The following is a 72,089-nucleotide window of genomic DNA, read 5'->3' on the forward strand; positions in this document are numbered from 1 at the left end:
ATTTGATAAATAAGGTATGGAGAGCTGATTGTGGTGGCATACATTTATAGTTCAAGCAGATGGGAGGGAGAAGGATTGTGAGTTCAAAGCTAGCCTTAAATACAAAGATTTGGGGATTATTATTACAGCATAATTTAGCAATATGCTGAGTGACACTAACATTCTTTAGCCATCTGGCATAAGTTGGAACTTGCAGAGTATTAATAGCATATGATCTGCCTGCCTATGAATAGTACATAATGAGCAATGTCACATGAGGTAGAACTGTTTGGTTTGGGTTCACGACTGGCTAAATTACCATCTCACTCCATTTGTGTTGCTAAAACAAACTGTCATAGACCTGGCAATTTATAATGAACAGAAAGTGTTGTGGCTTATGATTCTTCAGGCTAGAAAGTCCAAGGGTGTGTTGCGTCACTTCAGGTTGAATGCAGAGCCCAGCAGAAAGAGCGGGGTAAGCTTACCTTTATAACAAACCCACTTCTACAATGGTATTAATCCATCCATGACTAATGTTCTAATCATACGTGTTAAAGCTGCCACCTCTCAGTACTGACAACTTGGGGATTCAGTTTCCAAACATGAACCTTGAGAGTGTTTAAATAGACAAAGAACATTGCAGAAGGTTTCTGAGCAGGTGATGGCAACATGACCATTTGCTTCTGCTCTGTGTTCTAGGCCCATAAATTTAGATGTTAAGTTTTGATATGCTCAGACTGTTATCCCATTTTCTTTAGATGGTTTCATGGTTTAAAAAAATATGTAGTTCTTACATTCAAATACAATATTAAATGAAATCAGTATTCTATGTTTTCCTACTATCCATGTCTGGACTAATCAATCTTTCCCTTGCTGTTGGGAAACAATTTATTGGCTCTGCACACATATGTGAGACTGGTTTCTCTGGTGACCCACCAATCCAGGATTTTATTTCCATAGTTAAAACACATTGCCTTTGAAATAACCAAATAAACGTGGCCAGATGTTCTCTTGGAAAGAGAGTGGAAGAGTGGAAGATTTATCTTAATGATGTCAATGTTATTATCAGGTATCTCGTCTCTAAGCAGCACAATGACTCCTACATTGTACTTAACTTCTAAGTCCGTGTTTATAAGGACAGGGCTTCTCCTTGTAGAAGAAACTTTATAGACCTCTTTGTGGTTTTCTGGATTTTCTTTTCTTTCGCAGCTCATCAATCCATAGTCCATGGATGTCTCCCCTCTTCCTGAAGTTATCTGGCTGCCCTGTGCTACCCAAAGAAAACAGGAGTTATCAGTGATCCTCTTCATTTCTTTCATGTCTGCCTCTGAGCTTCAACTTCCTGTGACCCTTGCAGAATGTGTACTGTCCCAGCACTGCCTAAATCTGCCCGTGTACCTCCTTCCACTATTACCTTGGACCTTCTGCGTTGCATCAGGTGGCAGATTCTGGTCTTTTGGTCTTCATTAGCATGTGCCTTCTATGCACTCTTCTCCCCCGAGATGAGTCTGGGGGACCTTGCACGGGATGTCAGGTATCTTACAGTCCATGTCATCAAGAATCTTCAGAGCATTTGCCGCTGTGCCTGTTGCAAACCGACATCCTCCCAGCCCCAAGTCAATCACCAGCCTTCCTGAGCACTTGCAGAACAGTTCCTTTTCCATGACCAGACCACCATTGCCCCCAGTACCCCTGACTCACAGCCTGGTGTGAGACCCTTCCTTCTTTCCACTGTAACACCATTAAAAGATTCTCCCTACTTGCTTTTTATTAGGAGCATCTCCAGCTTTCTGCTGGCCACTAGGTGAGTTCAAATGTCTTGCTGGCATCAGTACAAGGCATCCATCCTAACACTGTGACCCTAACTGATGCTCACGTTAAAAGAGACTGGGTTTTAACCAAGAAGGTCATGACTTCTTAGTAGCTGGGTGGAGTCAATATTATTTAGAATCACTCCCACTAAACCCAAAGACCTAGAAGTGTCATGACTGGGATTTCCTGTGCATATCAAATACTAATGACCCTTCAATGATCCAAGGCTTGTCAAGCACAGAGGCAGAGCAGGACCCACATTGCATCTTGTACAGCAGCAGTGTTGGCGCCTGTGTGTTGGTTAGCACTTGGTCAACTTGACACAAGCTAGAGTTAGGAAGAGGGGACCTGGGCTGACTGTCAGCTGTAAGGCAAACCCTTTCCTCCCTAAGTGGCCTTGATCATGGTAGTTTGTCAGAGCAGCAGAAGGCAGAGTAGACCACTGAGAATGTGAACGGAAGAGCTCTTCCCTCGTATGACCTCTTGAAGATCAGCACAAGGGCTCTCTTTTCTTCTTGGCTCATGGATGCCATCAAAGCATTTCTTCTTTTCTTAATGATCATCCATTTGTGACCCAGTAGAATAATTTGATTTCTTGAGGTCACCCAAATATTTACTGTATCTCTACGATAGTCTATGAAACATCCACAATTAAAGCACTGTATGAGTCCTTTCATCGTACAGAGAAAAGGTCTTCAGGAAGCAGAGGGTCTGGGGTCAAGTAGGACTTGTCCCATTTGGGATCCAGGACCTTGAACAGCTGCTTGGCTTAGCTGAGCTTTGGTACCTTAAGCTTCCACATGGAACCCTGGTGTGTTAATAGCTGCTCATGGCCGGTGGCTACTATTCTAGGCAGAAAAGATACAGAGACATTACTCTCACTGCAAAAAACTGAAGGAGAACACCAAGAGACAAAATACCACAAGAAGGGCTATGCAGCTGCCAATGACATCACTGAACAGTGCTTATGGGAAATGCCAGGAACAGAAGTCACATCTCACAGGCAATAGAGATGCAACTGAAGTAAGTGGAGGAGACAGCCAAGCCCGTCTGGGATGTGCTCCAGCGTGCCTGTGAAATTAGATTAGTGGGATGCAGACGAGTAACTAAAGCATCTCACTGCAGTCAGCTGGGCCCATGGATGATAAGAAGGAAGAGGAGAAATTTTCCATGAAAGTAGCCTATTTTGACGCAGGAGCTTCTACTGTTAAATCAAAGAAGATAGGAAGCAGTTCCAAATGCTATCTTGAAGCTTAAGACTGAAGCGGCAGCTTTCAGTTCTCTATGTTGAAAAGGAAAAATGGGGTAGGGGAGTGTATTTAGCTCAGAGGACAGGAGGAAGCACGTAAGACAGTATAGTGTATCCCAATCAAGATACTTTATCACGTGACTATCCGTCCCTCTGCCAATTGTTCAGTGTTCTCTTCTAGATATATCTATTGAGTTATTAGCAACGAGTCCTTTGGCTGGACTGGACAGGGGCAGCCATACTCCAGGTTCCTTAAGAGCAATAGAGATGGCTTCTGTTATTCAGATCAAGACTGCAGTGGTACGGCTGGAGAGACAGCTGAGCAGTTATGGGCACTGTCTGCTCTGCGAGAGGATGCCAGTTGGCTTCTCAGCACCCATACCAGGCAGCCTGGAAATGTCTGTAACTCTAAATTCAGGAAAGCTGATGCTTTCGGCCTCCAGCCTTCTCAGGCACCTGCGCTCACAAACACAGGTCCACGTTTAGACACACACCCACACACAATGAAATATACTAACAAATCTTTTTAAAAGAAAAAAAAAACTGGTTTTTAAGTAGTTTAGATTTATGTCAAGATCAAACTCCTATGTCGAGGACTAGCTATAATTGAGGGCAGTATACACACACACACAAAAGTGAGTCTCTTTGCTCAAAACCCACTAGACATTTAGATGTGACAATAGAGAATTAAGCCAAGCATACTATTTGTGAATACAGAGCCCTGCTCAACTGTGCAGAGACCATGCTCATTTGAGTCCTGGGTGTAGTTGTAGAAAATGATGCATCTTTTACAACTGTCTCTGACCAAAATTCCCTCAGGGCCCTCTCTTTGCCACCACACTGCATATTGGCTTGGTACCTTTCAGATAATCACTTCAATGGCAACTTTAAGGAAGCATCCCAAGACTTGCTGTCCCTTACACCTTCTCATTATTAACTCAGCTCTTTGCAAGTCCATCTGACTGATTTCTGCCTCCTCTACTGACTGTAAGCTCCTAGCAAGCAAGGTTCATCCTACTATTGTCATTGTCACTGTCATTGTCATTGTCTCTCTCTCCTGGGTCTAATACTACACGCACAGCCAATAAGAAACAGATTTGTTGGGAGAAAAGAAATGGCCGAAATACAATTTTCCATACAACACATCCTCAGAGAGTTAGCTAGTGAGGCCAAGAGGAGGCTGACCCTGAGGGGACCACACCACAGGTACCTGTGCGGCTCAGCTGCACCCATGGCCTCTGACTCAGCCATCCAGGGAGAAGAGACCTCCGAGCCTCAGTGGGATGACCTCCACTGTCCACTGTATGTGACGAGCCTGTGCATTCTTGGGGATCTTTATTGATGATTAGCATCTTTCTCAAAGTCCTACTAGTTTTTAATCTCTGCTTTGAAAGACACAGGGTAGACTCTAACAAAGTCATAAAAATAGGCTTTAAAATCCACCCCCGGTGTGTGTGGGGGGTGGGTGTAACATTTGGGGGGAGTCAGAGGTGCAGATGTAGGTGTGTACTTGCCACGAAGTGCTTGTGACAGTCAAAGGACGACTTACAGGAGCTGGTTTCTCTCTTTCCGCAGTGTAGCAGGCCTGGGGACTGGACTGAGGTCACCAGGCTTGGCAGCAAGCACCTTGATTCTCAGCGCCATCTCATTGGTATTAAAACCCTGTTCGCACGATTGCCTCACTAATCAGCAACCGCAGTAAACTTGAGGAGAGAGATGCTGGAGTGGGATGAGAGCGGGGAAAGCAGAGCCTGCTGCAATGCCTCCTGCTTGCTTGTATGTTGGCTTGTTGTTATTCAGGCAAAACTACTGTCAATTCAACTTTCCTCCCTATCATAAGGCTATTCTAGAAAATGAAAAGCACATAAGAGCAAAAAGAAAAAGAATCCCAGCACACTACCTCTTGAGATAAGCCTTTGAACTTCGTGTGACATTGTCTTCCACGCGAAGATATTTCCTCCATCTTTGTAGACCCTGAGATGTATTCATTAAATATTGAAGTTAATATAAATTTCACTTAATGGTCTTAAATTTCACTTAAGACCATTGCAAACATCATTTATCTTATGTAAAATTATTCTTAAACATAATCTTTAACGTTTGCTTTTATTCTGCTGTATAATTTGACTAGTTTAATTTTAAAGGAAAACATGGTTCTGTGCTATCTTATTACTCTGAGTAATACTAAAATACAAACCATAACTTCCTTAATTCATTATCTTGACCATAAAATTTAAAGTTTAATTAAAAACTAGGGTTTCCAAAACCCAGTGTACTCATATCATATTTTAACATTTAAGATGTACAGAAATATATATTTTAACACATTTAAAATGTAAAAGCAAGCCAGGTATGGTGGCTCTCGCCTTTAATGCTGGCACTCTGGGAGGCAGAGGTAGGTGTTACCTCTGTGAGTTTGAGTCCAGCTTGGAGTACAAAGTGAGTCCAGGACAGTCAGAGCTACCCAGAGAAAAAGTCAAACGTAAACAGCCAGCTGAGGGACATCTGAACTTTGTGGACTTGTGTAGCTAACAACCCCTAGGTTGGCTTGCACTCGTTTTGCTTTTTCACCATCAGTGTGTGTCAGGAACACTAGTCTGCTGTTCAGACCTCCGTCGGAAAGCTATTCACCCCCGTTATCCTCTCAGCATGGATTCATCTGTACAACATAAAGAGATGCTTTCACCTCCCAGTCCTTCAGCATCGCTGGCTTGGGACTTGTACAGAGTCCCTCAAGCACTGCAGCCACTGGCCCTTGCGTTCTTGTGCCACCTCCAAGTTTGTGTTGCAGAGTGTCAAGCTTCCCCCGTCTCTATAAATAGAATTAAACTATACTATGAAGCAATTCCTCCCGGTGTGAATAGATGCATGTGGTGCTACGGGTTAGGCCGTATGTCTTGACTTGCAAGACTCGATTACTTTTAAGGTAAGTTTTGTAAGTGTAGTTCACCTGATGATCCAAATCCCTGTTATCCAGGGCACCACTTTACTGTGTAACGAATTACGGCCACAGCATATCACCTTTCCCAGTGGGTACGTGCTTACCTTTCAGGCCCAGTTTGGCCATGAGCGGTACAATTTGAAGCACGGATATAATAAAGCTAAGCAACAAATCTAAACTGGATCCCTCTACCCCACTGCTATACTTACGAGCTTTGTAAAAATAAGCGTCTGAAGTGATCACAGAGGTAGTCTCTGTCCATAGCTGTCTGAATACTGAGACCAGTAACATCTTATTTAACCACTGCATACACTTATTAGACATTTCTGTGTTCAGCTTCCATAATCAAGCCCAAACCCCTCACCATGGTCAGTTGGATAAATCCAGTCTCTTGGTAGGTGTCACCTTTCACAATTCCAGGAGCGTGGGGGTGTCTTGACCACCTCAGTCGCTTCTCAAACTTTCTGAAAAGTTGCTGTACCATATAGAGAGGGTCTCGGAGGCTTCGAGCATTTCCTGGTGTGAGTTGGGTTTCATTAATTAGGTTGCTCTTGGGAGAAGCTTGGCTTTGGGACTGAGTTAGTTAGGAAGAGGGTAATAGTGGGAGGTTCAGCATGGCCTCTGCGCATAACAAAGTTGCAGCTGATTCTTTAGCATTCCACAGCATCAGGAGAGGTACTGAAAGATGACAACCATCCAAATGATCTTACCCAAGCCAAGAACTCACCGGGGGCTGCTGGCCACAGATGGGAGTGTCCTTATGTGAGCTTTCCATGTGGCCGCTTGGGCTTCCTTGTAGGTGGGGCTCGTGGCGATTTTTATTTGGGTTCTTATATCTGCCACCCTTCCAATGCCAATCCCTTTTCCTGCCCCAACACTAGGTGGGTGAGAAGGAAGGTTAGAGGGGAAAAGGGGGACATAGACCTTTGTAAACTACTTCCTGCTGGTCTGGGCTGTTGGGTTCCTTGGAGCAAGTCCAATCTTTGTTGTCAGGATATCTCCTACTTCTAATTGTCTCTTTGTGAGCGACCACTTGACAAACCACAACAAACTGCAGCAGCAGGGGGAGCAGCAGCCGCCTCTTCAGAGCACCCCCGGCCCCTCTCTCTTCACTCTGGATTCGTCCCCTCTAAAAAGTTCCCAGAATTCCAAAGGCCAGCTCTCCTCAGCTGGCAAAATCACGCCCTATACTTCCACTCACCACAGCAGTCTCAGACTTCTCAGACTTAGTAAGTTCCCCAAGGCACAACATCAGACGTGTCCAGGCTTTCCCACGGCGCAGGTCCAGACCCAGCAAAGTCTTACTTCCGTTGCAATGTGGGCCAGGTGACCAAAGTCCGTTCATTATTGAGGCACAAGAAGATGGGCACGGCTGTTTTCCCTCAAGAGCTTGACCAACACCTACAGCCCTCACCTTAGGGAATAAGGAAGCTTATTTACCTCACCCAGTAGCGTTACACAACATCGATGCTCTAATAACATTGACACTTCAATAGCTCATGGTACCATGCACGAGGTGAATCTTTCTCTTTTCAGTTTTGAGACTCTCTGTCTTCGCATCACACATGGGATGTGTTAGGATCAGGAAATAAGGACAATTGTCTAGTAATGAGAAAACATTTTTCATATTAGAGAGTATGTAGGTTTTTCTAGATCTCAGGTTGTCAGGCAAGTAAAAAAAAGGTGTCCTATGTCTGAGTGACCGGAACCTGGTACAGGATATATCACTGCAAAACTGGCCTTCACGTTTGATGAAGGGGAAATGTTTGGAAATAGGTTTTCCTACAATCCTCGGCCTATGCACACATGGGGCGGGGGGCATCTCCTGAGACTAGTGGTGAAGTTCTCCTGGTCCCCACCAGGCCACCCATCACCCAGCAGCATCCTCTACTGTTGACACATAGGACCTGAGCTGAGGAAGAATTCTGAGCCGTCTGGAGAAAGCGGGTAACTGTGTAGACGCCCCACCCTCCAGGACCCCTGCGGGTGGCACTCTCATTTGGACCTCTAGGTTCATAAGGGTCTGAGTTCTTACCTGACCTCAGGATCTTTCTCAGTTCAACGTCACACATAACCATGGCCAATGGCCCAGAACCGATGGACCAAGTGAAGTCAATTTGTAGTCTCTGGTGATGAACTTAGGCCTTACCTCCCTTCCCCACGAGTGCATGGATAATTGTCGGGCTAGGTTTCTGAATTCACGTCAGCACTAGGCAAGAGTGGCTGGTCTTGGCAGTGGGAGACAGTGGCACACAAAGCCCCGCGAGGAACCATCAGAAGCTAAGGTTTGGAGAGGGGAAGCTGGAAGACCCGAGTCACAAGATAAACAGCAGTTCCACTGCCCTGGATCAGACTGTACACACAGGGGGAAAGTCCATCCCTGTTCTCAATGCAAAGGAAGAGTAAATAAATAATCTAACTTAAATCCAGCCCCCACCATTCACCTATTTATAGCATGAACTCAGGAGGCAGACGTACCAGGTGAGCAGTGTTTATAATAACACTCTCCAGAGACCTAAGTGGAAATTACTAAAATTATAGGCAGGTTGGCTATTTAGGGGCAATTACACACATTTCTAAATTTGAATGATTCCTGGGTTAAGTGGATGCCTTTGACGGCCCAGGGACCGTCAAGCAGTGTCCATGCTTCCAGACGCCCATCATATTAAAGACAGTTTTAAACAGAAAAGGCCAGGTCATGGGCTGATCTCTACTCCAGCCCTGAGGTTCTTAAACACGAGAGAACACGGTGAGGCTAGTCTGCCTGCACACCTCAGTGGTGAGGAACTTACCGTCATCATGAAGTAGCTACCACGCGTCAGAAAAGAACCCAAATGTTTGTTTTCAGAACTCAGCGTTGCCCGCAGTTTACCAAAATAAGAAAACTAGGCCTTTTCTGTCTGAATTACACTTTTTTTTTCTTCCCGTCACATTCTTGGAATGCCAGGAATATCAACCTAAGTAAAAGGATTGTGAAAGTTTGTATTTTTAAAATTAAAAATATATATATATTCAACTCATGGAAAAGAGAAAAAAAATCTCCCCAAAACACAACAAATAAGAGATATGTAAGTTTAGGGCTGCAAAACTCATAAAATTATGACATTTTATTTCACTCTCACTGTGAGATGGTTTAGTGCCATTGAGATATCTCGTTCCATCAGAAGTAGAGGAGCAACACAAAACCTATAATTTGACTCTAAAATGATATTTTAAGGCCACAAAAATAGCCAATGTACAAGCTTATCCTCTGTCCATCAACCCGTCTGGCATTTGAACATCCTAAACTGACTAGCCAGTGTAGGAGAGAAGGAGGGCATGAACTAAGACAGGGGGACCAGGAGGGGGAGGGCATGAGTTCTGGAGTTAGCGGACAATGGTTAAAGCAGGCAAGCCCGTTGAGATGCAGAGAGGGGCACCAAGAGAGAAAGGGGAAAACAAGATATGAGAAAAGGCCTCTCCTTGCGGCTGCTTCCTGTTTCAGAGTGTGTGGCAGTGCTGAGGAATGGCCAAGAATTCGTGGGCAAGAAGGAAAAGATACGGGAAGAGGTTTGCATCCCACAATCATTTCCAAAGTGTAAGGCTCTCCTCTGTGCTCCCCATGGTCCAAGGCTCTTCACTGAACTCCACATCCTAAATGTCCCACTATGTCCCAACTGCATCATCTTGGGGACAAACACTTTAACACACAGCTCTTTAGGGAACATTGGGCAGTGGTTATAGCATTTATGACTCCTGATCTGGCCACCTCAAGGAAAAAAAATGGTCCTCGTTTTTCGGCTCATTCATATTACATATAGAGCAACGAGAATCTTTGGAACCCTCCTACTTATCTTCTCTAGTATACTGACTGCATTTCCTTATTTCCTTTCCACAGCCCAGGAACCCGGTAAGCAGCACATTAAGGTTTAGACACAAATGAAAGGCCGTTCAAGACAAGGGTGTGGTGTGTTTCTGTCAACACAACCCTTTATAGTGACTACATCAACACTAATTTAGATGCTGAGGTAGCGCTTTCTTCCTACCATCTCTTAGGAATTTGTAAACCACTCTCCCGGGGGTCCCTAACAGAAGCCAACCAGCCGGAGGGTGCTGGGGTAGCTTTTGCGCATGGTCATGCATTTTTCCTGGTCGATGTACAGGGTGTTGGCTTTCACAGCCAACTCGTGCTCCAGGGTGGCTTTGGTATGGACCAAGGCCTGCATGGTGTCCTCCGAATCCCTCAGGCGCTGCTGCAGAGTCTGGATGGTGTCGTCCACCTCGTACACCTCGTTAACAAGGCTGCGAGAGGGAGAGCATGGTTAGGGAAGGCGGGCGTGCGCCTGTGGCCGGTCCCCGGCTGCTTGCAGGGCCTGCGCGCTCGTCAGATTCTACTGGAGATGACGCAGAGGGACCGTGTCGGCATGCTTCCAGTGTCGTGCAGGGGAACCCCAGCGCCTGCACGCTGGGGTCCAAAACCCAAAAGACAAACTAAGCATATCCCTGAAGTACCCGTAAATTTTCACACACACACACACACACACACACACACACACACACCCCTATACACTGACGTAATATTCATATGTACAGACGCAAATGGATGCTTAACTATAATATCTTACAAGAAGGAACATTATAAACACCGATATTTTGTAAAAAAAAAAAAAAAACAAAACAATAACAACAACAACAAAGCACAAATGTGAGGGGAAACCCCTTGACTTCTCCAAGACTCTCTTCTTTTTGCTCTAGTCTTGAAAATTACTTTTTTGAGTTTAGGAAAGAGCCTTGAGCATCTAGAATTTCACCCAACCCGTTACCATATCTCAGCAGGGGGAATCCAACAAATTATAATGTCACATATCAAGACTTTGGGCAAAACCCTCACAGATCTAAAGTCAGAATATCGTAATTTTCCAAACTTTAATACGACGTAAAGATAATGCTATGTGCAGATGGAGGCATTGGACGCTGACTAGCGGCCACGTTTAGTTACTCTCTGATCCCAGCCAGCTGAAAACGTGGCTTTGCGCACAGTCAGCCCTCTGGATCTGGGGGTCTGCACGTGCGTTCAGTAAGCCACGGATTTAAAATATTTGGGGGAAATGTATTCATGCTAAACACATACCTTTTCTTCTTGTTCTCTGGACAACACAAGCAATGAAACCATTTACATTGCATAGCACTATAAGAAATCTATCCACCAACGAAAGGTACATAGAAGATTATAAATGGGTTATATGCAAATGCCAAATCATTTTATGTCAGGGATTTCACAGGGAATCTTGAGACCACCCCCATGGATCCTGACAGAGGTATTTCAGATCCTAATTGGTGATGCAAAGATGAGGCTGTGTTGTCTTCAAAGTTTCATTTACTAGCTCACTAAAGGGGCACTGAGAGAGGGAAAATTAGTTTCCGCCAGGTATAAACTCCCGCATAGGATATCCAACCCCAACTGGTCAGCCCTGGACACATGCACCTATGAGCAAAGCTAAATGGGGCCCCATAGGTTGTGTACACGTATGTGCATCTGTACACGTGTGTATTCATGTAAAACAGAGGAATTAAAGAAGAAACCACAAATCTGGGGGACCTGGAAAGGGCTTGAGGGAGAGGAAAGGGTGGGTGGGAGTTGTGCTGATAGAGTGCTCGTGTATGAAAGTTCTCAACAGCAACAACAAAAAAAGTTGGGGGTTTTGTTTTGTGTTTTTAAAAGCATATGCTCTGGAGAAAGACCCACACGGTACGCTGGTGCTCCAGACAGTCAAGACCTCTCCTGCTGCTTCTGATACAGCCAATAGGATGGCTGGTGGAGGCTGTTTGTTTACTGTTTGCTGTTTGGCCTTCTCTATTATTCTGGATTTCTACCAGGCCAACAATGACACCCCTCCCCCCACCATAAAACAGAGAGACGATCCACACTCAGAATCAGCGGGTCCGCCAACCTCAGGCGCAAAGTACTGTTTAGATTGGTTTTCACTTGCATCTTCTCTGCCTTCTTGTCCTTGATCCCTAGGCAGCACGGTGCAGTTAACTAATTATTTTACTGGTACTTACGTTGGATTATGGTAATGTACAGGCAATTTCACGTATACAGAAGGAAGTGTTCATAGCAAATTTTATGAGCACCGGGAATTTTGACATTTCGGAGGATGTCCTAGAACCAGCATCCTCAAATTATCAAGGAGCTGCAATTAGGAGAGATTTTATTTTCTAACTCTTTTTGACTTTTTAGAGGGGTGACCTGAAGGGGCCTGGGTAAGATGCCACACTGACACAAACATCTCCATCTCAAAGGAAGGTGCTCCCACCCCAGCCAGCATCTGAGTTCCCCCTCCCAGATGGCCATGGGCTGTGAGGCTGGCAGAGGAGGGGTGAGAAAGGCATAACCAAAGCACCCTAGGTCACTGTGCTCAACTTCTGACTGACTTTACCCCTTCCTCATGACCCAACAGCCCTCACCCACAAAAAACTAGCCTTCTTGTCCTCCAAACAACACCCTCATCCTCCTCCCCCAACCCATCCTTTCCATCCTTTCCTCATTCCTCTGCAGACCTGCTCTCCAGGGCACTCCCACAGTGTCTGACATCAGGGCATTCCTTTGCTATCTTTTCAGCCAGGGCAACTTTTATCTGTCTCTTGAGCTCTCTAATGAAGACCAACTTCCAATTCTAGGGCTTCAAAGAGACACTGGCTAGTTTGCTGCCCAGTGCTACCTAATGCATGCCAAGAAGCCAACCATCTTGTGGTCCTTAGGCGATGAGGGATGTCTTCCCTGAAGACATCAGGAAGCAACATCATCCAGCCAAATCAGCCTTGCTTACAACTGCATCCTGCAGTTTCTCCCACAGCTCATAGACGTGTCAAAGTTACGCTTCCGGTGAGGATCAACTTCTACATGATAGGTGGATGAGACAGGCTTGGGAGGCAGAGGGCTGCAAGGAGCTCCAATCCAGGGGATGGACCAAGAGTTAAGATCCAGACCCAAGACAGTAAAAAGGAATCAAGACACAAAGGAAATGGAGGAACCAACTTTCAACTGACCTGCATCCAGTCTGAGACAAGGAGGTTACCAGGAAAGGGCACCTGCCGACAGCAGGCATGTTGATCCATGCCTCTAATGCCAGCCCTAGCAGGCAGAGGCCTGGCCTCAGGTACACAGTGAACCCTGTCTCAAAAAACTAAGCGCTGGGGGTGGGGTGGGGAACCTGGGGACAGAGCACTTGCCTAGCACACACAACTCTCTGGGCTTCATTTCTCCAGCTGCAGAAAAATGGGCCACACCAGCTCAGGCATGAAAACATGTTAACATCTGGAATGCCCTTCACCTAGAGAGCATGCTGTTCTCCCTTCCGGTGGCTCAAAGTCTGAGGACTCATCCGAAACGATCTATTTTGCTGTTTAGAGCAAACCGGGTTGAAAAGAAAGTTTCTGTTTAAGATTCTATAATATATAGCATCACTGGTTCCTCAGGGCTGCTGGAGGTGGGGCTTTTGTTTATCTATCCACACAACCTGCCTCTCCTCTCCCAGTTTGCCCTGGCTTAGAAGAAATCCTGAACCCAAATGTGTCTTCACTCCCTACAGCCAAATGCTCAGTCTCCTAGAAACTCACCCAGGAGAAAGAATGAAATAATACCAGTGTTTCAATGTCAAAACAGGACAGGGAGGATCTGGGGAAAGCAACCACAGAGTCTGCTTTCTCGAAGCTGTGGGCACACAGCAGGCGGGCATCCCTCCCCCAACTTCAGCCACCATAAATCAAGGTCACCATCAAGGACACAAGTCACTTGTACTGTCCGTGATCTTAGCTGATTTTGGAAAATTGTTTTGCTGAAGGCATTCCTTTTCTTTCTTTCTTCTTTCTTCTTTCTTTCTCTCTCTCTCTCTCTCTCTCTCTCTCTCTCTCTCTCTCTCTCTCTTTCTTTCTTTCTTTCTTATTACAGACTTGAAAATCATTTTACATTAAAATTCAATTATGTCTGCTATCATTTATTTGCTTTGTCTTAGAATCGAGATTTAAGTTAAGCAGAGCCTTCTCTGTATTTCTACCAAAGATGCTAAAAAGGCTTAGAACTTTTTCAGGAGCCCGCTTAGAATATTTTAAATGACTATAAGTCTTGAAATGAAAACAGCAATTTTTCTCCATCCCCCCAACCCCCATCCCAAGTTTATGTTTTCTCAATTTAGAGAGTCCAAGGGTTGCTTTTAGAGCAATCAATTGTGAAGAAAAAAAAAGTTCCCAAATAATAATAGCCCCAAATACCTTTGGCCGGGATATGCTAACATGGAACCAAAGCAGGTTCTGTCCCAGAGTCAACACAACATGGAAGCAGAGGAAACGGACATCTAGAGAGCTGACGAGAGCATGAAAAAGGGCAGGACAGTGCATATTAGCTGGGAAAGGGGAGCATTCTGAAGAGTGGGGGAGGGCCCGGGCCACTGTGGGTGGGGACACCTCTGAGCTGGTAGTCCTGGGTCCTATAAGAAAGATGAGCAAGCCAAGAGGAATAAGCCAGTGAGCTCACTCCTCCATGGCCTCTGCATCAGCTCCTGCCTCCCAGTTCCTGCCCTTCCTTCAATGATGATGATGAGCAGTGATGTGAAAGTGTGAGCAAAACAAAATCTCTCCTCTTGAAATTGCTTTTGGTCATGGTGTTTTGACACGGGGATAGTAACCCTGACGAAGACACCCTACAACCTGTTTAGGCCTCCATTCCTTTGTAGTGCCTAAGGTTGGTAGGTTCATCTTTAGAATAAATCCTTCATGATAAAGAGACTACCATGGAATTGAATATAAGCGAAGGCCCATGGCATTCCCCAGCTGTCCATCTGATTGCTATCTATTTGATTCACTCTGTCAAGGAGTGCCTCATGACCTGGACCAGCCAAGAACGTGGGTAAGCTGGGAGCAGTAGCACACGCCTGTAATCCCAGCACTTGGGGAGGAAGAGGCAGGTGGATCTCTGGGAGTTCAAGGCCAGCCTGGACTACAAGGTGAGTCCAGGAAAGCCAAGGCTACACAGAGAAACCCTGTCTGGAAAAAAAATCAAAGGAAGAGTCAACACAGGTATTTGTAGGGATGTAACAAGGAACCCAGAATGTGGCTGTAGGGAAAAGACACTTCCTGGCTAAACCATTCTAAGCCTGTCCTAACATAATCTTTTCAAAGTTAGAATAATGGTAACAGCATGGTATGGCTCAGACCCTTCTTGCTGTGTGCGAGGAAGCTTGGTTTCATGAAGAGCAGCCAGTTCATCATCTTACTGGGAACAGCACAACTCAACTAGCCCAAACCCAGCTCTTGGGACTTCCAGGAAGCCGAGATACCAAGATATCAAGGCCAAAAGATGCCACAATCAGCGACTGAGTTCAGAGGGGCCAGCGGCATCGGTGCTTGGAGTTTCTTTTCTGATGAGTCCCACCACTGCCCATGCTGGGAAATCACAGAATGCCAGAGCCTCTGCCGCTCACAAGAGCAGTGTTCTGGAGAACGAGGATCCTACGGAAGTGCTCAGAAACCCAAATTGCACCTTGAACGTTCCGAACCAAATGCTAATGTTATGCGACGTGTCAGCATCCGTTTCAGTTTTTAACAAATACATGACGTCATATGCACGACCCCAAGCTCACCACTTCAGCCACCAAGGAGTTCAGTTCAGGGACATTATTAAACACTTTCATGCCATCAGGTGGTCATCACCATCACTCCCCTCAAGACTTTCTCCATCTTCCCAAACCGAACCTGTTACCTGTTTAACAGCTCCTGTCAGCAACCCTTTTAAAGGAGACGTCTTAATGATACTCGTCATCAGTAAACACCCTTAGTCACAGCCCAGCTGTATCCAGGAAGGGGCCCCCAGCTCTCCACTTTCGCCCACCTCACACCCTTACCGTAGCTGAGCCATGTCCCTGCACAGCTCTACGTTCGGTCTCCTTGTTCGCTCATCCAGCCGGGTATGAGCCACCTTTAGGAAGGCAGATTTTTCCTTGATGGCCTTTCTGATGGATAGTATGGACATTTCAGTCTGGAAGATCTCCTGCAGGATCTGTGGCAATGGGAAGCAGCCACTGACATCTCCTTGCTGTTCCCTGGGCAACCTGCAATGCTCCCACCCCTGCCGTGTGCTCCCTCCACCACTAGGAGAAGGGAGTAGATTCACCGAGAACCTTGCTCCTTCCACGCTCTCCTCTTCTGGTGCTCCAACACCTTCCTCCTATGACCTTGCTCTCTGCGGCTCCACAGTTCCAAATACTCCCCCACTTGGTTGTGGCCCCTTTCCTATGGCCTGGAGACGGTCCCGATGACACCAACACATATTCCGGATCTGACTTGTTTTTTTGCCACTCTCCAAGCTAATCCCAGTGTGGGGTCTCTCCACCGTCCCGTGTTCCCTGGCAAGTATGCTCACCCATGGCCTGTACCCATTCCCTCTGCCTCCCACCTACCCAATATCCCAGCGCTTCCTATATTCCGTCTCTGGCGCCCACTGATCTCACAAAAACGCCTCTGGAGGCCATCATCCAGGCCACTTGGATGCTTCCCTCTCCTTGAAACCCTTAGTTCTCTTAGGCAGCTGCTAGCCAAGTTTCTCACTTTCACCTTCTAGCTGCCCTTCATCCCTCCATGCCAAAGCTTTATCCTCAGAAACTCTGCTGTTGTATCCTCCATCCCTCACGGAGACCTTGCAAAACCACACGTATTTACTGCCCATGTAGTCCAAGTACTTCTAAATGCGTCACTCAGGCTTTGACCTGTCTCCCAAGCTTTTACCAGCCTGTCTAAAACAGCCATGTCTGCGTCTCACCAGAAGAGACTATGTTTCCTTCTGCTAAACATTTATCTATGTGGTTCCAAGTGGTTCCTTCACAACAGACTACCTCTTTTCTATGGTGTGTTTCTGGGGCCTGTGTGTGTGTGTGTATGCACATCTGTATGTGTATGTGTGTTTTCTTTCACTGGGACAGCAGACAGCAGGATCAGTGTGACATCCCAATATGCCTGAATGGAATTCAGAATGTGCCTATTATAGGTTGAATCCTGTGTCCTTCCCCTAAAAGTTCATATCCTGATGTCTCAACTCTCAGGTCCCAGAATGTGACTATATTTGGAGACCAGGTTTCTGAGGAGGTCAAGTTAAGATGAAGTCAAGAAAATGGGTCCAAACCTTGTAAATAGAGGAATCTCGGACACTGTGGTGACTGTTCTTGGTTTTCGACTTGACTAACATTTGAAATTAATTAAAACTCAAATGGCTGGGCACACTTGGGAGGGATTTTTTTTCTCTAAAGTACATCATTTGAAGTGGGAATACCCACTTCTAATCTAGATCTTTGAGGTGGGAAGATCCCTCTTTAATCTGGGTCACATCTTCTGCTGGCAGCCTATATATAAAAAACATGGAGGAAGGAAGCTAGCTCTCTCTTTGCCTGCTTGCTCTCATTGTCACTAGCAAGTGTATTCCTTCCCTGGCATTAAAGCCCACTTCTTCGAAATTCTGAAGACCAGCTGAGACATCCAACCTTGTGGACTTGAACAACTACTGGATTCTAGAATCTTCTGGGGTAGACAGCCACTGTGGATTAGCTGGACCACAGCCGCCTGTAAACCATTCTAATAAATCCATGCGCACACACACACGTATATATATGAGATGATATAAATGAGATGATATATATGAAAAAAAATATATATATATCACATGAGAGATGTGAGAGATTCATTCTATAAGTTCCATTCCTCTAGAGAACCCTGACTAATACAGACATAAATACACACCAGCCTCTTTATGGATCTGAATTCTGCCTCTTAACTATTGCCTCCTGTGCTCTGTTCACAGGGTTGCTCCATTGGAACACTTGTTCCTCCTTCCAACTCCTGTACACGCTTTCTGCATTTGTCCCGGGCAATCACAGTGCACGATCTCCTACAGTTACCACCATCTTCTGGAGAGTAAAATGTACATTTTATACTTTTCTCCACCCTGAACAATGTACTACACTGCCTGGCTTAACTGTTGTTTACTGCATGAGTTGGACATCATGAGAGGAAAAAGTGAACTGTTGGGGCCTAGGGGAAACATGGCACCACCTATTGCGAAATGCCACCTTAGAACAACAGGGCAAGGCCTTTAAACAGGAAAAGACAACGCAGCAGTTAAGAGCACTGGCTGTTCTCCCAAAGGACCCTGGTTCAATTCCCAGCATCTCCATGGCAGCTCACAACTATCTGTAACTCCAGTCCTAGGGGATCTGACACCCTCTTCTGGCCTCCTTGACCACCGCATGTACGCAGTGCGCACAGACGCAGGCAAACATTCATGTACATAAAAGATATATAGAAATCAGTGTCTTTTAAAGGAAAAAAGAAGTGACAAATGATGAGGAACACTTCAAGGGTGACTTCTGCATCCATCTTTCATTACATTGTCATTTAAAACTTCTATACTCACAGCACGGAAGACTTCACAAACTTAGAGACACTCAACCTTTTAGTTCCTGTCTTTGGTCCTGTCACCCAGAAAAGGGGTTCAAAATGATTGCCCCACACACACATACACCGTATGTTCTGCTAAATTCCCTTCCTAGTTCTATACAGTGATTCATTAAGCTTTATCATAATATTTTTGTTCCCATTAAATGCTAAGAGCCGTTCCCCATAGAGTGTGTTCTTCGCATCCCGAATACCCGTGAATTCCCATTTCATTGACACCTGGCTTCAGACGGAAACGAATACTATGCCTGTAATTACTTTTCCTTAGTCTGGATGGCCAGGAGACCATGTGACTTATGGCACTTTTCAGAGGTGGTGAGAGATTTATGTTCCCAGAGTCTCCTGCCTTGTCTATGGCAGAGATGGAGAACCCCTGATTGACTGACCTTTTATTTTTTCCCAGTCCTGTGGGTTGAGCCAGAGGCCTTGAATGTACCAGGCTAACTCTTTGCCTCTGGCATTCCTCCCTCTCTTGCCCCAGTCCTGGGTATAATGTTTAGGCCAGGCAAGCTCCTCACCTTTGATAAGTGAACATGGATTTTATTCTTGGTATCTATACTCTCAGTGATGCGATTGGTGAAGGCCAAGTTCACTTTGTTGAACTGGTTCCACATCTCATTGGCTATCACAACCAGAAGGTTTTCAGTGTCCTCTCTCAGCTGAGCAGAAGCTGCCCTCTCACTCTGGGAGCGGAGAATATTGTCATCTGTAAACTTGGCCCAAGATTCGGGCACTGATACCCTGGAAATGGGAAGAGAGCCGATGGGAACAATAACACCTAAGCCTAGATGGTCCACAGAGACTGTTCAGCCTGAAAGATAGAAGCCCCCATGCCACCCATGCTAGACAGGATGCACAAAATGAAAACAACAGGACAAAGCTAATTTAAATTTTTTCTCATCTTTGTTCTTATTTTACAGTTAACCAATAGTCTGTTAATAGGCATAAAGGAATTCTTCTGCCAGATTGAGGATGAATTACTGAAAACAAAAGCATGCAGGTTCTCTACAAATGTGTCATGACCAGCCCAATAAACAGAAGCAAAATTCTCAACCTTAAGAGTAGCCAAAGATGTTCCAACGAACAACCGTATGCTGAGAAAGCCTCTCAGCAGAGTAAAAAGAGAAAGGTTAACTTGCAGTTGGTGCCATGTTTAGCAATGTCTGCTGTCGTGCATCTGAGAATGCTGAACTGGAATAATCTTTCTGGACAATGGAAAGACAACACAGACTAAGAGGAGGTTATCATTTAAGTGTCTGTAACTCAGAAATTCCACCATCCTAAGAAAATAGTATTCCCAAAGATTGATAGGAAAAGACATTCATTTCATCACTATTTATATAAAGCTTTGCTAACTCAGAAACAACCTAAATAAATGAAAGTGTGGGTTAGATTAATATGTATGGAAAAGTCTACATAGCATGCAAACTCACAAATATTTACTTAATGAATCTACATTAACCTAGGAACATTAGGCTTACAAACAACATTATTGATACAATGTGTAGTGAAAAGTCAGACAGGCTATAGAAATGGTTTGTGAGCAATGTCATTCTTTAAGATTATACACTATCATCAGTTGCTCTGGGGATACTTGGAAGGACCAGTTGTCAACTTTGGGTGTGTCTGGATGGTAGATTTGGGTGTTATCTGTTCGCTTGTTCTTATAATAAAATATTGAATAGGACTCAATGTTGACTAGACCCAAAACAATGTCATTCACTCCATATATTTTGAAAGAGATGGCAAAGAACCTGTCCTGAAATCGGGGGCCTTTCTAAAAGCTAGGTCCCATCCTCCAGGGAGGCAAAAGATGCTCTCGGCTCACCTTGAGTCAGGTAAGAGGCATCATGTGGGGACTACACACAACACAGGGACTGTTTCTGATTCACAGGTGAAGGTTAAAAGCCAAGTGGTAACTGGTATCGAAGCTCTCAAGAGAGGGAGCCGCCTTGTGGGATGAGGCACCCACAGGACAGGACCAATTTTAGGATCACTTTAGGGGTAACGGATCGACAAAGTTGTGGGGGAAGCCATGGGGATCTTTACAGGGTGATGATAAGTCTCTGGCTGTGGTCACATGGACATCCAAGTGTGTCAGACCCATGGACACGCACGTGCAGTTTGGCCGTTTTGTTCTATGTAAGCTTCACTCAGTCGACTTGGTTAATCTTTAAAGGAAGTGGCTGGCTCAAACTATATACGCCCTGCCCAAAATGGTACCCAGGGGTCTGGCAAAGAGCTACCAGTGAGGCAAATGTAACAAGCAGTGGTAAGAAAGGCATTCCTGGCATCCAGCCTGTGTACACAGGACCCAGGCCATCTAGGAATTGGCAATGTCTGGTTTCCTTTCCGTCTGTGTTTTTCTGGGTTTTCTGCACACGAAGATGCCATTTTCATGTCAGGAAAAGAAAAATCTCTTTAATGAAAGAATGCAGCACAGTTCATTTCCCTGACTCTACTAGAATAAAGCCTTACTGAAACCTAGTCAAGGTCAAGTGTGTCTCTCCTCTTCAGCCACCTAACCGCACTTTGCACCCTCCATTTTAGCTCAGATTGGCAATGATTTCCATCAGTGCATTATTAGGCAGCCAGCCTTTAAGTCAGTGGTTCTACACCTGCTGGTCACATCTTTGGCAAACATCTACCTCCAAAAACATTATGACTCACAACAGCAGCAAAGTGACAGTTAAGAAGTAGCACCAAAAATGATTTTGTGGTTGGGGGTCACCACAACATGAGAAAATGTATTAAAGGGTCACAACCTTAGTAAGGTTGAGAATCACTGCTGTAAGCAATGAGTGTGTCATTGGGGAGCATCAATGCCTTTAAATGTACTCTTCACTTTGAGGTGCTAGGGACAAATCCAGGCAGATGGACCCCCTCCCTAAGTCCCACCCTCTGCCTCCCTCCACACCTCTCTGAAGATAATAAGTTCATTCTCACTGAAGCTGGCTCCCCAGAATGAGTGTTTGTGAAAGTGAGTCTGCTTTCACTTTGGCAAATGTTCGTTTGCCCTTCTGTTCCTTCAGCATCAAGAACTCTCACCAGAAATTGCCACCATGAACTTTCGAGACTCCAAAAATACGAACCCAAGAAACTTCTGTTCTTTATCAATCACCCAGTCTTGGGGATTCCATGGAAGTTGCAGAAAACAGAACAGGACAACCCATGCTGCCTCATAATGAAAGCAGAGAGGGGAAAAAATGCCATTACAGTCACAGCACGGCATGTGCCAACTTACGTTGCATCCACATTTTCTGCTCCCCGGAAGTAGCTGATGCCCTCAGAAGTGTTTCGCAGGTACTTGCATTTACCATCAATCCGGAGGGCACACTGTTTGTCACTCAGATCCTTCTCAAGCTCGTGCTGTACAGCTCTGTTTGAGCTGCAATACATGGGGGAGAGAAGGGAGACATGGTTTCAGTCAGGCAACGACTTCCCAAAGGACCAGGCATTGCCCTCCTAAGTCAAAACAATCAACCCCCACTTTGAAGGAGCATCTGTGGAGATGGCCATGCATGTGAGTCAAGAGGACCCTACCCTTGCCCTGCTCCCACCCCTCCCCAACTTGCCCACGGGATGTGGGGAAGTGGAGGAAGTGGAGGGAGAATAATATCTCCTAATGCTCACCAATAGTTCCAGACAGGTCGCTGGTTTGTGATATACATCCCCACTTCTGTGCCTGCCTTTCCTCCTTCTTGTTCAGCTTCTGTATTCTCACCCCTTCTCCTCTATATACTTACTTCCCCCAAGAACTCAAGAACTCCAAGAACTCATGAGACTCCCTTGACCCATTGGTCACCTAAGTTTCTGGCTTATGTTATGGCTCAGATGTTTCCCGGGAGACAGAAATGAAGAATCTGAGTCAACTTCCAAGAGTGCTTGAAGGGAGGTCAGTGAGCTGGCAGCTCACTCCAGTATGCTCCCCCTCCCCCAGCTCAGGAAGAGAAGAGAGCCTCGCAGTCTCAGAGATACATTCTTCCCTGAATGTCAGGAAGAGAGGAGGCACAAGTCATGACCAAAGACTAGCCCTGGGTGAGAGGTGTGCATGGGTGACAGGTGAAACATAGCTTCACTCGTGTAACGGTTCATTCAACGACTGTTGTGTGACCCTAGAAACAGGCAACACAGTGGGATTTTTTCTGAGGAGTTTGTGCTGCAGAGAGCACACAGACAATACACACTCTACACAGGCAGCTGGTGTGGCCAGAAGAATAAGGTGAAAAGCAAACAGGAGCTGGGAATCCCAGAGTAAGGACTATGATTTTACACAGGATGGTAGGAGGGCCTTAGCAGTTGACCCTGAGCTTCAGCCTAAGGACAGGTCACATAGGTTGGATGTCAAAAAGGCAAAGGCTTCCTTCTAAGTGAAGCTGGAGATTGCTGATCTGTTGTCTTAATTACGGCTTCCATTGCTGTAGAGACACCATGAGCAAGGTGACTCTTGGAAACATTTAATTGGGGCTGGCTTATATCTGAGATTCAGTCCATTATCGCCATGGTGGGAAGCACGGCAGCGAGTAGGCAGACCTCCTGAACAGAAGGTAGCAGGAAAGGAGTGTGTTCCACTCTGCGTGGAGCTGGAGTTTAGGAGAACGCAACACCCACCCCCACAGTGGCACACCTCCTCCAACAATGCCACACCTACTCTATCAAGGCCACACCTCCTAATAGTGCCATTCCCCATGAGCCAAGCATTCAGATACATGCATCTGTGGGAGCCATATCTCCTCAAACTACTATATTCCGCTCTCTGGCCCCAACAGACTCATAGCCATAGCACAATGCAAAATGCAAAAGTCCCCATAGTATATCACAGTCTCAACAATGCTTACAAGTCTAAAGTTCAAAGTCTCTTCTGAGATTTATGCAATCTTCAACTGTAATTCCCCATAAAATCAAATGCAAAAAGCAGATCACATACTTCCAACTTGACAAGATACACATTACCATTCCAAAACATAGTCAAAGCAGCTTAGCGAGGAAATACTGGACCAAACCAAGACCGAAAACCAGCTGGTCAAACTCCAAACTCTGAATCTCTGTATCTGATGTCAAAATGCTCTTCAGAGCTCCAATTCCTTTCAGCTTCGTTGACTGCAACACACATCTTTCTCTTGGCCTGGTTCCACTCCCTGCGAGTAGCTTTCCTCGGCAGGTATCCACAGCTCAGGCATCTCTTGCCTCTTGGAGTATCCAAGGCAATCCAGGCTTCCCCTTCACGGCTTCACATAATGGGCTCTCTGGGCTTCCAAGCAGGTCCCCAGCCACAACAGCTTTCCTTAGTTGGAGAGGGAGATTCTATAACCTTGTTCACACAGTGGCCTAGGATGCCCCTGACACATTCACAGCCTCAGAAGCTTTTCCTAGTCACAGAGGAAAATTCTACCCTTCATTCTAAAGCCAGAACCATGTGCCCAAAGCTGCCAAGTTCTGCTGCTTGCTGGGGCTGGGACACAGCCTCCTCATCCAAGTATATATTCACCACCTTTCTGTTTTCCATGGTTTCCTTCACTGCCTATGCCTGGCTTTCCTGGAACTTGCTCTGTAGCCCAGACTGACCTTGAACTCAGATTTGCATGCCTCTGTCTTCTGAGTGCTGAGATTAAAGGCTCCTTCTGCTAGGAATAAAGGCATGTACAACCATGCCTGAAATTTAAATGTTTCTTTAATTCCTTTTCACAAAATGGAAGCTTAGCTGAGTGGGATCTTCCTCTGAGGTGAGAACTCCCTTAATCCCATTTGATATCTTTAATCTATTTATCTCCATGAACACAGGATTTAGTTCCAATCCACTTCCTGGTGCCCCTTCAATTCGTGAACCATGAATTTTATGTATTTTCTTGCTCGGTCCAGCTAAAATAATTGTTCCCAGTCTCTTCAGCGGGATAAGCTAATCAGATGCTTCTGAAAAAATGCCCCACTGCCCAGCCTTTGACTAGCATTTTCAGCTTTTCTGGGACCTGAGAGCAGATGTCCCAGTTGCAGCTGGAAGCAGTTACAGAAAAGAATACATTGCCCCTGCCCCCTTGACAAGCTGAAATGCTAAATCAAAAGTAAATTCCCCTTGGGGGAAATTTCATTTTTCTGCCTCTGGGTTGGCCCAAGACACCTTAACAAAAGTAAAACAAAACCTATTAGATAGGCAGAAAAAAAGAATAACTGATTGCAAAATATTTTTGATAGGCCCCCTTGGCTACCCATTGGCTTAGCAGGACCCCTGCCCCCCTCTTTTTTTCTCCTGCTCTTCATAGGGCCTTGCATTCTCAATGTTTTAGTTAATTTTGTTCAGTCAAGAATTAACTCAGTTAAACTCATAGTTTGAAGAGCCCATTACAACCTTCTATTTTCCCAAGAACCCCTAGACATCCGTCTCATTAGTCACAAGACAAGGAATGTTGAGAGCAGGTAAAAGGAACTTGTCTCAAGTACTACCATTCTGACTTTAGACTCCAAGCTGGCCAACCCCCCTCTCTAAGCAGCAATAGCTTCCCAAAGCATAATGCTCACTCTTAACAGAAAGAAAAAAATGAATTTGATTGGTTGGGCAAAGACACTTAAACTTAATGTCACTCGACAATGATGGGACACTTGGGAAAGTTTCTAATTCCCGAGTTTTGATTGGTTAAAACTCTTAGCTCAGGTTCTACTTGGTTTTATGTTTATAAACTTGGCTTCAGCTCCTACTCAGGGCTGCCAGAAGAAACAAGACTCCTGAGTCCTTTTCTGGTGGCCCCCATCAGCCAGCAACTCCACTTAAGTGTTGGGAATAATGAACAATTTTGTTGTTTCACGAGCCCACTGGTGTTCTTCTCTCCCCTTCCTCGTGGCATGCAATAGCTCAAAACCACACTGTCCATAGCCAAACCATGCCAGGCAGCCTCCATAATCATTTGCCCATCTCACCAATTCCTGAGTTATAGAGCCTTCTAATGCCCCTTCCAGAGGACTGCAGCGTGCATACCTCACCAACCTTCTCAGTTTTGGCTCAAGGCCCAGGCTGGGCAAACCAAGCGGATAGTAATTTGATGCCTCTGTGACACTTGTTACCTGAGGAGTACTCATGTCATCTTTGGTAACAGTAGTACATATGAAGCCATCATTTCTTTGAGGGGCATTTTCAACAACAGTGCTTCTTCCTGTGACTATAGCCAACACAGACCTTTCAAGAACCATTAGACAATAGGCTCAGCCAGCACTTTTTCTATTCTGAGAGCTATTACCACAGCTTAAGAACTTCCCTGGTTGCTGCTCTTCCTTCCCATTGTCCTCCACCCTTGTAAAAAGTAGAGAGCCTTTACCCTTGAGGGCTTTGCATTCTGGTGGAGGCCAGGGACAGCGCATAATGACAGTGCTGTGGGCATAGTGAACGATGATGTCATCAGAACAGGCAGGTCTTTAAGGAAATATGGAAATAAAAGGGAGACACAACCTGACACCTTTCCAGCTGCCAGAGCTGAACAAAGGCCTCAAAGCAAAAAAATTCTCGAGTTAAAGAAAACGTTAGCCACCCTTCCTACAGCATCCCCAAATTAATTTTTAGATAAAAAGAGAAGACAATGTTCCAAGCACTCATCCTAACCTCTGAATAAAATGTATGTGTGCTGTGGATGTGTGTGCCTCTATGTGTGTGTATACGTGTGTGTTTGTGTGCCCGTATGTGTGTATGTGTTTGTGCTGTGTATATGCCTCTGTATGCCCTTGTGCATGTTTGTGTGTGTGTGTGTGTGTGTGTGTGTGTGCTCTTATAAGGCTCGAAGAGAAATGTGCGCAGGAGGCAGAAGCAGAGTTCATTGCTGGGCTTTAACGCTGGATGGAGGAAATGCTTACGCAAGTTGGGCAATCGTCTTGTCCAGATGTCTCCTCATCCTTTCTTGACAGCACAGAATGGTATCAACTTCCTACTCAATTGAAAAATAAAACCGTGTATTAGCGTCTCCATTGGGTGTAGCACCGAAAGCCAGTACTGTTCAAATCCGTCAATAAAGAAAAGTTTTATCTGTGTGGTGCTACATGTGTGCATGGCAGGCACAGTGCCAAGTGTACATGCTGTGTGTTAGAACCCAGGCTGCAGGGACATCACCAGGTACAGCCTGGTCCAGCACCTCGCAAGACCTCAGGAGCACCAAAAGCTTAGTTTTGAATTAAATTTTGATTTTGAACATCTAGAACCCTTCCACTGATGTCAAATCTTTATGACCTCCACGCTTTCTGCTACACAACCCCATAAGGGATTGTGGCCCACAACTGAAGAGGCCCACGCTTAGAAGGTAGTTGGGATTCAGGAGGTGCTAGGTCTTCTAACAGCGACCCTGCAGCTCTTTTCTCCAGACATAAACATTCCTTCCTGGATGGAAGAGGGAAGCGCATAAAATCCAGGAGGTAAACAAAGTTTACAAGGCCCAGGTTCCTGAAAGTTGAGAGAGTCACTAAGCTTCTGCAGAAAGGTTGCTGGGGAAGAACAGACTCCCCCTTTGGCCTGGCTGCCTTTAAGTTGTGCTGGGAGATCTGAGGATGTAGTTTTTGTGTGTCAATCACCCACCCTGGGCTGGGCTTTTCAGGAAGTAAGCTGCCTTTGAGCTTCCCATTCTCACCTCCCCCATACTCCAATAAGTAAACCCAACAACCTCAGTGGCTCTCTAGCTACCATCAGGGAGAATCATTTCTTCAGATTTTTCATCACTTCCCTATCTGGGGTGCGACATTCCATTCATTCACATCTCCCCAGGAAGACTCACACGAGAGGTCACTGGCCTCTGTTCCAGTGGAGAGGCGTGACCAGCATCTCAAGAACACTGATGTCCAACTACAGATGTGGGTGACTGCCAGCCTTAGGCTACAGCCTGAATTGCAGGTTTAATAGTTCAGGGGTGTCCCTATTAATCCAGACCCTTCACCCAGCAGGCTCAAGCTGTTCTGTGTTTTCACTTAACTGTGTGTTTGAGGATGACTAGCAAATGGCTGTCCTTTCTGACATGGCTGGCTGTGGGAAACCTTTGGCCCCACAGCCTGTTTGAAGATAGAAACATAGGTAGGAAGGGCACAGCTTAGTATGCATGGTCGGACCCTACCCGTGTGTACTTTCTTGCTGAGTCAGGGTTCTGGTCAACCCCTTGGAGCAGAGCCCTCCTGGGCCTTCATTGGGCTAAAATGGGTCTGTCTTTCACACGTTCCCAGTAAATCCTTGAAGGCTGATGCACTTCTGTTTCTACAGCATGGGGGGAGGCAAGACACCTGTCACTGCAAGCAGAGCCTCAGTTTACCTCTGACTGATAAGTTTGGGCCTGAGTCCTAGAGCACAGCCCGGGATGAATGGCTGGGTATGCCATGACTCTGCAAGGCTCACTTAGCTTCAGAGTTCAGAGAAACACACCAGGCTGACAGAGACCTCGACAGGCAGATAACATCATGGCAGGTCCCCAAGAGAAGCTGTTCTGGAAGAGACTGCTGAATACGGCAAGCAGCCCTCATCCGGGATACTTTGGATTAGGAACACCTCAGAATTCAGATTTTTTTCCCCCAAAATTTGTAATTTTGTATGGCTGTGATGAAATATCTTGGGGATTGGGACATGAGTCTAAACACAGAATTTATTTATATCTCAGATACACTTTATACCTACAGATAATTTTAGATGTTTAATTTAACCCGAATTTTGGTGTGCAATTCCCTGCTTGTGGTGTCATCTTCATGCTCAAAATGTTTCAGTTTTGGAACATTTCAGATTTTGGATTTGGGGGTGGGGGTGTTCAGCCTATATTACTTCTTGTATCTAATAGTCAAAAGAACTACCGTGAAAGAGTGTGTGTGTGTGTGTGTGTGTGTGTGTGTGTGTGTGTGTGTCTTATATTGAATAACAGGACACATGTGCTACTTGAATTAATTGGGGGTGACCAATTCATGATCTATCACTCTAGCTGCAGGTTTAATTTTAAGATGAAATGACCTCTGCTACTGATATGGAAAATACCAACCTCTGATTCAGTGTTTCTTAGTTCTCAGGGATAGATCTGCAGAACTCAGACCACAAACGGCATCATTCACCTACTCAAAGCTACAGCTCAGAGTTCGTTAGTACACCCATCACCAACACCAAACTCAGGGCATTTCCATCACTGCACACACAACGCCCACCATAGAAAAATCAAGCACCTCGTGAATTGCTGAAAGAATGCTCTACTGTGGGAATATCAACTAGGGTGATTTTGCTTTGGTGATTTCCTACATATTGTCCCTACAGTTATCCCCATGCAAGCTCTTCCCCTTCGGCACATGCTTTCTTTTCTCTTTGCATAGGTACTTGAAAGTAGAGGTACTGGATTACATGGTAACTGAGTAATCCTGTTCTAAAGCAGTGGTAACCTTTCCCATCCCCACCCACAATGTGCATGGATTTTAATCTTTCCACAGCCTCAGCTTTTGCTTTCTGCAAAGAAACCACCATCCTACTAGCGGGCATGAAGATGAGTCTCATTATGAACGCGATTTATGTTTTCTTGGCAAGTAATGGTGATCAGTAGTTTTATGCCGTGACTGGTTTTAGCTTTTCCTCTTTGGTTGAACTGATGAGACAATTCAACCATTTTTTAAAAATTGGATTGTTTTTCTCAAAAACTATTAATTTTTATTTATCTAGGCTAGATACAAGCCCATATCAGATATATGATGTGAAGATTTTTGTTAATGAAAATCTTCTTTGATGCACCAATTTTTCAGTTTTGTCAATGTAGCTTAGCTTGTGTTTTCATTTTGCTTTTAGTGTTGTGTCCAAAACAGTCACCTACTCCAGTGCCCAAATTATTTATGCACACTTTTCCTAAACATTTGATCATTTTAACTTTATTCTTAAGCCTTCCATCTATTTTTATGTAATGTTTTGATATGTCGTAGTTCAGGGATGTGAGGTAGGGTTTTGTGTATGTGTGTATTTGTTTGTTTGCTTGCTTGTTTTCAGATAAAGAGCTAAACTAACAGTAGGATTCAAGGAGGCAGTGACTGAAGCCAAGGCCACTCTACCATCAGTAGGAAGAGGTAGGAGTCAGGGTAGGACAGGCTGGGAACTGAGATGGAAGGAAAGACAAACAAACACTGGGTTTGACCAGTACATACTTGATCCTTATTGTTGTTGCATGTTAATCAAAATTTTAAAAGTTGTTTGGCAGAACACTTAAGGTGAAGAGCTAGTGTTTAATTCAATGTCTTAGCCAAAGGAAGAAACTGGGAGCAGCCTCAAGCACACGGAGGCCGAAGCCTTGACAGACTGAGAAACGAGACGCTATTGTAGTAATGCAGAAAGGTGAGAGAACTTAGGAGTAAATTGGATTTAGCAGCCAGAAAATGCAATGGAGCCTGGGAATATCCACAGAGAGGCTCAGGCACATCAGCTCAGAGGTGGCAACTTGGCACTGAACCAAAACTTCCCCAGATGTTCATGACCTTTGATCTTTTGACGCCTCGGTGCCATTCCTGGAAAGAACTGGGAGAAAGGAGTCAGGAGTGTGCACTGTGGACAGCAGAGATGCTTTTTTTGACACCATGGTGGCATCAAGCCATAGGGCCCAGACCCTGCGCCTTCCTTGGAGACTGAGTACATGCTGCCAAGCAGTGTGTGGGATGAGGGAGCTGCCTAACTGTTCAGGAAGGTAAGACCGAGCTGTTGCCAGGCGGCAGCATCTTCTCGTTGTGAACACTGGGAACCGGACAATCAAGGTTGTGTCCTACAGGGATATGCAGTGACACGGAAAACTTCAGTATCCTTTCGAAGGGATGAGGGAGTTTTCTCATTCCCAAATACGGCATGAGTGCAATCTTGGAGACGTGTATGTCATTACTGTGGGAAGCAGTGGTGTCTATCTAAACATATTTGGCAGAATAACTGAAATACTCCAAAGTCAATGCTGATTGCTGCAAACACCTAATCTTACATTATTCTTTCCTATATTTTTAAAATTCTCAGTCAACACTTACTACCTATGAAACCAAGAAAATGAACCTTTCCTTGGCATTACAAATTTACTTCTAAGTGGCTTTAGACAACCCTTCTCTGATTTCTCCACTTAAACACACGTTCGCAAACGAGAAACTTCTCATTACTGAAGCACTCTCCTCCCCCACCCCCCCCACCCCAGTTTACCGTCAGTAGTTCTTTTTCAACTTCATCATGAGCTAGGTCAACTCCCATTCTCTTCTCGCGATGAAAGAGACACTCTTGGGAAACCTGGAGATTCACAGAGCAGAGAGCTGGTCACTACAAACTGACTGCAGCAGACAACAAGACGGTCTGCTCCCAAGCTGGGCTTCTCACTCCAGTTTGGGAGAGCCTAGCACAGGGCAGACCATGACAGAGAAAGAAATCTTTGCTGCTACTTAAGGGGTCGTGTGTGCTCTAGAAATCAACTTGGAAAAAAAAAATAAGTCCTAATTTGGAAAACTGACAAAATGAATCTCCACCTACTACCAACCGAATTAAGCACTTGGCATCTATTTATTGAGTATACACAGTTTAAGAACATGAAACGTAAAGTTTGAGGTATTATTTTTAAATAATTTCTACTAAAAAGTAGAAAAGAATTTAAAGTAATGTTTATTATTTTTAAATAAAAATGTAGTATTTATCTTGAAATATTAAAATATTTGTGTAGCCAATTATCTAAACCATATCTTTAAAATATTATTTATTATTTTCTAAATATAAAAAAATAATATGCTTTTACCTACTAGGAATTAAAATAGCACTCAGGGACATATGAGTTCCAGGCCAGCCTGGTCTACAAAGTGAGTCCAGGACAGCCAAGAGAAAACCTGTCTCGAAAAACCAAAAATAAATAATAAAAAGAATTAAAATACAGAAAATGTTTCAGCCATACTTATCATCACTGCTTTGTTTGTTGGTTGTTTGATTTTTAATAAAATGGAGGCAGAACTGTCCCAACAATTTTATACTATTTTTTTTAGGATCAAATTAAATAGCACACTGAAGTTTTAAAATATTCTTTGAGGCAGAGACTATTAGTGATGACAATGAAAAGCAGTATAAATTGCTAGCGATGAAGTAGGTCATGATGTAGCTAAAATGCCTTTTCAAAGCCTTTCCCATGATGTGAAACTACTGTATGACGTTAAACTGCTATAAACATAAATCGTGAGCCATGTTGGAAGATAGTAGTGAAATTTAACTGAGCAAATTCCTAATTCTTAATAGCATAATTTATACAATCCACTGATTATTTAAGTGGATGTCACCACAGTGCCCTGCAGGACCCTTCTTCTGGTCCACGGCCCCACTAGGGACATATCCAAGAGCACATTCTGGGCCCTAGAAGTTACAGGTGCAAAGGCGAAAAGCTAAAAATGGCCGCCTTGTTGGCTTAACCCTGTTGTGTTAGAGTTTAACAGTTGTCCTCCTAGCTATGGGGGGTTACTTTCTTGCTGGAGGGTTACTTCTAGGCAGCACTGATTGCAAGCAGGACTTTCTGGAACACCCAGGCCAAAACGGCTCACCTGAGAGCCACGGCAGGGTTCAGTCCTCACGAAGGGGAGTGAGGAAAGCAACCAAGCGTCTTGGAGAAATTAAGTAACAGGGCATGTGATCCTGGTTTTAAGGATATTTCCAGCCCTGAGCTAGGTCCTGGGGAAGGCGCTGGGGGGGGGGGCTTCTGTTCTTGACAAGCTAGGGTGAGTTCATCCAAAGGACCCCAATGTGAGCACCTCCAAGCTCCTCGGGGACACTGGGGGGGGTGTTCAGGTGTTGGTGGTTGGTGGAGAGAGGATGGTAGAGGAGCCACACTGCAGAGAAGCCCGACAGACTCCAATCCCCAGACTTGCTGCCCCTCAGTCCTCACTGTCGCCTTACAGATGCCATGTGACCCCCCGTGAGTATTCTGCACGGAGGCAGCTGGTGCTGGCTGCACTCCCTGAGAGTGACACTGATTTAGTGTATGCTCTCCCCAGCTTTAGATGCGGAATGTCCTCTTGCTATGGTGGTGAGCATGAAGGGGTTGGAGGGCCCATCGTGCGGGCTGAGGGTCACAGGGGACAGGAGCCCACTCAAAGCCTACACCAGACACCAGGGACTAACTGAAGTGCTGCTCGTCTGACCATGACAACTGGCCTCCACTCAGCCCTGTTTATCTGTGTGTGTGTGTGTGTGTGTGTGTGTGTGTGTGTATGTGTGTGTGTGTGTGGTGAGTGTGCGTATATGCATGTATGTGGGGTGTATGTGCATGCATGTGTGTGTGTGCATGTGAAGGTCAAGGTCAGCCCTGAGAGCTGTGCCTCCTCAGATTCTATCAACCTCATTCTGAAACAGAGTTTTTCACTGGCCTGCAACTCATTGGCTGTCCAGTGAACCCAGCGATCCCCCTGCCCAGTCCTGCACCTGCCCACACACGCCACCCTGCCCTACTTTTTCTGAGGTTCTGGGGATCAAACGCAGGTCCTTCTACTCACAAGGCAGAGGTGTCACCGACTGAGCCATCTCCTCAGCTTCTAGCAAATGACATTTTTTTTTAACAACTGTTTTTTTAAATTTTCATCTTAATGTGGAACCTGCAGAAGCCAGGCCAGCCTTTTTAAAGGGCTGAGACGATGGGCGCGTTCAGGTGAACACAGCGTGCGGCCTAATGGTGTTTCTTTGGTCTGCTTTGCTTTCAGAATTCGCTCAGAAACTCACTAGGTGTGATGTATGTAAAATGGCAATGGCTCGGCCGTTACCGAGGCCATTTACAGGTTTCTCAATGAGGGGTGTTTCCATAGGCAACACGAAATGAAAATCTACTGAAAACGACCTCTGACGACTGAGCTGCAAGCCAGGAGTGGCAGCGCACGCGTGTCATCCCAGCACTCAGGAGGCAGAGGCAGGCAGATCTCAGTGAGTTGGAAGCCAGCCTGGTCTACAAAGCCAGTCCAGGACAGCCAAGGCTACCACAGAGAAACCTTGTCAGAAAACAACAACAAAACAAACAAACAACGCCAACAACAAAACCCTAAGTTGCAGAACCTTTTACTCCATACCGCACGCTCACCTGCAGAGGAGCTTCCAGCTCCTTCAAAGCCCTCTCCAGCCTTCTCTTGACATCAGTGAGTTCATTCGTCTCCCCAATCATTTCATCCAACTCGTGCGTGATTTCAGATTTCCAAAACATTAGGTCATTGACCCGCTCTCCCAACTTTCGGTTACAGTCAGCCTGGGTCTTCCGGATGAGTCGGTATTTGTCTTGAATGAGACGGGAGGTGTCCACTCGGAGTCTTTCTGAATTGTGCCGTGCGGTAGCAGACTCTTGAAAGCTCACCAGGGTGGACCGGTACCAATCTTCAGGAGTGTATCTTGTGAAGAGGGTGGTTCTGTTGGACACGTAGGGGAGCATGGTGCTATCACACATCTGATGGGATTTTGTGGTCAATGGGGCCAAGTTTGGGTAGTTGGAGGCCGTTTTATAGTATGTGTTTGGTCTCCATGGAAGGCTCAAGCTGTGTGCCAAATTGCGATGGGGAAAGCGGTCCCGATAGCTTGATGCCATGACACCAATGGCTGGTAGATAGCTGGTTGGTGCTGGTTGAGTGTGGGCATAAGTGCCCGGTAAAGCAGAACCTAAAAGCTCCATGCTGCTCAAACACTATTTGTAAATCTCTCCTGCAAAGGAAGGAAAGAAGGAAAGAATGTCAAATAAATTAATCTCATAACATACATATAAAAGGTTACATCTGACATAGTACCCGCTTCAGTGCTCCTGGATTCATTAGATATTTGTTCTCATATATTGTCAGTACACTTCCTGGTGATAATTTTAAAGTTTCCATCCCCACGTCCCAAAAATATATGAAGGCACTATGTTTTTATATTGGCAATTTGCATTTTTTGAACATCAAATGCTTTAAATTAAAAGACGAATAATGTTGCCTGCAAACTCGAGTCATGAGTGTGAGGTCACATTTAAGCAGATAGTTAACTCTACATGGAACAGAGTCAAATCTTGCCCTTGCCGTGTGACGATGGGGCAAATTACTTAACCTTCGGCTGCCTTGTCTACAAAACCCAGAGGTCAAACCAGCGCCCTCTTCCTTGGATTGTTCAAACAGCGCTGAAGAAAGCAGTTCCTTGGCAGCACTCCCCTGCTCCATCGTGCCCTCCTATGAAGCACGAAGCACGTGGGCTGATGGCAGCGGGATGGCTGGTGAGGGACCATCCCCCTCCGGGAGCCTCCGATATGGAAACTGCTCACCAGCCTTGGGGCTGGGAGGGTAGGCGAGGCTAAGCATTGAGCCATCTGGAACAGTGTTGACCCAACAGTTTGGTGTTTTGTTTTTTTTTTTTTTTTAATTACCAGTTAATTTTTTTAAATTTTTTCAAATTACCAGTTGAATGAAGTAAATGATGTAAAAGATAAGTCTCCCTTGTCCCCTAAAACTCCGCTGACTACTCAGGAGTCACTGTGAATGGCTCATTAGTGGCTGTGGCTTATCAAAGTATGCCGTTCACGTGGAAATACATGTTAATTGTACATTACAGGCGTCTGCCCATGTGCCACTTACGTGTGCAGAGCTTTTTAGTACAAAACACCGAGTTACCCTAATTGCAGTATGCATCATTCTAGAACATACTTTTTTTTCTTTTTAGTTGAATGCATAGCTAGGACCTCTTAGGAAGACCAGGACGCCACAGACTGTGACACACTCTTTGGAATGTAAGTATAAATTCTGCCAGGGAGTTAATATCTAAAGACCTATTACTAAAAGGAGAGAGAATCAAGTCATAGTCTATTTGACACACTATGCAGATAAAAATAAATAAGTTCCTCAATGAGTCAATGGCTTTATACCGATACCTTTTTACCCAAACCACGGGATAACTGATTGGTAGAACCGTGTTCAAGTTAAAATCTGCCCAGGCCACAGCATAGAACATCTGCCTAGGCCCGAGTGGCCCAGGTAACACTCGCTCCCTCACTGTTTGCTAAATCTTCCTCTCCTTTTGCTCCCAGTCACTTTTTACTGGCATCCTTCCACTTCACTTTGAAACTTTAAATATTGCTTTTCTTCAAAGCAAGATCAAAGCAACTTGAGGTGCTGGAGACCTTAAGTCTGCTTTTCATCCAACCCATTTCCTTGTCAAATCCAGAAACAACATAGTTTTCTCCTAGCAAAAACCTTTCTACTTGGCTTTGGTGAATAATTGACAATAAAGGATCCCAGCTCCAGAGGGTCATTTGGTTCTCTGACAGTGGGATTTGAAGGGTGACGTGCCGTGTGGACTTCTCTACACCTGCTATGCTGCCATCTTGAGACACCACAATCCAAGATTGTTAAAACTGAAACAGACAGCCACGGAAATGCCCATTCACAAACAATCTGAGGCAGGAGGACTGAGAAAAGGCCGAACAAAAAGCACACACAACTTTGGTTTGGGGAAGGGATGGCTGAGGATCTGAATGGATACACAGGATTTAGAATGAGTTCTACAAGAACCAGCTATGCTATAGCCAAACCTGGAGACCCATCCACCCATCCTTTAAAGCCACCAAGGAAGATGGAGTGAAAACCATCCCCTGGCCAGGTGCATGCCTGGAATCCCAACACTCAGGAAGCCAGAGGCAGGCAGATCTCTGTGAGTTAAAGGCCAGCCTGGTCTACAAAGTGAGTCCAGGACAGTCAAGACTATATAGAGAAACCCTGTCTCGAAAAACCATAAAGAAGGAGGAGGAGAGAAAGAAAGAGAGAGAGAGAGAGAGAGAGAGAGAAAGAAAAAGAAAACCATATCTTAGTTTTACCAAAATTCTCCACCATCCTGTATTTTAAGCTGTTATTGGTTATGAAATCCAAAAGTATCATGGTCTAAAAAATTATTTTAAGAACTCAAACAGGATTCCTCCCTGCAACCATGGTGGGCTAGTAAAAACTGTACATCTAAAAACCTGGATCCAACATATGGAACAGCCTCTCTCACACACGGGGCTACAGGTAACACAGGGCCGGTCCCTCAGAGAAAGGAACCAAATAATGAGCCCTCCGCTTGCTGTAGCATTGTATTTGGGGTTATTTCCAGATCACTGTGGGAAAACCACATGAAACAGAGCAGAGCTTGGCAGGCTCCACATATTGAAAGAGTGGTCAGACTCTGGAGAGGCTTCAACAGCTGGGAGTTGTAAGCAGAACTCCAGAAAACATAAGCTACACAAACTCAGCTTCTAAATCTACCCAGGGATGCATGTGAGTCTGATTAGGCATAGTCTGCGCATGTTTCAAGGGATCCTCCTCCAATTTTGCCGAACAAGGGGCGCAGAGCTGTCAGAGGAACTATTTCTAGAGCTAGAAGGTAGAGATGCGTTCTGAACTCAGAGGAGCGTGATGCTCCCAGGAGATGGACAGTGAAGATGTCAGAGCTGTCGCCCATTTGAAGTCCTTGTGCTGAAAACACTCATGGATTGACCATGACATGTCAGTCGTGAGGTCAGGTTTGCTGCCTGCTGCATTGGGAGCTTGTGGAAACAGGTTCTAGCTGCAGGAAGTAAGCCGCAAGGGGCACGTCCTTGAGGGTGTATCATCTCTGGCTGCTTGGCCATGGAGAATAGCCCTCCTCTACCATACTCTTCTGCTATCATCCTGCACATGGGGTCACGCAGTCCTCTGAAACCATGAGCCAAAATTAATCTTCCCTTCTTTAATTAGTTATTGTCTGGTAACTTTCAAGAGTAACGTAAAGATCACGTAAAGACTCACGTAGGCAAATGTGAAAATGGGTCTCAGGATGCTCAGACTGGCCCACAAGTAACCTGGTAACACTCAACTATGCCACAGTGTCCAGCATCTGGTCAAAACCTTCCTACCTACTCACAGACAGAAAATATGGCCCATAATTAATTGCTCAGTGGAAGCAGGTCTGGAAATGGAAGGGACGATGGGATGACAATAACTATAGAAAGAGCCAGATGGGACTTGCGCAATAGAGAAGGCAGAACAAATGCATACAATACGTACTTAACCTATTAACTGGGATGAGCAACAGATTGGACACTGGAGGAATAGATACTAGTTCACTCAAGCCTTCTGAACAGGAAATAGAGATGTTCTTTAACTGAAATTTAAAAAAAAAAAAGAAGAAAAGCCAAAGCATCATCATATGGGCACAGAAACTGTGCCTTTGTGATGTCATAAAGAGAGGGACCAAATGTTGAAAGAAATTACTGAATCTCTTCCACATGTGACAGAAACTGTTGCAGTCCTTAGATGGTTATAAGATATAGAAATTCCAAAACCTGACCAAGGATAAACAAAGGTACACACGAGCATACACTTACCCCAGTACTGCCCCAAGGCTAATCCAAATCAAACTGCTGAAAGCAAGTAAAAAAAAAAAAAAAAAAGGCTCAAAATCAGAGGTGGAGGAAAAAACATCATGACAAGTAGAAAGAACAGGCATAAAAAGAAATGTGGGATTGTCAGAAAGCCTTATGAACAGGAAACAGAGCTTTTCTTTAACTGAAATTTAAAAGAAGGAAAAGAAAAGAAGAGAAAGCCAAAGCAGCAGAACACAGTTTCCCCCTAATGTTTGTTTTGCATGCCTGGCATCAAATCCATAGTCTTTCACATGCTCAGCAAACATTCTACCAACTGAGCTACACGCCAGTCCAAAACAGACTCTTTGGAAAGCTGGAAGGAAGCATAAGGCAGAAATTCTGTAGCAAGTGAAATGTCTCTAATTCTAGTTTGCTTTCCATTGCTATGATAACACTATGACCAAAGGCAACTTAGAGAGAGCAGGGCTTATACATCCTGATTACAGTCTGCCACGGAGGGAAGCCAGGGCAGGAACTAAAGCAGAAGCAGGAATCACAGAGGAATGCTGCTCACCGGCTTGCTCTCCACGGCTCACCCAGCTTGTTTTCCATCAACTCTGGACCATCTGATCTGGGCTGAAACCACCCACCATAAGCTGGGCCTTCTCACATCAGTCATTAATGAAGAAAATGTATGTTGAGTGGCCTACACATAGACTGAAGGATGATATTTAAATAACACTATTTGTATATTTATTTAGAAAAAAAAACATTTTAAAGATAAAGCATATAATTTAAAAATAAAAGTATAGAAATACATACAAGTAAATAGTAATAAAATTTGAATGTATTATGTTAATAACAATCCAAGTAAACCTCACAACAAGACCAGAGATAAAAATGAACGAAAGGATCATATTCAAAGAGATATGACAGGGCAAGATGTCTCAGTGGGTAGTGTCCTTAGCTGTCAAGCCTGAGACCTGAGGCCCATCCCTGAAATCCATATAAAAAGTGAAAGGAGAGAACCGACTCCAGGATTTATCTCCTCACATGCCCACCAGCACTCACAGATGTACACAGTAACAATAAACAAAAAGAACATCTTAAGAGACACAGCAGTCTCAAATGCCTGTGCAATCACTGACATAAGTATGTAACACAAAGGTTGACAAGATTAAAACAAGACGCAGTTGGATGCCCCGCGCTCGTCTGTAATGCATAGAAAAGGCATCCTGATGAATGCTCATTCAAGAATCTACACTTCCTGGTATCTTCACACCGAATGGAGCCTTGCACACAATTTCCACCTGCACGGAGAATGCCCACCAATGCAGACTCTCACTAGCCACAAATCTCAACAATCCTAAACCATCAAAAGTGTGCAAGGTACACGTTCCCTGAACATATAAAAATTAAGCTATAAGTTGATAGTGGACACTTAGGAACTTCCCGAGTAACAAGAAATTAAATAACACAAGTCTAAAAATGTCATGAATCAATGAGGAAATGGCATGGGAAACTGGGAAACATCTTTAGCTGAATGAGAACAAAACACAACCTATGAAAATTAAGGAAACAGCAAAAATTGCTGCTAGAGCGAAGGATGTATATCCTCACTCATATTAGAAAATAATGACTTCAAATGGGTGATCCGTAGTGTTTTTATTTTGTTTTGGTTTCTGTTTTTCTTTTTCAGCTTTTCAAGACAGGGTTTCTCTGTATAGCCCTGGCTATCTTGGAACTCTCTCTGGAATTAAAGGCTTGTGCCACTGGTGATCTGTCTTTTAATCTAAGAAGTTAAAAAGCAAAATAAACCCAAAGCAGAATGAAGAAATAGCAAAGGGGGAGGGGGGAAGGAATCAATGAAGCAGAAAAAGAATAAATAGGAAAAAAAAAGAGAGAAAAACAATAAAACTCTGTCAATAAAATTAACAAATTGGCTAGACTTACCAAACTCAAAAGAGAAGGCAATTTAGGAATGAAAGAGGAATGTTGCCACTAACCAAGCAGGCACGCAAAAGCTTGAATAAGGCAACGTCACTTCTAGTTTTATGTAAAAGTGGACCACACAGGCCCAAAAGACAGGTCAGGGATGAAGGTGCTTACAACCAATCCTGATGAGCTGAGCTCCGTTCACATGGTGGAAAGAGAGAACTGACTCCGGTAAGCTGACATCCTCTGAATGCCACACACACACACACACACACACACACACACACACACACACCTCACCTTGAAAAGGACTTTGGATTAATTTGCTGGCTGTGTCTGTTGCAGTGTCGGGTCTCCAAATTCAAACCCAGTCTCTCTATGCAAGTATGTGCAACACTTGCTAAGATTGTTACCACTGTATTCACCTCCAAGGAAATTCAACCAGCTCTTTGGGAAAATGACTGAAAGCAGCTACGGAAATCATCCCCTACTCCGTATAATCGATTGTTTTTTAAATAAAATTTGGGCCAGACTTAAATGTGGGAGGCAGACTTAGGAGGCAGAGGCATATGGATCTCTATGAGTTTGGGGATAGCCTGGTCTACATAGTAAGTTTCAGGCCAGCCAGAGCTCCAACGCATAAACAGTTAACTAAATAGATTATATTTTGCCACTAATAAAGAGCATTGGAAGAAATGAGATGTGCTACAAAGTCAAACAGTGTTGGACTTTGTTCATTCAACATGTGATCTACGTGTATTAACATACTGAAAGTGCTATAACACTCATCTATAAATATTAATTTGCTAAGACAGAGCCGACACCACCAAGAATACAAGTACTGGAAAGACCCGTTTACGCTTAAAGACGGGCTTCATTTGAATGGACACATTTTATCAGAACATTTTAGTCAAGACTTTAGGATCATAAATATTTAAAGGAACAAAAAAAACTTTTAGAACGTCTCCAGAAGACACAAATGCAGAAACTGTGCTGCTTACACACACACACACACACACACACACACACACACACACACACACACCAGCCTCAGATCTGCCTCAGGCACAGGCTTGAAAGCATCGCACAAGGGCCCTCACGTCCACTGGTTCTGGTAAGGAACCCGGTGTCAGATAGGATTAGAAATATATGTTAACAGATACTACAGTTAACTAGGGCGTCTCTTCAGACACACACAGAAACAGTCAGAACGTCCAAGAATCCCTCTCTAGTATGTTAAGGGAGCAAACTAAAAGCCCACGAGCAGGAAGATGAAGAGGTGAGGTGAGATCTCTTCACGGCACGTCTGTTGCCCAGGGTCCGTTTCCTATCATTACATAAGCTTAAAGCAACACTGTGTGCTGGCGTCCAGACAGACACCTGATGAGAGAAGTGGAAAATGTGCAGAGTATAAGACCATAGGTGATAGGTGAGTGCCCTGAGGAAGGAGGGGAGGGTCCGTAAGACAGGTTAAGGGGTGGACAGGGTGACCTGGCGTACAGACGCTGTTCACCGAGTTATTGTGCGAAATATTTCATTTATCAAAGGAATAGACTATCTTACCAGATTCCTCCAGCACTAACAACAAACAGCTACCTTTCTGCAATGCCTGGGCAAAGAACGCTCCCGTTTTCTCAAGTGTTTGCCTATACAACACTGTAAGCACCAGGGATGGTACTGAGGGGCTTGTTTCTAACCCCCGAAGGGCAAGGAAGATTTAGCCGGAAGTGGACAGGCTGTCCAGACAACATGGTTTGAATTTTAAAACATGTCCTCCCCTGGGCCAGTTGGGACTCCTGGGATGAGAAAGCAGCTGGGAAGAGAGCCCGAGTTTCAGACACAAGGGACACCCTCGAAAAGTAGGTGAGACGCAAGACAGATGCCCCTTCCCTGGAGCACAGAACGGGACAGCGAGCCCAGGCTGCCCGGGACCTAGGTTGAGACACCCAGGTCTCCCAGGCACGACCTACTGTCTTACTTGCCTGGACCTCCCTTAAACCCCTCACCTGTGTGCGCCCTGGGCCCTCAGCCACCTAGTAGCCGACTCTCTCCGCCTGCCTTGACATCAAACGTGGACCACTCAAGGCAGCCGAGGTCCCTCGCGGGAAGCGCAGGAAGCGGATTGGGCACTAGGCAGGGAAGCCCTGCCCCAGGCGGTTGCTATGGACGCTCACGAGCTTAGCAACCGCGCTGGAATAGAGGATGTTGGGAGGCCAGAGGGTTCTAGGACGCACAGGCGTTCGGCGCATTGGCTGCTCTTGGGGATCTCTCCTCTGTTAGGTTTTCAGTAAACACAAACTATTTCTGCAGGCCCTGGTCACGTGTTTTACTTACATGTCCATCATTGCCAACTCCTTCCAAACTCTTCCGAGTTTGTTTTAACAAGGTGGGGGCGGGGAGCTGAGGCTGTAGACGCTCATTGGCCTCGCAATCACACCCAGTGGCAGAGCTCTAAAATGCAGACCTGGGGGGTTTAGTGCTCCCTGCGGTGGCTTCCCAGCTGTGTCTGCCCCGGGAACTCACTGACACTAGTAACCCTTAGCTTCCCCAGGATTCAGGACTGGATAAGCCACGTGGAGACCCTCCTGCGCCACCCAGCACTGCCATGCTAGCCTTCTCTTTCCCCAGTTCTCCTTCCCCTCAGGCAACTCCAGGTTCAAGTTGCCTTTCTGGTCAGCCATTTGCCTTCTTTTCCTCTCAAGTGTAGTCAGCGTTCTCTTGATTCTTGGGATCCGGGATGGGCTTCAGCGACGCCCCAAAGCTGCCACCAAGATAGTATGTTCTTCCTCGGGGGCAGAAAGCTAGAAAATTCTGAAGCAAATTTCACTGAGGTGTACTGAAGATGGGGCAGTCTTTATGCTTTGTACTGTACCATCTTCAACAGATCATAGCATGATGGTAAGTGGCTATTAATAGCCCTGTGTCTGACTTTAAAAGGAACAGGGGAGATCATAGCACAAGCTGGTCTTTGAAGCAAAATATATGAATGTTATAAACTTCCTGGTTAAACTGAGTTAAGTTGATCAACCCTATTTACAGGAAATAAAAATCTATTTTTTAAAAACATAAGTCAGAGACCCATTGTATGATTGTCAAATGTTTGCCAAAACTAAAAGCTAATTATCATCCTTGCACTTTATTGTGCTCGACAGAAAAAACAAAAAGTACACAGCTAATATTTGTGTCCTGGAAGCCCAAATGTGATGCCTAGCAGAGGAGAACACTTAGCAGAGGCCTGGACACACAAAGAGGTAACTGAGCTCACTGAGGCAATGTACCACATGGCCTAAGTAGCACACGGCGTGAGGCCGGCCATACAACTTCCTCCCTCCGTCCTGCTGTCACCAGGCTTCCTTTTCGGGCACTCTGGCGTTTCCTATCACTCAGTCATCAGCCTTTGCCCAGAAGCCATCACCCTGTTATAGCCGCACTTCCTCAGCAGAAACCAGGGGCAGCTATCTCTTCTGAGAATCCGGGGCTCCGCCCACCCTTGCCATCCCAGCGGCTCACTCAGCTTCCTCCCTGTGTTCCCAAATGGAAGTTGCTATCAGCGGGCATACACTGCTCTCTTTGAAAATCTCTACTTAGCTCTGTGAACCTTGCTAAGGACTCTCCAAGACCCCTGTTACACATCAGAGCCTACAGGAAAACAAAGTCACCTCCAAACTTAGGCGTGCCCATTTCCCTTGTCCGTGATCTTTCCGTTGAAAAAGGCTTCCTAGCTAACATTTACATGGAACCACAGTACATCCTACTTTCTAGGTACCTGAAGTAGCCTTCCAGTGTCCCCTCATTTCCTCTTCTCTCTCTAGGGACCTTCCACTCTCGGCTTATGCCAACCATTCCCCTTAAGCCTGCTTCCTCATCTGCTTCTTCAAGGTATCAGACTTTCCCTTCCCTTCCTTCTTCCTTCCCTTCCTTCTTCCTTCCCTTCCTTCTCCCTTCCCTTCCCTTCCCTTTCCCTTTCCCTTTTCCCTTTCCCTTTCCCTTTCCCTTTTCCCTTTTCCCCTTCCCCTTCTTCCCCTTCCCTTTCTTCCCCTTCCCCTTCTTCCCCTTCCCCTTCTTCCCCTTCCCCTTCCCCTTCTTCCCCTTCTCCTTCCTCTTCCTTCCCCTTCTCCTTCCCCTTCCTTCCCTTCCCTTCCCCTTCTCCTTCCCCTTCTTCCCCTTCTCCTTCCCCTTCTTCCCCTTCCTCCCCTTCCCCTTCTTCCCCTTCCTCCCCTTTCCCTTCTTCCCCTTCCCCTTCCCTTCCCTTCCCTTCCCTTCCCTTCCCTTCCCTTCCCTTCCCTTCCCTTCCCTTCCCTTCCCTTCCCTTCCTTCCCTTCATGTATGAGCTATGGACCAGGGCAAGTCCCAGGTCAGCCCAGCCGATCCTGCTCCTGGAAAAAGCGTTGTTCAGGGTGGCTGGAGAATGGCATCTACCAAATCTTTTTGTAATAGGAGAAAATGAAAATTGAGTGGAAAAGGGCATTCCAAGAGTGGCAGAGGCATAGGCCCTCAGAGCGGGAACCGCCTTGTCAGAAATTTGGCAAAGAAAACATTTGGGGCTTTGGGTTTGGTTTTAAGTTTCTCTTCTAAAACAACATGCAATTAAAAAACAGTTCTGTGTGTTTACAGTCTACAACATGATGTTTTGAAATATGTATATGTTGTGGAATGACATTCCGGTTGTGTAACAGACCACACATTTTGTGTCCATCCCTCCAATGGCAGACACTACTGGTTAGTGTTCTGTCAATTTGACACAGACTAGAGTCAGCCGGGAAGGGAGAACCTCAATTGGGGAACTGCCTCCATCAGATTGGCTTATGGGAATGTCTGTGTGGGAGGGACATTTTCTTGATTCATAACTGATGCAGGACCCCACACATGCACCCCCGCCAGGTGCTGGGTTGTGTAAGAAAGCAGGCAGACAAGCCATTGAGGCGAGCCAGTGAGGAGCATTTGAATCAGCATTCTCTGCAGCAGTCTGAGCCTCCAACTTCCTGCTTTGAGTTCATGCCTCAGTTTCCTTCAGGGATGCACTGTTACCTGGAAGTATTAGATAATAAAATAAGCCCCAGCCCCCAAGTCGGTTTTGGTGAGTGTGTTATGACAACAGCTAAACAAACTGGGACAGACACTTAGGTCGCTTTCATAGCTTGGCTGTTCTGGTGCTGCAATCATCGTCATACAGATGGGGCTGTGACATCCTGACTTCAATTCTTTTGAATGCATACATGAATGGACTTTGGAGTATGGTCATTCTACCTTTAGTTTCTGGGCAGCCACCATCCAGTTTGCCATTATGTAACTTACACTAAGTTACATTTCTACCAAGCCCACACTAAGGTTTCCTTCCCCACATTCTCCCCAATTTATCTTTGCCTTTCACTAACAGCCATCACGACAGGTCTGTCTATAGTTTTCTTAGGTGTGGACTTGGCTCCCAAATCTATTGGTCCTTCCCCGTTAGCAGCCTATGTATCGCAGACATAATGATGCTTGCCTGCAAAGATCAGCCCCCGCCTGCCCTTGCTTCCAGCTGCCCTTCTGGAAAACAGAGCACACTGCTAAAAGAGATCTAGCTGTGAGTTCTTCCCTTCCCTCCCTCATGTGTGAGTCCTTCCATCTCTGACTCCCGCCTCAAAAAAGGTGGCCAGAAGCATCCATCTCTATCAGTCTTCTGTACCATTATCAAGGTTGAAGCTGCCGCATCTCCTGCCTGGATGGTGGCGAAGATGATATATATCTTTTTGAGATAGGGTCTCCCCCACAGAGCCTGGTCTTGCACGACCACGCCCACTCTTTGTCGTGCTCTTGGTAGACTATTTTATTATATTCTTTCTCTAGATGGTGCATCAGAGGCTTAGAGGGTAGATGACTTGAACAACATTATCCAGACAGCAAGAGCCATACTCTACAGTCTGGCCCTAGTATCTGTGCTCTTTACCTCTATCCTATGAGTGAATAATACTCATCAAACACTGATAAATCGAAAAGCCAGAGCAAATACGTAGATTTTGCCATACTGGTGTATCCTTAGATGTATCCTCTAACTCTGTCCACATTCCTGAGGGGGGAAAGATCGAAAGTGCCAGCAGTCAGTAAATGCTGACAGTCTGTTGAATTACCTTATCTGAGACCAATGTTCGGCTGATTCTAGGGCAAAGGTTCCCTAGTTTAAAAAAAAAAAAAGTTTCAGGACAGCTTTATTCAGGACAATCCCCTTCAGTGGGGCAGCCTTGGTAGTGATGCCCTCAAAATGGGCAGGGGCAGGCCCACAGAGTAGGTACTATAGCATGCACCAAAAGGTGGGTCCAGCCTATGACACTTTTGGGGAGTAAGGGAACATCTAACCTGTTAGACCTTTCGAGAGAAAGTTTGATCATTAAGAGCTACCATTAAACAGGATTCTGGGACTCCGGCCCCTTCCTCTTTCTGTGTTTCCTTCTCATCTGCCATAAAATGAACCAGACTGCTCTTTCACTCACTTTTACCGTGATATACAGCCTAACCATGGGTCAAAAGCAAGGGTCAACCGAGGAAACTATGAGCCAAAATAAACCCCCACACACACACACACACTTTGAATTGATTGGTTTGGGTAGTTTGTTATTGCGATGGGAAGCTAAATACAGGAGGCCCAGTGGCTAGTCCAAAAGAGTTAAAACAAATCTCCCCAGGGATATAGGATTGGAGTCCCACAAAGTCATGCCTGCTGCTAGCACAAAGTTGGATGGAAGTGCAAGGGTGTGGGCTTGGATGGCAGAGGGTGGCCCGCTGCTGCTGTGTGAGATTTAGAGACCTGACCGATGACAGCAAGGTAGTGGAAGAGCGTCTCTTCCTCCTTGATGGTGGAGAGCAGGACAATGAGTGAAATATTCGCCAGGCATGAGTGCAGATGAAGGCATGAGCAGGGAGTCTGTGACAGCATTTTTCTGTCATGAAGGGAAGGCCTTAGAGGCTGGAATAGAGTCCGAATCCCCTCCTTCACTTAGTGAGCAGAAGGGGGAAAAGAGTTCATCTTGATGAAACATGTTTCCCTGGGAACCATGCAATCAATCAATCAATCAATAATCAGTCAACCAGCCAACCAACCAATCAATAAGCATTCTATCTCTTATAACAGAGAGAGTTAGGCAGATTTCTTCGATACTGATGCTCTCAGTAGGCCAGTGGACTTCCCCCTTAGCACTCTGACTCTGAAGATTTAAGTGCTTGGAACAGTTGTCAACATCCCCAGGCACCCCATCGTTCCATGGAACGGGCTTTGGGAAGCCTGCTGCAGCCGTTCCATGCTCCATAGCTGGAATTCTGAACACAGTTCCGAGCTAGGAATGTGTCTCAGCAAAAAGAGAAAATATTATGTTCAGCCAATTGCTGGGCTTTTCCACAGCGATGTAGAAATAACTGACATTCTGATGTGAGATTTGAGGGTGGCTGCACCGTTAGGTATGTGGTTAGGGGTGGGAGGCAGCGGTTCACAGAAAAATAAAGAAAACGTGAAAGAAATGCAAAGGCGATGGGGTGTTTTGGAGAGAAGGAGGAATGTGTAAGCAGAGAAAACAGAAAACCCCACTTATACAGCCAGCTGGCTCTGGTTGCTTCTGCCATTTTAGCCTCTACTCGCACTGTGCTGCTCTGTGTAGAGGGAAGCCAGGAACGTTCACGCCGTGGAGGAGACAGAAGAAATGTTTGTCATCTCTATTTCAGAATATCGTGAGTTCCCGAAATGTGTTCCCTATCACTGCTCTCGGAAATAAACCGCTTAAGAAACAAGTTTGAAGAATTTCATTCAAATTTCAGTCTATAAACTGTGCAGGAGATCAAAATGGATTTAAAAATGCCGAGTGGAATACAAACCGTCACAGAGAGGGTTTCGTGGAGCGCTACACAGGAGACTTGACTGGATGTATAATGTACCCATTGAGAATTTTTATCATTTACAACAAGGCTAAATGGGATTCGCAGACACTGCTGTGTTTGCTTACGTTACTAGGCTATTTGGAAGGGTGTGGAAGCTGCAGTCAGCTTTTTCAGTTGGGTGGACTTTTTCATAGCATGAGACTGCAGGGCACACCCCATTGGAGGTAGTTCCAGAGTCTGTAAATGCAGTCAAGACTATGTGTTGTGTAAGCCATTTTTTTAGCAGATGGAGGAACTTGGCATGCTCTTACGGCTTTGTTTCCGATCAGGTGGAAAGCATGGAGCTCGCACGGTGCCTGTTATTATCTGCTTGTCATTTGTGCTCACATTCTGTCTTTCCCATTAGACTGAGTCCCCGCAAGACAGGGACAGTGCCCTTCCAGCCTTAGTCACAAGAACCAACGGCGAGCATGCCGTGTGTCGTTCCAGCTCTATGCATACTGTCTCACATGTACTTCGCACGATGACCCGTCACATGGGTTTACAGGTCAAGTAAGTTAACCAAAATCCTATTAGATGCCTGAGCCAGAACCGAACCTAGACCCACGTAACTCCAAACCTATGGTGTTCCCTCTTTATCTGATGCTGTCCACTCCACTCACACATCCTTCTTGTTATCTTCAGCACCACCATGCTTGGCTCACAGTGTACATCTAACATACGTTTACTGGATGCATGGGCACACTTGGAGGAAGAGGGACCAGCATCTCCTTTTGTGCTCACTGGCACTGTATTACTAGATAAACCCCAGTTCACCTCCAGGTGAACACAGGGCTAACGGCATCTAACCACTAGAAAGGGAAGAGAATTGACCAGATGCTCTGTTGTCATTCTTGCCTCAAAACAGATAGTTAAGATGCCTGTGCACAGCAAAACAGGAGACTTCTGTCAGGCCTTCCAGTGGGCCTTGCTTCTCTTTTTCTTTTCCATGGAGAAATATAACTCTGGAGGGGAAACACAGCTTTGAAGTTATTGGGCAAGGTATATGAGGGGTGATCGAAACCACCTCAGAAGCCTCGGTTACATGGTCCATCACTCTTCATGCCTGAAGACTTTCTTGTATGATCAAGGACTGCCCTAAGATTTCATCTTAGAGAGTTCTCCTGGTTACTGATAGTCCTGTATCATAAATTACTCACCAGTGACAATAACCAAAAGTGACTCATCTTCAGCCTTATGGCTGGGATCCCTGCAACTTGAAAGAGATAATGTGGAATAATTAGGGAGGGGAAGATAAATCATTTATTTTAATGTTGGGAAAAGTCATAAAGGGGTAGATGCTGGTAATGGATAGTATTGGATTGTGTTTTGTACTATCTATTAAACATAAACAGAGGACGGAATGGAAGCTTCGTCAGCTGTGAGACATCGCAGGCTCTAAGGTCACTGTGTGATCTGCTGTCTAGGACTCTGTGGAAACTGTAAATGAGCGTGTGTCTCCGAGCAGAGAGACACCAACACCAATCAGTCTAAGGAGAGATGCACCGTGTCTGATCAATGCGTTACAACAGGAGCTTCAGTGACTAGGCAAATAAGCATCTGTGTTCAGCTACCAGTGGGTGGATGTTGGAAATTTGGTAAGATGAAGACAGGGCATCGAAGAGAATCAGAGCTGGCATGGCCAACTTTCCATCACTCTATGTCATTGAATGCTTTTTAGCCCTTGGCATCATGCAAGGCAATAAAAGGCAGGGACAGAGTGCTGGAACTGGACCAGAGTGGCTTGGATTGGGGTCTTGTTACATTTGTAGGATTTTTGTAAGCCGATTGTGAACCACAGCTGTTATCAAAAACTTAATTAAATGAAATTACTCTTTAATCAACTATATTGAATCAATGGTGCAATGGTGATGGATACCTGAAATGCCTCACTTTCTGATTATTTCAGCATACTCTGCTATGGATTTTTGTTTGTTTGTTTGTTTGTTTTATCCTTGGACTTATTTTTTTTGCAGGAATATTTTTTTATCTTTTAAATATTAGTTACAGTTTGTTAACTTTGTATCCCTGCTGTATCACGCTCCCTCATTCCCTCCCACTCCCACCTTCCCTCCCTCATCTCCTCCCTGCCCTTTCCAAGTCCACTGATAGGGAAGTACCTCCTCCCCTTTCATCTGACCCTGGTTTATCAGGTATCTTCAGGACTGGCTGCAAAGTCCTCCTCTGTGGCCTAGTAGGGCTGCTCCTCCCTCAGGGTAGGGGGTGGGGGTCAAAGAGCCTGCCATTGAGTTCATGTCAGAAACAGTCCCTGTTCCCATTATTAGGGTACCTGCTTGGGTACAGAGCTACCATGGGCTACATCCAAGCAGAGGTTCTAGGTTATATCCATGCATGGTCCTTGGTTGGAGAAACAGTCTCATAAAAGACCCCTGTGCCCAGATATATTTGGTCCTTGTGGAACTTCTGTCCTCTCCAGGTCATATTAACTCCCCATTCTTTCTTATGATTCCCTGCACTCTGCTGAAGGTTTGGTTGTAAGTCTCAGCATCTGCTTTGATACACTGCTAGGTAGAGTCTTTCAGAGGCCCTCTGTGGCAGGCTCCTGCCCTGTTACTTGTTTTCCTTGGACTTATTTTTTTATCTGTTGAGTCCTCCTGATAGAAATATCACCTTAAGGTATGCTGCTGAATACTGTCTCCCATTTCTGAATTCAGGGACTTTTCACTGGTGGCTCGAAACTGACTGTGGCAGCAGTGTTTATGCCAGGAAACACATCAAAAACCACACATCGAGGCTTGGCAAAATTTTCCCCACCAAGAAAACACTGGACCCCACAACTGTAATCCCAGAGCTGGGACTCTGAGTCAAGAGGATCACAAGTTTGAGGCCACCTCGGCGTACAAAGAGACAGAGTGGGGGAGGGCATGAAAGGGGAGAACAGGTTAAACTAAGGCCGTCACGTCTATAGCCATTGACATAGTTCCTGTGCTTGAAAGGAGTTATCCGGTTGTGCAGTCACCCATCCCATCACACACACCTGCTTCACTTCCATGAATGCCAGTTCATTCCACAGTACACCTCCATTTTGCCTTGTTACCATGAATGAATATGACAGCCCATTCATGATCCCACAATACCTCCATTTTGCCTTGCTACCATGAATGAATATGACAGCCCATTCATGTTAAGTTTCTTTGGTTCACCAAGTGCAACTACACATTGGCCAGCGACACAAGCAAGAACTGAAAATAACATGAGATATTGATATGTTTTATTGTTTATGAATTATATACTATAGGATTATGGATAGAATTTCAGTGTATAATGAACGAACATGCGTATTCATGCCCCCTCTAAAGGAGGCATTAAGTGTTTGCATCACTGTGAGTAGATCCCTTCCTGTTCTTAGAGGTTCCCCACTGGTGAAGAGGAGACAAACCTGGAGAGAGTAAGCTCCAGGGTGGGCACAGATGCCAGAAAGAAACCCAGTCTCTCAGGAACTCCGAATTGGAGGAAACATCACTAGTCATAAGTCCTAAACTGATAATTTACAGGTTATGCAGCAACGTTCACAGGTTGACAGACGTTCCCGGAAACAAATGTGGAATTGGGAAGGGACGGGTAGTCCATATTTTTCTTTTTTTACAAAATATTTGACATGACAGTCCTCAGTGATTTAGTGAGAAAATTAACTGATTTTTGCTACCATTGTCAAGATTATTTATCTGTTGTCTGTAAACTGGGAAGAGCCAGGGGTTGGTTCATGCTAGCTGACTTGTGATGGCCTTTGATGGCTTCTGTTTGCCTCAGCTGGCTCTTTCTGCAGACTATGAGATGAAGGCAGTACCAATAGAACTCATTTTCAACACAGCCTGAGCTGAGGCTTCAACCAAGTTTGCTGTTGTCAGAGTCAGGGTACATAGAGAACACGGCTCAGCTTTAGGTACCAGCCATGCCTGTGACCCTTGGTAGAGAAAGCCATTCTGCCTGTCTCCAGGTGGATGTAGTCAATATACTCACTGTTCCAACACCTGTCCTCTAGGCTCTTGAGGCCTTTAGGGGGAACACAGGCTCCCAAAGATGTGTCACCCTTGACAGTTGGCTCCTCCATCAGTAGGAAGATAGTCTCAGAATGTCAAAGTCTATTCTGCTCTCAACAAGAGAAGCTGAAATTATGTGGATGTTTGTGCCTCAGGCCAACCCTTAACCAAAGATAAATGAGTCCAGGGCATAAGTACCCCAGTTTTGCTGTCTCTGATTGGCACCAGTCAGGGATGTGACAGTGTCTCTAGAGCTCTTCCTGGAAAGGATTTAAAGTCGCCTCCCGCTTCTTCCTACTCCCCTCTGTACCCACATCCCCACTTCTCTGTTTTCCTCACCACATTTCCTGATAACTCACTCTCACAGGACTCCATGGGTTATGCTTGGGGCTGGGGGACCTGAGGCAGTGGCCATGCTTCAAATGCCAGGTTCTGTACCCATTTCCCGCACTCTTGAGCCATGCTGATGGGTGAGCACTTGGCTCAAAGGTAGTTCATAGCCAGGGTGGCAAGCAGATGGAGGTTGCCCAGTACAAAAACAAACATAGGCAGAGCCTTTTGGTCAGAGGTTGATCCTGAGTCAGAGAGGGTGGTTGAGTCATTCATTAGATGTTGCAAAACTCTCATTGAGAATCATAGACTTGTTCTGTCAGGGAGTCACCGGATAATCTTGTTGCTAGGAACCTAGTTTACTGCACCCAAGATGCCCTTCGGCATCCAAGCACCCTCCTGTCTCCAGGGTGTTCTTACAACGGACTCTCCTTTCTTTCTATGACTTTCATCCCTCAAGGTCATTGGCTGTCCTTAGTTTTTGTGAGTCCTAAACTACAAGCTGGAATCATCTGCTTGAGGGACCTAGTCGTCAGGCCACTTATTGCCAGATTCCTTAGAAAGGGAAACTAAAAATGACCAAGTAGATCCTAACAGTTTGAAGAGAAGCAACAAATGCAATGGGTGTTTGCCTGGAATCAACATCATTTTCCCGCCCCCACCCTACACATCTTTAAAAGGCTTGTCAAGATCCCAAGTGCTTCTCCAAAGCCAGTTAATTAGCTCATGGGAGTCACAGCACGCAGGCATTTTGCTCTGCTCATTTCCCGAGGGCAGTACTTTGTCCCTGGCACCGTCACCGTCCCCCCCCCCCCCAGATTCAGTAAGTCAAGCTGGCAGCCAATCCATGAGGACATCATTACATAGGAAATGTTTACTTGGGTTGGAGCAATGATACCGGGTCTGAGATTTTTGTTCAGATGGACTTTGCTCACACTAGCCTCAAGGTTGTAAAGTTGTAAAGGCACAGAAGCAAAGCTATGCATTTCGTTTCCTTTCCTTTCGGAGGGCTATTGTCGTGTTACTCCACTGAGAAGAGTCACCAAGAGTTTGCTTGCCAATGAAGTTTTCTGATTTGCTTTTATTAATTCTTCTCTATGGGTTTAATTTAATTTTAAGTCTCTTCAGTTCCCCAGAAGAGTGGGGACCCCCAAAGAGCACCCTGAAAATAAGTTTCAGATAACTGAGCTGGGCTGAATCACACGAACAAAGGCTAGAAGGACTGCGGTAGGTCCTGGGTCCACTTCTCTTTATTAGATGAGGAAGCAAGGCCACAGTTGACTTGTCCAGATTCACCTGTGTTTCAGGACAACTGTCTCTAGCATCCTTCCACTACACCCAGCAGCCTACCCTGAGCATTTCCATGAAAACTTTGAGTTTTTAGCAACCACCTTGTCCCAGAGACCACCCACCCTCCCCTCTGCCTGACCCCATGGACTGAAACTTCTGAAACCACCTTTCAGCTTAGGTGTTTTGTCAGTGTTGGGATGAACACATAATAACCTGTGCATTTTCCTTACATTCATCCAGATGTAGGTAGACTATGCTCATACATGCACACATATCTTACATATGCTCGCCTCTGACTACCTACTCTCTACTCTCCCTACGAGTTACTTTTCTGAATGCAAAGTGAAAGCGACAAGATACACTGTTCGTCCTTATCTCACTGGGCGCAGCCTTTGGATCGCCATGCAGTTAGCAGCGTAGAGAGCACAACATGCAATGCCGTGCCGTGTGGGTCCTCTTCTGTCATCTCTCCACTCTGGGGCATGAGAGGCTTACTCGCACTGTCCACGCACATACTACTGCTGCCACCTGACCGCTGAAGTCACACGTGCCCTGACTGCGAGCCCTTGCTGAGAATTCTGGGAGCCGGTCTGTTGTTCTTCCCCTGGAGGGTACCAGGCCTGCTACATGCCCTGGAGACTGTGGTTACCCACAGCAGCAGCTTCCCCGGCCCCTATCTGGGGCCCCTACCATTGCAATGCTCTGGCTGGGAAAATGACAGATATACTTTAAAAAAAAAAAAATCTACAGTATCCTCCATGGCATGTTGGGAAAATTACAGGCTTAGTAACTATGATGGTTAATCATTACTGTCAACTTGACTGGATCTTGACTCACCTAGGAGACGGATCTGCAGGAGTGTCTGTGAACACATTTTCAGACAGGTCTAACTAAACCTGGATGTCATTTCCTCCTCCCACTCCCCCACCTCCCACGTCTCTAAATGGCTCGTCAAGATCCCAAGTGTTCCTCCAAAACCTTCCCATAGGCTAGGGTCCCAGGCTGAATAAAAAGGAAATAAAGGGGGGGTGAGAGTAGGGCACCAGCATTCACCCCTCTCTGCTTCCTGGCTCCAGACATAACGGATCAGCTCTTTCTCGATCCCGCCACCAGAGCTATGACGGATTGCATTCTCAAACCATCCCTTTCACTGCTTCTGGGCCAGAGTTTTGTCTCAGCAACTAGTGAAGTAACCAATACAGCAGCAAAGCAGATGTTGACAGGTGGCCTAGGCTTGGACCCTTGCCTGTCCAGCATACGGAACACCAAAGCAGATGTTGACAGGTGACCTAGGCTTGGACCCTTGCCTGTCCAGCATACGGAACACATCTTTGACTTCTCAGGTTCACATGTCCTGTGACGTCAGCCTCCCAAGCTGTTGTGTGCGGAACACAAGGATGATCCTCTTCCCACCGCTCAGTGTATCATCGCTGCAATGCAATGATCGAGGGAATGTCTGTGAACTTGCAAAGCCAAGCACACATCAACGGTTTCCTCCCTGGACCCACAACGGCAGAACAGATGCTCCACATGATCTTTAAGCAGAACCACCGCTAGTCAGAGGCTAATCCCACAGGGCTGCGGTACAGCCAGCAATGCTGGGTGACATCACCAGCTCTCAGAGAAAAGAACAAGGGCATCTCCAAGGCAATAACTATTTTTAAGTGACTTTTAAAATGCAGTTTCCTCTCCCACCTCTCAACTTAAGGCAGGTTGGCCCAAGTTCTAATTTAGGCCATGGTGTATCGTGACTGACGGAGCTGACCTTCTATCGTTCACACACACTGCCAGCCACACAGATTAGAAATACCAATAGGAACATAATATTTTATTCCTGGTCTATAGACAGCCAGGAATTTCAAGTAATTTTCATGCTGGTAAAGACATGAGATAAGGGGGAATAAAGGGGCCTCTCAGGCACTGTTAATGTGGACACTGTTAATATATATAAGCACCAACATCAAGAAAATGGTATGGGGTTCCTCAGAACATGAAGAATAGAGCTACCTGCCACATGATTAAGCAATCCCATTGCTAGGCATCCAAAGAACGTGAAATCAGTATATCAGACATCTGAAATCACCACAGATGTCAGTGAATAGACGGATGAAGAAAGCAGAGGCTACATACATAACGGAATATTACTCAACCATTAGTAAGGGCAAAATGCTTTGCAATATGTGGTAATGTGGATGGAACTGGAAGACTTCATATGAAGAACTATAAATCGGGCGGGTATGGTAGCCTTTAATCCCAGCACTCAGAAGGGAGAGACAGGTGGATGTCCATGAGTTTGAGGCCAGCCTGACATGGCTGAATAGAGGACCATCTGCCAGTGCTGAGGAGCACAGTGAGGGCCCACGGGTGATGACAATTAGTTGAACTTTTCAAGATAGCTAACGGGAGATTTTGAATACTATGTGCCTTTATTAAAGTGACACGTGGGAGCCTCTGAATATGTTCTATTACTCTACATAGGTTTAAAGTGTATTCATAAAGCAACATTCATCGTTTTTCTGTGACTGCACTCTGTTCTGTTCAGAGCATCCAAGCCAAACTGCAAAAGTGCATCGGTCATGACCAGTCAGATGCCTCCTGGTTGGGTTTTCTAAAACCTGAACAGAAGTTAGAGAGCTGTCCATTGAATGTTTCATGGTGAGTTATCTTGTTATTTTAACTCACAGCTCATGAAAAGTCATACTCCAGGTCAAAGATAAAAAGTACTACTTCCAGGTCCATCCACTGACCTTTTCAACATGGTTTCCCAGAACCCACATCTGGAAAACAGAAGGCATTTAGATGGAATTGACACTGAAACCTGGCTCCGCTTAGCACCAATAGTTTACAGCTATGTACAACCTTGGTTTAGTAAGAAAGTTCACCAACGTCTCATTCATCTGATTAAAAACTATGTAAGAAATAGCATTTTGCTTAGGGGCTTTATGAGGCAGTATATTTTAAATTTTATTATTTTCTTACAATTATGTTATCATTTTTAAATATATTTTAAAATTATGTGTTTTATACTGAATATTCAAATTTAACTTTTTATTTAGATTTACTCATTTTCTCTTATGTGTATGAGTGCCTGCCTGCATGTTTATATGTGTACCACATATGCCTGATTTCCAAGAAAATTGGATTTCCTAAAACAAGAGCTATGGATAGTTGTGAGCCAGTGTGGTGCTAGGACCTGAACTGGGTCCTCTGCCAGGGTAGCCAGTGCCCTTAACCACTGAGCTATGCCATCTCTCCAACCCCTAGGCATTCAAATTCTAAACTATTAAACAGGCATTATTTAAAATCTCTTGTTTAAAATTCTATGTGCAGGGTAGCTTTTTAAATTTTCATTCACGTGTACATTTTGTTCAGCAGAAGCATGTGATAGGGTGACCAATGGAAGATATTCGAGACTGGGTAGTAAGTGAAGCTGAGATACTTCAGGGAAAAACAGAGCAAGAACATTGATTCAAAGAATGGTGTCCGTACCTTGCCTTTTAAAAACTCACCTATCTTTGGGCGGATGGCAATGGATATTCTTCATTCCGTTATTTAACCAGCTGCATTAAAAAGAATAATGAAGAAAGAATAAATAAAACAACCTTTTAAATACCAGTGCTTGAAACCGGTGAAAAATTATTTGTTTGCAATGACTTAAACTTCCAATAAGTTTAATGTGTCAATTTAAACAAGTAAGAGGTACTGTGAAATTTTTTCTGAAAAGATTTTTAAGGTTGCATGAATCCCAAACTGTAAAGGTTGTAGCTCTGGTACGACCGAAGCTGCTTGGCCCCTGTCTGGCTCCCAAGTAATGTCTCAGATTTTGTCTCAGGGCTGTGGATTACTGTCCAGTGACGTGAGGAAGGCCCAGAAACACCCTCTCCATGCAGAAGACACACTCTGCTGTCATGCTGTTTGGTCAGTGTGCTGGTTAGTTTTTGTCAATGTGACATAAGCAAGAGTGACCTGAAAAGAGGGACTGTCAGTTAAGAAACCACCATCATCAGATTAGCCCATGGGGTCATTTTCTTAATTGCTAACTGATGGAGGAAGGTCCGTCCCTCTGTGGATAGTAGACCCCTGGGCACATGAGTTGGGACTGAGTAAGAAAGGTAGCCGAGCTGTGTATGGGGAGCAAGCCCGTAAGCAGCATCCTTCCATAACCTTCGCTTCCATTCCTCCCTCTAAGTTCCTGCTTGAGTTTCCTGCCCCAACTTTTTCTCAATGATGGACTGTGGTTGGATGTGTGAGACTAAATAAGTTCTTCCCTTCCTGAGTTGCTTTGGGTTACACTGTTTATCACAGCAACAGAGAAACCAAAAGAGAAGAGTCTGTCATTTTCTACAAAGGACGGGATACTAATGAGCAAGCCATCATGTGACTATGTCCAAGTACTACCTTGGGATAAGCTCAAAATGCCGCCCAGATGCTATGCATGTTCCCAACACTCACTACACCCGAGGAATTGGTGGTGCCATGAGGCAGAGAGCAAGGTGGCGACATCTACTGAGTTGGCCAGGAGCACAGGGAAGGCAGAAAGAGGAGGAGGGGGACCCAGGGCATATGCCTTCCTCCCCTCCCCATTCTCAAGGTACCTGGCACCTATAAATGAACCTGCCCTCTTTCTCTGCTCAAGTCTCAGGGATCAAGATCTCCTTTTGACCCTCGGGATCAGCTGCACTGTTGTCCTCACAGATTTCATAACTGACGTAGTTGGTGCCAGAAACATGGGTCCAGGGAAGAGGAACTCTTCACACAAAACAGGCCTGGATGGGCTTCAAAGACAGATGACTGCTTAGAAAGCACATATTAAAGCTAATGCAACAGTGTGACAGCAGAGTCATCCCAAGATTGAGAAAGGAGCAGGAAGTCATTGACAGGAGGCCCTGAACCTCGTGAGGTCAGGGAGGGGCCTTCAGTGACCAAAATAAGCCGCCAAAAGCAGAAGCTATAGCCCCACTGGAGGTCAGCTGCATTGCCGAGGGCTGGCACGTCTGACTTCAACTGGGTAAAAGCAGATAGAAAGTACACGGTGAGTGAGCTGAGGTCACGGGGGGCATCACACACATGACCTAGCATGTGCTCTTCTCACAGAGTGCACAGGCATACGTGTGGTTTTGCCACTACTTCTGAAGAATCTTTCTTTTACCATGGCTGCCTTCATGGTTATAGAGTTTTGTTCACTGGCAATTCATTCAGTAATCCCAAGCAACAGATGAATACGCACGATAAAATGTCATAGGTAGTCTGAGATTGTGGAGCCAACAGGAAGCTCTGTTTCTCCATCCTTGTAACAGTGCTTGACTAAATGTAAAACAGGATTTTAAAACACATTCTTGAATTAAACATGAGCTGCTATTTGGTAAAGGTGTGTTTGCTAGAGAAGTCTCAGGCTTTGCTAGGTCCTCCTGGGGGAGCTCTGAACAATGCAGATAGCCAAGGAAGGACCTTGAGGAAATGACAGTCCACTTCGCTCTGTTTCAGTGTAGTTCCACAACACTAGGCCAGCCCATACTTAGTGTCAGTGGTTATCCACACAGTGAAACAGTAACGAGACCTTTAGAACTAAAAAGCATGAAAAATTGCTTTAGTTCGGTTTCTGTCTTATTCACATATTTATGTTCCAGTCCCCAAGAAATGAAAAATATGCTTGCATTTTTTCTCTCTCCCTTTAAAAAAAACAAAAAAGCTATCTCTGACTATTTCCCATCCATTTTACAGAGAATGTCAGAAATCACAGTAAACTGAAAACTACACGGAATGATCCCATTTCTTTGGAAACAAGGCAAAACAACATCCAGAGAAGCTCAGCAGGCTGCCCAGGGTCAAAGCACTGGGAGAATCTGCATCGGGACAAAAGCGCTGGGATCCTGTGTGCCATTTCCCATTCCAAGACTACGTAGTTTTCGCACTGCACATGGGCACTTCACTCTAGTATCGCAGGTAGGTGGAAATTCATCACCCCTCATCTCAGCGGTGCTGCCTATAAGAAGGCAGGCTGAGAAAGCCATGGAGAGCCAGCCCATGAGCAGTGTTTCCTCCATGGCCTCTGCTTCAGTTCCTGCCTCCAGGTTCCTGCCTTGAGTTCCTGCCCCAACTCTTCTCCTTGCGGAGCTGTAAGCTGAAACAAAGCCTTTCTTCCTGAATTACTTTAGCCATGGTATTTACCACGGCAATAGGAAGCAAGCTAGGACAGCTGGACCATGCTTCTAGGATTTGCCCTGAAACTAAGACTCACCCAGTGCACACACCAAAACAAGATCAGCACACAAACACTACACCCAGGTGAAAACAGTGGAAAACATCCATCTACTCACTTTGAAATAACACCAGTGAAGTGAGGAATGCCAAGCGGAGGCTGCCACTGTGCCAAGCAAAGCGTGCCTGGAGTAAGATGCTGCAGAGCACTCTCGGAAAGTCTTGTCTCTGACAACACGGTTATGTGACTTGTGGAGTTTTTATTTATAGCAAATTAAACTCAAAGAATACGATGCTACTGTCCTTGCAGGAATTCGGGTGGCACATGAGCCGTTTCACATCCCTCCCCCGCCCTTCAGCCTCTCTCAACAGTTTCCTTTCTTTTTCTTTTCCATAAAATGACTTATATGATGACATGAATGCAAATAGCACTACACAAAACATGTCATTCCCTGTCTAATGGACAACCTGAATAAAGAATAGTATCCTATCAGTTCTTTTCACTGCTTCCAGATAACACCTAAATGTTGATAAGCATTTATTTACATGTTTTACAGAATATTAGCGCGCCGCATACATTGTAATCTGAGGCTGCTTTCATTTCCATGGAGACTCGCGAGCTTGTTCTTATCTATAGGTAAAAGTGATCTCATTCTTTTTATTGGCTGTGTAATTTACTTAACTGTCCTGTTGAAAGATAAGATTTTTTGAACTTTGGAATTACTTCACAGACCAGTACAAATATGGAAGATAGACTAAGTTTGTAGAAGGGCACAGTCGAATATTATTGAGCTCTAAAAAGAAATTGCTATAAGTTCCAATGTGACTGAACTAGAGGACATTCTTAGGTAGTAAAATCCACAGTCCAACAAACGTGAAAACCCTGTGTGATCCTGATTGCAGGGGAGGAACGGTAGTCAGGTTAGGAAAGGTAGGAAACAGAATGGTGCTTGCCAGGACTTGGGAGAAGAACGGGGAGTTACCTAATAGATAATTGTGGGTTTGCAAGATGGAGGCGGTTTTCTGGATGGATGGTAACGGCCCAGAGTGTGGCTTGACGTTACTGAACTGCATAAATGAATTGGTGGCAATAGCAAAACGTCTATGTTTTCATCCTCCAATTTAGTTCTTTAAACTTTAAGAATAGCAAAGTTTCAAATGATCAGACTCATCGGGGGAGGGGGGAGAGGGAGGGCCAGCTCTCTCTGTATGGCCCTGGCTGGCCTGGAACTCCCAGAGCTCTGCCCGCCTCTGTCTCCTGAGTGCTGGGATTAAAGCTGTGCTCCACTACATCTGATTGGTGCAATGTCTTCATTTAGTTAGATCATCTTACTTCAGATTCAGGAATTTCCTGCCTGTTTCTTTCTTTCTTTTTAATGCCAGTTCTTCTCGTTTTGTGCTGACCCCACACAACGCGTCACAATATGCTAATGACCCTTACTTTTTAACTGTCTTCTGTTTTCCACGTTTGTACAGAGAAGGAAGCCTGTTTACCCTGCACTTGCGGTTTCTCGATTGCCTGAGGTTCTTGCGCTTCCTCTGCTTCAGGCTTTCCCTGGATGCCCCACGCCTGCCCTGAATCCTGCTCTTGATGAGTGGGTGTCTTCCAGTGTGTGTGTTAGGGATTCTGTGCCCGAGGGGCACTTCCTTTGGACCACAAGCCCTCACTCTCTCATGACTCATTCCATCATCACATCGCAATAGTTAGCAGAACTTGAAGCTGGAGGAAGAAATAGAGTAGCCTATGAGATATAACCTTCCAAGTTGTCAGGAATGCCACCCAGGCCTCTGTACTCATCCGAAGACTCTGGGCTGGGGCCTCCTGCCACCACTGCAGCTCACCTTCTCCTGGGGCATCCTCCTATTTGGATTTACCCACTTCTGTTTTTCACATCTTCAGGTACTGCCCTCCATCCCTGTTGATGGACAGTTACCAAATCATACTTTTTTAATGGGTTTATAGACTTACTATTTCAGGAACTGTCATTGCATATTCAGCCTGCCTACTCGCCATATCCTACACTCACTAGCCATAAAGACTTTTAAAGAGCTGTTCAGGGATAAGGCCTCTCTGTGGCGGCTCTACCGCCAGCTGCCGATGGCCTGCTTCTGAATGGTGCTGAGTGGTCTGCTGCTCTGGAGTGGGCCCACCGAGCCATTCACGGCTGCAGGCTCCCAGCCAGGCAAAAGCAGCCCTTGTGATGAGTGAAGGAGCCTTCTCACTGGCTCCTAGGTAAGTGGAACCTGCCGCCACTTACACGCACCACACTCAGGAACACTTCCCCGGGCATGCGGGAGGCTGCCACAGCCACGGCGTTCTGCCACTGCTGTGAGAGGAAACACTGGCAGTTTTGATGCCTGTGCCGTAAAGAATCAATGCACAGCCATGCAGCGGAGGGGCAGATAAGGCATCCCTTTGTTCGGCAGCAATTAGTGCATTCCGGTAGAGCCAGTTCTGGGCAGGGGGCAGAGGGAGTAGCCACAAAATGGCCTTTGTCCGAACTCCCATAAAAAAATTCCAGCTAGTGGGAGTGAGCACAGACATAGTCCAGAGAGTAGACTGTGGATGCCCCAGCTCCTGGCCTCTACAGTGAAAGCATTCCAGGACTTCACGGACCGTGCTCTGTAGAAGGGGTCAAAAACAAATACCTCCCCAAGAAAAGGAGCCCCTTCATCGCGGTGGGGATTTTACTTTCTAAGGACTCAGTCTCCACAGAGTTCATTGAGTTGTTTCTTTACTAGCATAAGGTGCCTCTCACCCCCACGCTTATCCGTGGTCCCCGGTACTCATGGAGAAGTGTGTATTTGGGCCCACTGACTCACAGCTAAATAACTGCAAAACTGGTTCATCATTTAGGAATTATAGACACGTGACTAAAACTTACTCTCTAGATAGCTGTCATTTCCCCCATTTCAGACCTGGACAAAAGGAAGACCTATGACTCGGTGCACCCGGGTGGGGCTCACCTGGCAGCCATGAATTCTGCCCCATCTAGCTACATCACATGACATCAGCCAGGGGTCCCAGAGATGTCAGCAACCATAGCTGACCTCGTCTACGTATGAGCTATCAGGGGAGCATGTCCCCATGCTCTGCTTTCCTCTCTTTTACAAGGACATGATGACAATGCCTCCTTCATGGCGCTCTGGGAGCATTAAGTGATGGAAGATGTGGCCTGTTCAGAACAAACAGTCCCTGGCACTTAGACAGTATAAATGGACCGACTTCAGTGCTGTCCAGGGCCACAGAGGGTGAGCAAACCCATTCACACAGGCTCTGAAAGGCTTTTCCAGCAAGGAGAATTTGCTCTGACACCCTCGACTCTCACTGTGGGACCGTGAAAGGTGGTGGGCAGATGACTGGGATTGTTCTATATGTTAGCACTGGGTCATACATGTCTTCATGGCTAACCACTTTTGGACAGAGTAGAGCATATGGGTAGACAACACTCCAGTCTTGTTTTTAGTTTCTTCCAGGAAGACAAAATTTGCTCCCTGAGTCAATGGATCACCTAGAAGAGACTGTGGCAATGGGCACCTGAATGCATCGTGGTGCCCTGAATGGAAGTTGCCCCACCAGGGCAGAACAGGTTCAAGGCCTGAGACTTCTAGATCTTCACCTGCATAAAATAGGAGGGTAATAAACTCACAGCCAGCTGAGTTTTCTTGCAAATCTAGAAATAAGTTTTTTTAATGGGGAAAATTAACCACCTGTCTCAAAGCCAGACTCTAGCCAACCACCATAAAAATGAAGTGAAAAGGCTGTGAGCTTCCCACCCTCTAACAGTAGAAACAACCATTGTAAAATGCTACAACAAAATACAGTGAGACACATTTAAGTCCCTCTTGGCAATGAATTCACTTTCTGCCCAGTACAGCATGTCTTTCTGTGAGTGAATCCAATGATTCATGTCCACTGGACTTTGGCTTGTAGTTTAATTTTTATGAAGTTTAAACCCTTCATTATTATAAAGGTGGGAGAAGGGTGTGGTCTTCATTCCTGCCCTGGAAATCACCTCTTTGCTCTTCCATCGCCTACCCAAAGTGACTCACAATGTTGTCATCATCATCACTAGAGCTGTCATTCACTGATCACCAGCTTCCAGGAGCTCACAATGGCCTTGCAGAATCCCGAGAAGGAGAAGGTTCACAGGTGGATCCTTGTGAAGACATAGTCCCAGTCTGCTTTAGAGTTTTAGTTGTGATGAAATTTTCTTAGCCCTGGGGATCAAAACCAGTGCTGTACTGCAGAGTAATGTCCCTCTGACGTAATATCTTCATGCTCCCAAAGTTATTTTCACAGATGTATTGGTAGTCAGGATATGGGCAAATCTTACCATTTTCTTGTGATTTTCACCAACCAATCAAGACTCAACTTTAATGGATGTGTATCTCTCTGTTTGTTTATTCTTACTCCATTTAGAGACAGGGCCCTGCTCTACAGCCCAGTGTCCTCGAACTTAGGGTCCTCCCAAGTATTGGGATTACATACAGAATCAGTTAACAAGCTGATCCTTGAAGGTGTAAGAATAATGATGATCACAGTCCTTGACATTTTTACAAATATCTGAGCTGCTCCTGTCCCTGTCAGACCCCCATGTCAGAAGAAGCATAGAAGATGTTTACATGTTGGTACAAGATTATAGAATATTGGACTGACATTCTATGAACCTACAATATTTTTTTTGTTGTTATTATAGAAGTTATCTCATTAGATCACCCAGGTCCAAGGAGAAAATCTGAATCTGCCTTGCCAAGTTCAAGTCTAGTTTGCAGGTAGACACACACACACACATACACACACACACACACACACACACATACACACACACACCAGCCCTGTGGAAGATTCCAAGACAGCGCTCAGTGGGAGGAACTGCCAACACCCTGAGTCATGATTCCTCTGCCTGAGGCTGTGAAAGTGCTGCTTGGGCTCATCATCTCCGCCGTGAGTGCCGTTCTGGTTCCCATTTTAGTGAAGAAACGTGCACAGCTGTTTGACAAACTCGCTGATAGCAAATGCCTTCAGGTATCGTCAAGCTATTTTATCAGCGTGGGCCCTCTGGCTGGAAGACAGCACATCTGTGTGGAATGGTTTCTCATTAGGCTACTTGGTTGCCAAGGGACTGTGGACTTGTTTTTAAAGCTCCCCATGCCTCCATTTCCTCATCCACATAATAAAGACAACAAGAGTCCACATGAGTACTCCGTACTGAGAGGGGCAGCAGGTAGGAAGAGCTCAGCAATGTGTGTCAGACTGCAAACGCTCATAAAGACATTAGCTTTTATTGTTGCCACTGTTGTCAGCTGCCTTGTCGGTGGTGTGACAGACTCAGCACTCCCTGTCCCACCCAAAGAGCTCATGTCCAAAGTCCATTTACGGGGAAATACTGAGGCTCACCTGGAGGAGAGGAGCTAATTTGTTGGATAAGTTTGCACAAGACTGAATCGACCTCATCAGGCCCAGTCACCCAACCTCAGGGAAGAGTCATCAGACTGCACAGAACAGTTTCATCTGGCAGGCTGCATCTTCTGTGCGTTTTCCTTGGTGGCCTGCCGGCAGCCACTCCAAAAACTTGTTAAGTTTTCCTGAGCCGGTGAGGCTGACGTCTTTGCAACCACGTTAAAAATAGAAAAGTTAACATTCTGGTTGCTTAAGCAAACTTGCCAAAGTCCACAGGCCACAAAGGTGGGTTTCACCGCAGGCAGCTATGCCTGCTTTCCATGGGACATGCTCCCAGGGCTACACAACTGGCTTGGCACAGTATACCGTGTATACTGTGGCTGAGCTAGAACAGGGCCAATGCCCAGGCGTGTCTACACTTAGAACATTGCCGGCTTTCCACCTTTGGGAACATGGTGGTATCTCTGTACAGTCTTAGTTTATTTTCTTAGGCAAAGATGTTGTAAAAGTTAAATTGCTAGATCGGCGAACTGCATTTTAAGGTTATTATGTGATTTATTCACCTCCAAAAATAAATACAGTACAGTTTGAAACTCCTCTAATGGTAATTGACAGTGTTTACTTCCCTTTCCTTTGCTCTCTATTCTTTTAACTGGCAAATGTTTAGTAAGAGCCTATTTGATTCAAGGTGTTGGTTAAATATAGCATATTAGTATTTGTTGAGCTTTGAGGGATTTTAATAGGCAGAAATTATATATTTATTTAATATCTAGTCTCCAATAATCCAAGAAAAGGACAGATGGGAATGTTCTACAGAAACAGAAATGCACAGCCAGTGAATTTTGGTAGCACACCCGTGGGCACACAGCTGATTGAGGGAAGAGCTAGGATCGCAGCTCCCTAAGTAAAGCTCTGTCCACAATGCCCTCCACTAGCCTGGACCACCAAAGGTCAGCTGAGGAGGTGGGGTGCAATCTCCCGTCCCTTCCCCACAGGCTGGAAGAAGCATCAATGAGAAAGATGTGGCTGAGCTGACCGAAGAGACGGGTGCTTCTCTAAGACACCTGAGCACTGCGGGGATTGTGTCTGCAGGCCATGCTGATGGCTGAGCAGCCCAGCTGCAAATGACAGAGAGACGTAAAGCATGCGCACCAAATCCTTCATTTCTAAAATGCAGAAGGTGGGGGCTCCAGAGCATGACTGCTGGGCCCGTTGTCAGTGCTAGGCATAGGCAGCAGAGGCATGACAGCAGCAGAGGTATTCAAACCTGGACACCTTCTCACCTCCTAGACACTTTATTCAACAGCGCAAGTGTCTCTTGATCCTGCCTGCTAATACCCAGGATCCTCTTGCTATTGCTCTGGCCCCAGAGCCAGAAAGAAAAGCGTGGACTCTCTATCAAATATCTGGACTCTCTATCTTCTATCTGTCCCCCTTCACAATCTGCTCATGAAGTTAAAACTGGAAAAAAAAAAAAAAAAGAACAACAACAAAAAGATAGCAACCTGTCTCAGTTAGAAACACTGCTGCTGTGATGAACAACCATGACCAAAAGCAACTTGGGAATGGGAATGGAAGGGTTTATTCTGTTTATACATCTGGGCACACCTCACTGAGGGAAGCTGGGGTGAGAACTCAAGCAGGGCAGAGACCCGGAGCCAGGAGCTGATGCAGAGGCCGTGGAGAAGACTGCTTACTGAGCAGCTCATCGTGATGATCCCCAGGGCCATCAGCCTAAGGGTGCCCCCACCTACAATGAACTGGGCCCTCCCCCATCAATCACTAATTAAGACATTATCCCACAGGCTTGCCTACCCCCAGTCTTATGGAGGCATTTTCTCAACTGAGGCTGCCTCCTCTCAGATAACTCTAGCCTGTGTCAAATTGGCATAAAATTAGCCAGCACACAGCCCATTAAACATGTTCTCAGATATGTAGATATTTACGTAAACAGTCATCACTCTATAAAATACATAAACAACCTCAAGGAAAACATGAGGAGAGCTCTGCCGTTCCCTTCAGTGATGTGGACAGTGGTAAGCTGCCCGGATTCCAGCACATCACCTCCACACATGCCCAAGCAGAATACCCTACCCAAACTGGATGGCTACAAGAAAAAGTCACAAAGTCATGGAAGTAAGAGGGGACTGTTTAGGAAAACAGAGAGAGGGGGCAGAAGATAAGATAAAGTGTATAAATGTAACCACACATACGATATAAATATATGAAATTGTAGATAAACATGTAAACAAATAGCAAGTGGAAATAGATATTTTTGAAATGCAGATGGTTAAATCCACTTACAAAATGTTGGATATTGCTCACAGTTAAATTTAAATCAGAATAACAGCGAGTGTTGAATGATTAAATAGTAAACATAATGAGAAACAAAATTATATTTTAAATAAAATTATCAGTGTTGAAAAGTTAATTCATATGCTTGGATTCTTATTGTGCCCTTTGATAGTCACCCTGATGATGTGGAAATAAACATTTCTCATTGTTTCAATGCCAACTAAACATTCTCTCTTGTCTTAATTCCAGTCGAATAAGTGGAAAAACTTATTTTTCTCTTAGGAAACATCAAAAAAAATATGTTCTCATAAAAAAAAGAAATAGGTTCTCTAAAAATATAACTTGTTAACCAAAGACTAAAAGGGAGTATCAACAATATAAATATACAACAAATGATTCACATTTACATATGTAAATGACTCTCGCAACTTAGGAAGATGACAAATGAGCAAATAATAAATTGGCAAAATATTTGGATAAACATTCATACAGAGAAGAGATACAAAAAAAAAACCCAAAAAAACAACCAAACAAGCAAACACACACACAATGAAATGCATTCACCATCATTAACCGAAAGGAAAAGCAATACTGCAATGAGCCATCACTACAGATATGCTAGAGAGAATTCGGTGAAAGAGATGGACATACATGTGCTGCAAGGATGCAAAGCAGCCAGACTTTCAGCACTCCTGGACACACTGCCCAGTGACACTACCACTTTGGAAAATAACTCATCTATCTCACAAGTACAACACAGGTTGAGGAGATAAAAAAATAATTGCCAGCCACATGTTTGACAAAGGATTAGCATCTAGAAAGCACCCTAGCACCTTTATAAATGAGAAAACGCAGAAAAGCAAACAATCCAGTTATAAAACAGACAGAATACAAGAACAAGCCTTCCACAAGTAGACAAAGTAGACAGGTGGCTACTTGTGTTCATAGTAGATTATACTGGAGGGGATCAAGTGTTTCTCGACAGACGTATGGTTATGCAAACTTCACTATGTCCACACCGTGGAGCACTAGTCACCAACTAAGAGGAACCCACCAGTTACGTGAATTGCAAGGGAATTCTGTGCTCAATGAAAATTTCTTAAAGGTTGCATAAACATAACTCCAATTATTTAATATTCTTGAAATACAAAACACATTGCAAGTTAAGTACAGGAGTAGACATGTAGAAAGGAGGTGAACACGGATATAAACAAAGAGAGCCTCTCATGTTGAAAGAACTGTTTTGTATCTTGCCTCAGGTGGTAGCTACATGATGTGATGAAATTATATTGATGTCAGTGTCCTTGCTGTGATATTGAACTATAGTTTTGCTAAGTGACTGCACTGAGTAAAACTGAGTAAGTTTATTTGTTAAAATTCCACATGAACGTACAGTTTCTAAAAATTAAACTAGATTTAATTTTTGGTGCATTTCATATACACTAACTATATAGCCTAAGCAAGTAGTCCTATGAATTTATTCTATAGCACTAAAAGACACTAAAATTTGTGCCCAAAGATACGTAATAGTGTCAAATGTCATAACCAAAACTTTGAAAGTAGCACAGAGAATCTTGGTTCATCAACAAGTAGATAGACAGGATGTGTTATAGCCACATAATGGAATACTATTCAACGATAGAAAAGGATGAAATACCTCTACACAGACCATACGGATGGTTTTTAAAGTAACTTACCCCAGGCAAGAGTGAGAGCATAAGCCAATACCAAAAATACCAAAAAAAGAAAAAAGTGAGAGCATGCCATGCTTCCTTTGTATGAAACTAGTCAGTGTGGCAGAAAGCACATCAGCACAGTTACAGCAGGGAAGATGGAAGACAGGGAAATATGAGGATATGTGTGACTGATATGTTCATCCGGCCATGGTAATTGTTTCATAGACACACCTTGTGATGCGGGTCTTCCTTGTCAACTTGACTATATCTGGAATTAGCTAAAACCCAAGCAGGTGGGCACACATACTTTGGGGGATTGTTTTTGGTTGGCATATTTGCAGTCAGAAGAATTTCCTAAATCTAGACTACACCTTCTGATGGCAGGCCATAGAAAAAGATGTGGAAGAAGGGAGCTTTCAAAGATTTTTTTTGCCTGCTTGCTCTCACTCTGGCTAACAAATTCACCTATCCTGTTCCTGAGACACCCCTTTGCTGGCATTAAAACCCACTTCTTTAGGATTCCAACGAATACTGAAAAGTAGGAGCTCTCTAGGACTTCCATGGGACTCCAGCACCAGATTGGGACTGCTGAGGCATCCACCATCCTCTGGATCCTTGGCCCTTCTATCAGGAGACAACCACTGTTGGACTTCCCATATCAGAGCCTTTAAGCCATTCTAATAAATCATCCTCATATATATATACATTTAAAATATACATTATGTATATATTACATACATATGAGGATGGATATATATATACATATATATGTATATATATTTAATCCTATCAGTTCTGTTCTTTTAAAGAACCCTATCTAAGGAAAACCTTATAGAATTATCAATTATTTGCCAACTATACCTTCATGGTACTATGGAATGGAAAGCCACCAGTATCAATACCAAATCTCAGTTTGTATGACCTCAGCTTGATCATCTACCTCAATGGACCCTAAACTTTCTAGAAGTTTAGTCCTGGTTCCAGAAGTAAGTCCTGGTTCAGTCTTCCAGATAAGGTTCTCCATGGTTCTTTTTCATTTACTAGTTTAATAGTCACTCCAGGAATCCCTTCATTCTCCTGCATCACCCTGTGAGTCTCTTGGAGTCTGAGCCCAGAGCTGGAAATAATGTAAGGTCATGCCAACAAGCTCAGCCAGGTAGAGCACAAGATCACACACCATGGCTCAAGATCAGAGCCTCTGGAGAGCTTGTATAACATGCTAGTTAGGTGCCTAACGCATCTTACTCCATGACTTTCCTTTCACACCTCATAGGACAGGGATACGCATTTTTTTCCTACCACCATGTCCAGCCTCAATCCAGAGGTCAGAAAAGTATAGAAACCCCTACCTAGAAGAGGAGGAGGAGGAGGAGGACAAGAAGGAGATGGTAGAAGAGGAGCAGAAGGAGGAAAGAAGAGGAAGGGAGGGAGGGAGGGAGGGAGGGAGGGAGGGAGGGAGGGAGGGAGGGAGGGAGGGAGGGAGGGAGGGAGGGAGGGAGGGAGGAAGGGAGGAAGGGAGGAAGGGAGGAAGGGAGGAAGGGAGGAAGGGAGGAAGGGAGGAAGGGAGGAAGGGAGGAAGGGAGGAAGTTGAACTGACTGATAAGAGCCCGAGAGTCATTGTGTTAAATTTGACAGAAGACATTGTTCATGAGCCAGGGAGCTGTCCACGTTTAGCCCTTTCCATCCCTACCTTTGGCCCTCATCTGGGTAAATCAGCCCAGGCTCATCTGCCTTGTTTTGTCATTCTCTATCCTGGAACAGTAAGAACTGCTGAGCAAGGCCACCTTCACCCATTCTTCTACTGGAAAGCTCTGCCTTGGAGTAGGGAGAGGAACTGACCTCTCTCTCTCCCTCTTCTCTCTTCTCTCTCCTGCTTCTGGAAGGGAGCTAGGGTGAGCATCCAAATTCAAACACAAAAGCTACTTTGCAAAGCCCTAACACTACATCCCGGATGTCCTGCCATAGCCCTCCTCCTCAGTCATCCCTTCTCCTCTTGGGAGGTGTGGGTAAATGAGAGGGATTCTCCAAGTGGGGTCACCATGGGAGCTCACTGCACTGGCTACTACTATTGGAATGTGCAATGTCCTCTACAGGTTGGTATTTTTAAATGCTTGGTCCCCGGCTGGTGATGTTGAGTGGGAAGCTGTGGAAACTTTAGGAGAGGAAGCCTGACTGGCAGAAGTAGGTCACTGGGAGTGGGCATGGAGGGGAGCAGCTCCTCCCTGCTTCCATCCAGTGTTTGCTTCCCGCTTGGCCCCTGTGAGATGTTCCATGAGCTCCTGCTGCAGACCAATCCAGCCACCATGCCATGTTCACAAGGTGGACTTGACCTCACCACAGTGAACCAATAGAAATCTCCCCTCCCTCAAGATGCATCTGCTGGGCATTCTGTCGCAGTGAAGGGAAGCTCAGCTTGTCCTCCTTGGAAGAAGAACCTTGACTTTTCAGCTGAGCACAGTGCTGGTGTGGGTGCATTTGACTCCTTTGCCTTCAGGGATGGACCAGAAATGGGTCTGTGACCACTCAGGCAAGAGCAGGAACACCGTATGGAACTTCCTGGAAGGAAGGCTGCTGACATAGCTGCTGGGTTGGTGAGGGGTTTCTGTCTGCTTTGTTGCCTGGAATGAGGGTGGTTTAGTGGGGCTGCAATAGTCAAGGTCTGGGAAAAATAAAGGCACAGGAGGAAGGCCATGGGCTGAAGGAGTGTTCTGATGACCTGATTCCAGGAGACATCCCTCAGACTGGCCCGAATTGCCCACTTCTGGACGTGTGTTCCTGGTAAGAGAAGTTACAGTGCTAATTTCCCTGAGTCACTTGCCTTGAGGGCTCTGCTCTGTGCCTCTGACCTCAGCCCTAGAGAACTGGCTTATTCTCTTCTGTTCCCATGACCCCTCCGTGGCCTGCTGCACTCTGCTAGGATTATCTCCCTATGTTTACATTCTCCACTTGACTGAGGATTTAGGGAGAGAGGGAACAGTATTTTAGCATCTCCAGATACCTTCCTTCTTAGCACACACACCTATTTAATATCTTTGCATGTTTACAGGAAACAATTCCAAGGTAAGACTCAGAAGCTGGCTGGGGTAGGCACACGCTATGCTCTGGGGTAGCTCTTCTCTCTATAGATAACGCATCGCCACAGACAATGGGACTCCCCTTGATGGCCAACTGAACTAGCTGGGACCAAAATGTATCGGTGAAAACAGCCTTTGTTGGCACTCTACCCACCCACTCAGGACCTTCCCCCTCACTCACAGAAAGCAAAATCAAGGCTTTGTTCAGGCAAAGTGCAGCCACATTTCTGAGTTCTCAGACTCCAACAAAAAGTTTAGGAGTGGAAAGTG

General features: G+C 45.3%; 1 protein-coding gene across 1 annotated transcript; it reads right to left on the reverse strand.

Moving 5' to 3' along the window:
* Nucleotides 1–9,008: 9,008 nt before the first annotated feature.
* Nucleotides 9,009–41,789, reverse strand: Tekt3 (tektin 3). Its single transcript, XM_060365016.1, has 8 exons — nt 41,674–41,789; nt 33,485–34,092; nt 30,595–30,678; nt 26,292–26,362; nt 21,703–21,846; nt 18,977–19,199; nt 15,860–16,014; nt 9,009–10,262 (listed from the first exon to the last, which is right to left on the reverse strand). The coding sequence occupies exons 2-8, from the start codon at nt 34,061–34,063 to the stop codon at nt 10,046–10,048; spliced, it is 1,473 nt and encodes a 490-aa protein (XP_060220999.1). The 5' UTR covers nt 34,064–34,092; nt 41,674–41,789; the 3' UTR covers nt 9,009–10,045.
* Between the last annotated feature and the right edge of the window lie 30,300 nt (nt 41,790–72,089).

This window comes from Meriones unguiculatus, chromosome 11 (assembly GCF_030254825.1).
Source record: "Meriones unguiculatus strain TT.TT164.6M chromosome 11, Bangor_MerUng_6.1, whole genome shotgun sequence".
NCBI classification, from domain to species: domain Eukaryota; kingdom Metazoa; phylum Chordata; class Mammalia; order Rodentia; family Muridae; genus Meriones; species Meriones unguiculatus.

Bases quoted from the DNA above. Each gene is read 5' to 3' on its own strand.
- Tekt3 (XM_060365016.1), bottom strand. From the start codon at position 34,063: ATGGAGCTTTTAGGTTCTGCTTTACCGGGCACTTATGCCCACACTCAA. The intron at 30,679-33,484 runs GTGAGCGTGCGG...GTGAATCTCCAG, and splicing joins AGCTGGAAGCTCCTCTGCAG to GTTTCCCAAGAGTGTCTCTT. The intron at 26,363-30,594 runs GTAAACTGGGGT...TCAATTGAGTAG, and splicing joins TTGAAAAAGAACTACTGACG to GAAGTTGATACCATTCTGTG.